The sequence below is a fragment of the Hemicordylus capensis genome, chromosome 3 (assembly GCF_027244095.1).
Source record: "Hemicordylus capensis ecotype Gifberg chromosome 3, rHemCap1.1.pri, whole genome shotgun sequence".
In the NCBI taxonomy this organism is placed as follows: Eukaryota; Metazoa; Chordata; class Lepidosauria; order Squamata; family Cordylidae; genus Hemicordylus; species Hemicordylus capensis.
In genome coordinates this window covers 306,261,160-306,333,248 of record NC_069659.1, presented here as the reverse complement: position 1 = coordinate 306,333,248, position 72,089 = coordinate 306,261,160, and the positions used below count along the sequence as shown (strand labels likewise).

At 43.2% G+C, this 72,089-nt stretch overlaps 2 long non-coding RNA genes across 2 annotated transcripts; one reads left to right on the top strand and one right to left on the bottom strand.

The window, feature by feature from the left end:
- Positions 1-21,941: 21,941 nt before the first annotated feature.
- Positions 21,942-28,759, bottom strand: LOC128349384 (uncharacterized). Its single transcript, XR_008318785.1, has 2 exons — positions 28,636-28,759; positions 21,942-22,063 (listed from the first exon to the last, which is right to left on the bottom strand). It is a non-coding gene; the product is annotated as an uncharacterized LOC128349384 (long non-coding RNA).
- Positions 28,760-49,706: 20,947 nt separating this feature from the next.
- LOC128349687 (uncharacterized) lies at positions 49,707-62,067 on the top strand. Its single transcript, XR_008318921.1, has 3 exons — positions 49,707-49,803; positions 50,563-50,685; positions 61,963-62,067. It is a non-coding gene; the product is annotated as an uncharacterized LOC128349687 (long non-coding RNA).
- Positions 62,068-72,089: the final 10,022 nt, after the last annotated feature.

Sequence of the window (72,089 nt, the reverse complement as noted above, 5' to 3'; positions counted from 1 at the left end):
GCTCCCAATAACACATTCCTGTTTTCTTAGTTATTAAGAAGATGCACATAACCAACAAGGTTACAACCAGGCATCACTCTCAGGCATCTGAGACTTGAACCAGTTTCACACCTGGTTCAAGTCTCACATGCCTGAGAGTGAGACACAGATACAGAGGTTCTGTTTCTTCCCCCTCCCCTGTCTTGCACAGACAGGGTAGATTTGTGGAGGAATTCTATGCATTCATGGCCTGATTCTCATACATGCTCTGGATCATGATACAATTCTATGAATAGAAAGTATAAGATGCTGAAAAGGTAGCAATGGACATGGATGGCAGATCAGTATGTTATGAAACTACAGGTAACAAAATGCCAGTCTCAGATCCTATGCAGTTGTGGAAAAATAAAAAAAGTTGAATGGTGGTTAGCAAAATTAGGTGCCCTAATTGCTTAAAACTGATCCAGAAATTGTTACAGAATTCAGAGAGTATCATGTGACTTCTTTGGGACATCCAAGAATGTTTCCTTCTCTGGTCTCCTTGCAGTTTCTTCTATGACCAGAGCAAAGTGATATCCTGCAGGTAACCAGCAAGGCCTGCTTTAGACTGGAGTCTAATACTACAAATAAAACCATGTATATTAATTTATTTAAATTAAACAGCATGCACAATTTGTCTATATTCCGTATTGATGGTGTCATATTCCACCACTCAGCAGAAATCAGCAGTGCCAAAACAATTTGTTAGCTCTTTATGATTAGAAAAGGATTTCCACTGGAATAGTTTTTTGTGAAAGCTGATTAGAATTTGTGGCTGCTTTTTCAGAATTGCATATTCAGCCTCAGTATTAAGTAATCAGAATTTTTATGTTGACATATATTATATGCCAACCTATCATAGCAGTGGAAGGCACAGCACAGATTACAGGGGAGAGGTGATTTCTGTTGATTTTCCCTTCTTTCTAGACACTTAGGGACATGTTTGGGGGAGTCTCCGTTAACGTCAATGGGGAGGGGAGATCAGCAAATATCACCTCTCCCCTGTTGCGCATGCTGTGTGTTTAAAGCGCCAGTGATTCCTTACAGCGACATAGGTAGGGGAGAGGGAGCCCGTGTTCACCCCTCTCCCTGGTGGCCCCCAGAGTTAGGGAGATAATGTAGAAAATAGGAAGGGGTGGAGCTGGGGGGCCCTCAGGAGCTGGGGGCCCTGGGTTCTTCGAACCTTTCCACTCAATTATAGCTATACTCATGTTTCCTTAGTCTGGATGTCAGTCAATGACATGATGGGTAGGGTTGAGGGTTCCTTGTTGTTGATAAACATAATTCTCTTGTATGATGATTTTACATATTGTTTGTGTCCAATCTTATTTTCAAATAATGGCATTTTTTAAAAAGAAAGGCTAATCAGATGTTTTGTGTTTTGCTGTCAGCATGTCTAAAATCCTGTGGTATTTTTGAATGAATTAGCATGATAAAATGTACCATTTTCCCACTTCTGTGTTTTTTGCTGGAATACATTGCCTTTAGAACATTTAGCAATTGTTAACAGCACACTAAGATGCCAATAGGCTATGCCAAAATATTTGATGAAGGATTAGCAAGGATTCCCACCCACCACCACCCGCCCCAGGTTAGTAAGGATTCCTGCCCCCCACCACCCCAGATTTAGCCCTAAGAGAGTCATTTGACTCATAGAACAAAGTGTGTGTCATTTTTTATGGGCATCATTATATCTCAGAAGTTGGAAGCTTCCTCAGAGGTCACCTATAGAGGAACTGAAAGCATCACTCAAGAGAAATACTATCTTGCTGAAAGATTTCAAAGCACAAAACCTTTACAGCTGTCACATTGTTTTGGTGTTCTCTTCCAGTAAGTGTATCTATACTGACAACATGTACCCATCAATCTGGGTACTATGAACATGTTTTCATCAGTCTGTAACTTTCAAGTTTCAAGATGGATCTTTTGTTATGTTTAGGATATGTTTTACTTCTTCTGAAATATCTGTATCTGATAGAGGCTCCTCCATTGGGGAATATGGGAATGTGCTTTTGATCACTGAATGAGTGATCTTATTTTGCAACCTAATTATAAACCTGAAAATACTAGGATGAAAACAAGTGATTAAAGTGATTTAAATATTCAGTTAGTTTTTATGAATTCACAGGTGTGATTTTGAATGCAAAATGTAAATAATATTTTCCAATTTTGGAACATGATCTGCAAGGGGATTTATTATTGCCAGTGTTTGTCAGTTTCCTCATTAGTTTTCAAATTTGTCAACATCTTATTTTACTTGGAGAGGTAAAACAAAAGTTACAGAAAATTAACTGAATTGCTAGTATAATTTTTTGTCTAGTTCATTTTTAATTATGCAGTTTATTATTCTTCATTATATCACTATGAACAAGAAACTGTGGTGTTGGTTCAGTGATGCACTGATGATGTATAAGTGATACATTCAGAGTACTGAAATAATCTGTATCTTTCTGAGTACTCTCTAAATTGCAGTAGTAAAGTAATTCATTCATAGCATCAGATGCTGTCATTAAAAGTATTTCATTAATACTTTTGCATCTGCTGCCCTCATTAAGAAGAGTTCTTCTAACACTGTGCAAAACTGCCTTCATTATAATGGAGTTAAATAGAATGTGACCTACACAAAGTATTCTCAAAATCTGTTGTAACTGTCTGTTTGCCAGCATCATCTACTGGCTATAACCTATAACCATGAAGTCACTTCCATATTTTTCCAGGAAAGACTGGTAGAACCTGAACTGCTGTTATACACTTACTAGCCAAATTTGGACGTAACCCCACACTAGAGGTCCCTTCACCTACGGTTTCCATAGCCATAGTTTTGAATGCAGGCAACCAGAGATAAGCGGGAAAATGGACCTGCCGTTTACCTCAGTGAACTCCAATATGAATCTTTGGTTTAGAGTGGAGTTTCGCTGCCTCCAACTCTGGTTACACAGTGCCAGCATTACATCTCAATGCTGGCACCTCAGTTTCACCCCTCTGAAACCACAGTTGAGGGAGAAAGCTCCTCCCTCACTCCGGCTCCTATTGGCTGTGTGGGCTGTCTTTCATGAAAGAAGGTAGCCTGCACAGCCAGTTCCTCCTCCTCTCTGCAGTCAGTGACACTGCAGAGAGATAGATCTCAATTTCATTGGAATGTGCATGGGAGAGCGGGGGGCATGGAACAGCGGGTCCACTGGACCTGCATTTCCACATTATGTCTGAAGGCGTCCTCTGTGAAGCTGCCTTATACTGAATCAGCAAAATAGTCCATCAGCCCAGTTTTTTAGACTGTAAGTCAGTTTGAGACAGGGAACCATCTTCTCATTCCTTTTTGTAAACCTTTTTTGAATTTTCTATTGTTAAAAAATGGAATATAAATATTACAAATAATGATAATAATTTAGAGCAGGGATTTTCAACGTTGGTTACCCAGATGTTGTTGGACTTCAATAGCAATAGCAATAGCAATAGCACTTACATTTATATACCACTCTATAGCTGGAAGCTCTCTAAGCGGTTTACAATGATTTAGCATATTGCCCCCCAACATTCTGGGTACTCATTTTACCGACCACGGAAGGATGGAAGGCTGAGTCAACCTTGAGCCCCTGGTCAGGATCCAGGATCCTTCAGTTCCCATAATCCTCAGCCCCAGTGGCCTTTGGTTCGGGTTTATGGGAGTTGAAGTCCAAAAACATCTGGAGGCCCAACGTTGAGAATCCCTGATTTAGAGCATTATCTAAAGCAGGCCTGCTCAACTTAGGCCCCCCAGCTGTTTTTGAACTACAACTCCCATAATCCCCAGCCACAGTAATCAATAGCCAGGGATTGTGGGGGTTGTAGGCAAACATCTGCAGAAGGGCCGAAGTTGAGCAGCCCTGATCTAAAGATACAGTAGCTTTCCTGTGCTACTTTGCCTTTAATGGCAATGCACAATAGCTGTGTTTTAAAACCACCAATATCATGAATCTATACAGGCACTGACAGAAGACTGCTACGAAAAAGCTCTCACTCTGGTAGCCACAGATCACGGTATTGTAGGTGGTGGCACCCAGAGAAAAACCTCTGAAAATAACCATAGAAAATGGGCAAGAATATATTGGAGAATATGCTCCTTCAGATAGGCTGGTTCTGAACCATTTATGGCTCAGAATGTCAGAACCAATGTGGTGTTTCTGCTGAATCCATTCCTTAATCCAGGCCAGCTTTAGGTTAGTTACTACTGAGTCCAGTCCTAGACTGAGAACAGGGCAGATAGAGAATGAGCAGGAGAACTGGACTGCAGTCTGTATCGCCTTGCTGTGCTACAGAAACAGAAAACTTTATCCACTAAATTGTTAATTGTACTCCACTGCCTGATTTTTGTGTTGCAGCCTTTGGAGTCTATAACCAACACTTTGAATTGAGCTTGAAAACTGTTTGGCAGTCAATACAATTGGCATGGCACTGATTAAAATACGTTCAGATCAGCTAGACCCAGTGAGGAGTCTTGCTGCTCTGTTCTCAACTAGCTGGCGTTTCTGGACTGCTTTAAAAATTAGCCCCATGTACAATGCATTGCATTAATCCAGGTGGGATGTTATCAGAGCATGGATAATGGTTTTCAGGCCTTCCGATAGACCTGGTATGTCATCCAAAGCCGATAAAGGGTACTTTGTGCCACTAAGACCACTTGGGCCTCAAGTGACAAAGATGGATCTATGAGCATTGCAAAATTTACTCCAGTTTGGAGTAAAACTCAATTTAGAAGCCATTCGACCCTTAAAAACAAATCATCTAAGTCGGAGCTTATCACCACATCTTAAGGCATCTTAAGGCAAATAATTCCATAATTCAATTATGTTCTATATGAAGAAGATACTTTTTTGTTGGTTTGGATTCTACAGCACATTAATCTCATTAGGTGACCCTGAGTTTGCTTCCTTCATAACATGTATAATTTTATGAACCTCTATCATAAGGAACCCGACATAGCTCTTGTGCATTTGATACCGGTTGTTTGATTTTCAATCCATTTTCTAATAATCCCCAGCATGTAGTATGCCCCCCCCCCATTTTTTACTGTTTTCGCAAACAAAGTTGATGTTTTAATGTAGCTTATGTAGTATGGCCTCAATATTTCTTCCTAGTTAGTCATTGCCATTTCAGCAATATACTGAATATAAGCGGGGGTGGTAGTGGTGGTGTGTTTCTATAATGTTCATCATTGTCCACTTATTAAAGCTTATCTGTAATTTTGCTGCCCTTTCATCCAGTTTGGAGATGTTATTTTGGAATCTGATCGTGAGAAGAGCTTCAGAATATAGCAGCTTCCTATGTTCCTATGTAATCTCATTTTGAAGGGAGGCTTCATAGGCAAGTTGCCGCCGTGGTGCCACTGGGATTGTGTGCAGTCCTAGTGGTTCACACACATGTGCAAAACCAGGCTGGGCTCCGCTTGGTCTTGCACACACATGTGAATAGCCTCACTGCTTATTTCCTTTAATTGAGATAATTGTCTATTCAAACCTACTATTTGCTTCCTGTTCCTTAACCAGTTTTTCAGCCAGTAACCAATCCATAAGAAGACCCATTCTCTTTATCTATACTTTCTTCTGGTACAACAGGGCCACAATCTAATACAAACTTAGAAACAAAATTAAGCTTAAAAAAAATTAAAGCACTGCTTTTATTAAGCAATGCTTCTCCATCGTATTTTCCAGCATGATGTCTGGAAATGAAAGCAGGGATCGACTTCCATGCAGACATAATCACTGAAACACAGACACCATCGTTAGTATATTTTGATTGATATAATATAAGGCCATTTGAGTACAGATAAAATGGTTCTTATTTGACCATCCCTGGCCTAGGAAAATGTCTTGTTTAAATATGTTACAGCAACAGAGAGCCACAAACATCATAAAAATAGAAAACATAAACTTAATAAAATGAAGTATCTTTGGAAGATTCACACTGAGCTAATGTAGATTTGCATTTCCAATTTATTATTTCCACTGCATTTTTTGAAAAGCACATGTTTATTTTGAGCTTGACATCTTTGCTCTGCAGGCCCTTCAATTTCCAAAATATTGCATATTCTCTACAGAATGGAAACTGGTCTTTCTACAGATTATTCTAAATTAATTTGACTTTGTTCAGCATTATCTTACAATTACAGTGACCCTAAAGTGAACTTCCCTGTGTTAATTCATATACCCATAGTGAGACTCAATGTTTCTAAGAGCAGGAAAGATTATACTAAACTCATGCTAATTATAATTTTCTAATATAGTCTCAAAATCATGCTGTTTCAAAGAACCAGAGGTCATTTCCAATAAACAATACCCTTTGAAGTCACTGATGTATTAAATTCTTTTTTATTCTAACCGGATCTTGAAAAGTAGAAGGGGTCCCTTGGCAAGAAAGTGGCTCTTGACACTAATAACCGGCATACTCTATCAAAAAGCAGGGATAAAGATTTATAAAGGGGAGAGTCCAAAACGTAGAGCACTACCAAAAGCCATGTTGAACACCATAAATGCATAAATACTCTGTCTTTCTGAGTGCAAAGTCATATATACACACAACCCGTCCTCTTTTATCAACGTTTGTATTCTTGTCCTGAAATGATTCTGTTTGAAACAGCCTTCTTAAAATATGTGTTGGGCAGCTGAAACTGGATACCATTTTCATACCTGCTACTCAAAGACCAACTTTCAACCTTGCAGCATGTGGTATGGTATATTAATGCCTTGCAGGAAAGCAGTCAATCATCTTTAGTAGCTTGGTTGCATGAAGACGGGGACTGTAACTTCTCCCCTGCTAACTGAGCAAAGAGGGACCTTTTAAAAGTGGAGATTGCCTTTATTGATCAGGGGAAGAGCAACTGGCCCTATTCAGCCCCAGCACAGCATCCCTCCAGTGGCTGTTGCTGGTGTCTATCTTGTTTCTTTTTAGACTGTTAGCCCTTTGGGGATAAGGGGCCATCTTTATCTATATCCTATATAATAAAATGCTTGGGTCCCTGCGTCCATGTCTCTGGCAGGCAAATTGCACAGGCGCGGCGGTGCCCAAAATGGCCACCGCGCCGAAGTTTGAAAGCCCGAATGGGCCACCGCGCACCCCCCCTGCCGCCCCAAGGAACACTCCCCGTAGGGGAGAAGGTACCTGCGTCCGTGTCTGACACGCCCCAGAGAGCTGCCTCAACACGCCTCCCAAGAAGAAGGGAGAGAGAAGGCGGTGGACCCGGGAGGCGGTGGGCCCGGCCGGAGCCACGGGCTCGGCCGGAAGAGGTGGTGGGCCCGGGCGGGAGGAGGCAGAGGGAGAGACCGGAGAAGGCGGCCCGGCCTGGGGGAAGGCGGCCTGGCCCGGGGGAAGGCGGCCTGGCCCGGGGGAAGCGGGCCCGGGGGGAAGGCAGAGGAGGCCAGAGCCGCGGGCTCGGCCGGAAGAGGCGGTGGACCCAGCCGGGAGAAGTCGGGGGGAGAGGCCGGGGAAGGCAGCCCAGCCTGGGGGAAGGCGGGGGAAGGCGGCCCGGCCCAGGGGAAGCAGGCCTGGGGGGAAGCCGGAGGAGGCGGCGGGCCCAGCTGAAGGAAGCGGCGGGGGAAGCCGGGCAGCGGGCCTGGCCGGAGCCGCGGGCGGCAGTGCAGAGCAGAGTCCAACTAGAGCGCCCGTTATTGTAACGGGCCTAATGTGACTAGTATATATATAATTTTCTTAGATGTACTCGTCACTAATCCCATGTGTGGCAGCTCTCACGAGAGTTTGCAAGCGGGAAAGGAAAGCAATGGCAGTGGGGAACATAAGGCCAATGAAAGGACAGGCCAGCAAACAGGCGGGCAGGCAGGGGGGTGGGCGGGCAGAGAGAGAAAGCAGCAGCAGTGGCAGCAGTGGGGGGAGAGAAAGCGAAAGCTGCGGGAGGTTGAGAAAGCAACAGCGGCGGCATGAGGGAAAAGAAAAAGCAGAGGCGGCCAGTGGGGGGAAGAAAGCAGCAGGCATCTGGAAAAAGTGACTTGCCAGGTGGCCGGCCAGAGAGGAAAAACATTGGAGGGGTGAAGAGGTGTGGGGAGGGCTGAGATCAAGGGGCCAAGGAGTACTAGTGGCACAGATGCTCTGCCTGGGCCAGGCAGAGTTAGTCTAGGGAGAGTGGAAGCCCTGGACTTTATCCCAGAAGTCTAGGGGTAAGAGTGTCACTGCCCACAGTGCCAGTAATGCTTGTAAAAATAGGTCCACTAGGCAGCTCGCATTCCACACCCTGTGCCATGCCAGCAAGCCAGGCTTCTCATGCATTTAAAGGTTGAGATCATCTTGGCCCCAAGACCTCTAATCATTCGCTTTATCAGATAAAATTTCTTGCGGGGTAGACGTTGGGATCCCAAGGGACAGCACTCACCTATCTCTTAGAACTGATGGACCCATTTTCAACTGCTGTTCACATGGAACCTTTCTCCATTTTGGCCTTCAACTTTCTCATTTGAATATCTGCTTCTGTCATCAGGATCTGCGTCGGTGGCAGTTCCACCCATACCCGTGCCATAGGCTTCAAGACACTACATTTAATTGTCTGAGTTATTGCCTCAGGCCTTCACTGGTGTGGGGCAATTTTCTTTCTCTATAATGGCGCAGTGGGGAAATGACTTGACTAGCAAGCCAGAGGTTGCCAGTTCGAATCCCCACTGGTATGTTTCCCAGACTATGTGAAACACCTATATTAGGCAGAAGTGATATAGGAAGATGCAGAAAGGCATCATCTCATACTGCGTGGGAAGAGGCAATGGTAAACCCCTCCTGTATTCTACCAAAGGCAACCATAGGGCACTGTGATCACCAGGAGTTACCAACTCGACAGCACACCTTACCTTTAATATATCTTTAACCAAAAGAACTTCTATTCCCTGGATTTTAAGCTGGTGAAAGGCAGACCACTGCACTGCAAATAAATACAGTATACAGAGAGGAGAGCTGGTCTTGTGGTAGCAAGCATGACTTGTCCCCATAGCTAAGCAGAGTCTGCCCTGGTTGCATATGAATGGGAGACTTGATGTGTGAGCACTGCAAGATATTCCCCTCAGGAGATGAAGCCACTCTGGGAAGAGCACAAGATTTCAAGTTCCCTCCCTGGCTTCTCCAAGATAGGGCTGAGAGAGATTCCTGCCTGCAACCTTGGACAAGCCGCTGCCAGTCTGTGAAGACAATACTGAGCTAGATAGACCAATGGTCTGACTCAGTATATGGCAGCTTCCTATGTTCCTATAGTATATACATACTATATACATGGCTCTGTGGTCACCAGGAGTGGACACTGACTCGACGGCACACTATCTATCTAGGATATACAAGGCAGAATAGAGCCCTCACTACTGTCTTTCAGATAGGGATTGAAACAATTTTTTCCCCCAACAATTCTTTCCCACCTCCTCCTAAACTGCTTTTGCTCTTTGGTGGTTTTTAATGGTTTGTATCTCTCTCTTGGAAATATGTGTTTCTGGTATTCTTGTTTATTATTATTTTTAAGTGTTCTATGTTTTGTTGTGATGGTTAGCTTTGTAGATTGTTTAAATTCTGCCAGGAAAAAAGAAAGGGGATTCTATACTGGGTGAGGTGCACATACTCCTTGATAATCCCTGTAAAGCATATACAGTAGCTTTTGGAGGCAGGGCTGCTGCACACCTACTAAGTACTCCCATAATTCCCAATGGAAGTATTGTCAGAACTGCATTTGCACAAGACGTAGCAGCTGTGTAGCAGCCCTACCTCTGCAAATGGCATGATATGCAGGGTGTGCTTTACAGGAGCTTGCAAGAAGTGTGCATGCCCTCCCTCTTGGATGCCCAGTCCCCTATACAGTTTGAGAGCCAGGATATATAAATATAATAAATAATGGAAGATTTAGGCAGTGAATCCTGATATGAAAATACAAGTGTCCCTACTTTTGTTCATGAAATGTTGGACGGCATGGACTCCTTAATCATGTATGCATATTCATATGTATTTTCAGGCCTGTTCACACAACCATTGGGATGTGGGTTGGATGTAGGGTTAGAGAGCTCCTACTTCAGTAGCAGCACATAATCAAAACCTCTGTTTGACCCAGGTCACTCAGAGGCCCATTGTGCAGGTGCGGCAGCCTCCAAAGTGGCCGCCCCACTGGAGGGGGAAGGCCCAAATGGGCCAAAGAGCTGGCTGAATGGGCCAGTTTGGGCTGCAAGGAAGGCTAGCAGAAGGGGGGAGGAGGAACCTCCATGTACCCTCCTCACTGCCTCCAATAACTCCCCCAAAGGGGGCAAGTTAATTTTCTAAAAAAATCCATGAACCCCCAACCAGGGGGTCCAGGGTTGGACCAAACTGGGGATGGTTCAGTTTGACCCCGAACCTTCGAACCAAACAGGTACAACATCGAACACGTCAGACATCAAACCTGTTTTCACAGCCCTACTAGATCATAGACTGTGCTTTGCAGAGTGGCATATCCATGGACAGCAGCCCCTGTAGCTACATATCTCTATTGTTTCCAGGCCTGCTGAGACTCAGTAGTTGAGTGGAAAATGAAAGTGGATCCACATGACCAGAAATGTAAGGTAGGTGAGCACTCTTTTCCTCCAACTTGTAGGGGAAGAATGGCAGTTCATTCCCCAAATAGCAAAGCAAAAACCGGTTTGGTGAGAAAGCAGCAAAGCAAGAGGTCTTGAGACAGTTCTTTAGTATTGAAGAACTGCAAAGTTGTAGTTAAAGAAAAGGTTACGAACCAATGTGAAAAAGTGAAAATGTGCAAATTTCAGCAGTAGCTCATGGCTGGAGAGAGAGAGACCAAAACAAACAGCCATCTCTGTAGAGACACTGTTAGTAGAAAGAGAGGAGAAGTCCAGCACTTATATCCATGACCGTAACCACCTCCCAAGTGGTGACTATGAGATATTACAGCTGAGAGATGCTGCTGCCGGGGTCCTAGCTTCAACACTAGTTTGGTTAAGAGCAGAGTACAAAAGCTCGGTTATCCTGTTTCACACAATCTGTGCTGGGGGCATTTGTGCAGATTCTCACAATCATGCAAAACAGGGTAAGCTAGTTCCTACCCCTGGTTTTAATTTGTGAACAGACCCACTATCTGGCACTTGCAAAGTCTCTACTTGCCTTCCTGTGCTCATAGTCATGTCCTTCTCTTCAAGTTTTTAGTGAGGAGAATAATATGGGAAAAGAGTTAGGTCCATTACTTAAGAATTGGCAACGCCACACTCTTTTCTCAATATTATTTTGACTCAAACTCCCAGATTATACATGTGACATAAGACAATTTTAAGTAGTCCCTGTGGATATCTACAGTGTTGGAATGTGAGTTGTAGCCCCTCAGCATGGTGCCAATAATCCTTGTACTGATTCTAGCCCCTAGCGTATGAAGTGATGTATTAACTAATAATCTCTGTCACCTAGAAAACAAAACCCATTCATCATATACAACCTTTTTCTCCCACCTACCCATCCTTGCCAACAAACACACAAAGAATACTAAAAGAAAAAGAAAAAAGGAACCGGAGCTATCTTATTCCACCGCCATCGCACAGCAAAACATATAATAAATCAAAATGCAGCCACACAGGAATCACAGGCTGATATTCAATTTCAAAATAAATATAGCTACAGTGGAGCCACATAGGCCATTCCTCTAGTATTAAAAATATGCCTTGTGCACTCAGACTTGTATGTGGACAGACACCCACAATTTCTGGATAAAATTCAGTTATCAAGATGTTACAATGGAAAGAAGAGTTGACTACTGATCCCATTGATTCCACCATATAGGTAATGCAACCTAACCTCCCCTCCCACTCCATGGAGGGTTTTAAAAAAAACACCCCTGTATAAATAACATGCCAGATCAGATCACAATCTATTTAGGGCATCAGGAAAATTTTTATAGGAATTGTTTCAAGGAAAAAATAATTCAAATATGCAAATGAGGGGTAAATTTGCATGGAAATGTTTTCCATTCATATTTGTGCTTCAACTTCCCAATCAAAGAAATGCCCACACCACTGTTGCAGCATTTGCCTCTTCAGATTACTGCTGCTGAAACCATGAGCAGAGTGGCAAGGAGCATGAAGCAGGTGAGAGTGGTGAGGAGGGTGAGACACTGGGTCAGGACTTCTGGACCCATTTCTGGCACTGTAAGCATGTATGGTGAATTTTGTAGTAGCGTCTGAAGATGGCTACAGTCTAGTATCTATTTCCAATAGTAGCCAGCCAGATCTTTGGAAGCAGTGCATGAAAGGTAACAGGCCTCTTCCATGTTTGTTGATAGCCTATTGTTGATGGGGAAAGTACCAGCACGATTTGTCATAAAACAGCACTTGAATCTATGGCCTCTGCAGCACAAGCTGAACACAATCAGCATAACAAAAGCATTGTGCCACAGTGGAACAACGTCATGCAGACCATCTTACAGTTTGTAGAATCCAGAGAATTCAGGATTGTAATACAGAAGTTGCAGGCAGTCAAGCAAGATCAGCACATGCTGAATATACAATTCATCCTTTGGACAGAGTCACAGTCAACATTGCTTTCCAGATCTCCTGCTTATGTATATGCTCCACTCCACTGGACTAGCCTGTAACTAGCCTGGACTAGCCTCCACTAGTACTGGACTAGCCTACAACAAACAGTTCTTCAAAAACTGGCCTCGATTCAAGAATGAATTCCTTAAAAACACAACACAACTGTGTCCTAGAATTCCATGGGTTTGTCAATTAAAAAAGCGGATTCAATGATAGGCTCAATGTCATAGCCACCATTTAAGGATGAGAACCAGCTCAGTGGTAGACATCCACTTTGCATGCAGAAGGTCTCAATGGTCTGACTCGGTATGACAGCTTCCCATGTGCCCATCAGCGAGAACGTCTGACTTGTCACAGTCGAAACAGCCCAGATGTTATTGTGTAAATTATACTATTAACTGTTACAACACATTTATAAGTTAAGACTGAACAAGATGATCTAGGGTTGAAAAAGATCCTGTAGGTTCCAAAAATCTGTGTCTTAATACGTGCAAACATCTGGAATGCATAGAGAGGAGAATGGCAACAAGACTGTACCAATAAAATGTAACAAAACTGTTCAGCTGCCCTGCTCCATATATCAAACACTTTCATTTTACAATGCTCGAGAAACCTGTAGCACTACCTGTTAGATGATTTACTATACTTGACAGCTTATATGGAAGAAAAGCAATTGAATATATTTGGCCAAACCAACTTCCCATGCCAATAGCACACTTTTAAACAAAAACTAAACATAGCTGTTGATATACCTGCCATGTCTTTTTCATGTGATGCTTTCAGAAATTACATCTCTATCCTTTTTGATTTGCTCTTGTTGTTCTTGCCATTGTCCATTTCATGTAATTTGAAAACACCCTGCAAAAACTGTCATTAATGATTGTCCATTCACTAAATTAAACTTGGGATATTAGGCTATTTTTAATGAAAAGCAGATGACTCGTTATAATAGATAAAGAGAGGATCAGTTCAAAACTTAAAGTCTTAGGCCAGTGAACATGAGACAAACACCACCTGACAGCCATTTTGTAAGGTACAGCTGTTATTTTCTCATGAAGATTGACGAGTTCATCATAGTACTATGCCTGACAAAATGGCTTCTACATGAAAAATATCCATATGAAAGGAAGACACATTAAGAGGTTTAAAAACATCCAGAAAGCAGCTTTTTCCCTTTCACAAATTACTTCCTTTCACAACGCTTAAACTGCATAGCAATTAGTGAAGTGCCATATACCATACTGAATTGGCTTAAGCATATGTTTTCACTGACGTTAGTTTTCCTCTTTTAACTAGACCACTGAGTATTTGGGTGTTAGTTTCTGGCACAAAGACCAAGGAAATTGTTTTTTAGAATTACACTTTCATAAAAGTCAAGCTAAATGACCTGGGATCAGAGACATCAGTTACAAATACCAAAAAAGAGCTCACAGTATTGCCAAGTACTTATGTCTTATATTCAACATAGCCATTGCACATGTAGAAAAACAGGGCCACAGTTTTTAACTCAATCCATATTTACTGTAGTCTAGTTCGTATGATACTTTCATTGTGTGACTGACTGGATTCCTCTAAGGTAAAGTGTGCCGTCGAGTTGGTGTCAACTCCTGGTGACCACAGAACCCTCTATCCATGTACAAATGATCAGCCGAATGTAAAACCATAAATTCTCTACCCTGGATTTCAATACTAGATGTAATGTAGGATTTAGAATGTGGGGTAGTCACTATTATGGGACTAGATCAACATCAGAATTGCAATGTGGTATTTCTCCCCCTTAACTATAGAGTTTGAATGGTAAACAGGACAGAGCCCAAGACTGGATCATCCAGTTATGTAGGCAGGGCTTACTTTTGGTGCAATTATTTTTCCTCCCTACCTGTGGTGGAGAGTTATGAAAGAGTTATGGGACCTCAGGCCCTATCCAGGCAACAGGGTGGCAGGGAGGTACGCTGTGGCCCTGATCGGCTTTCTTAACAAAGGGCACTGGCGGGGGGAAAGCGTCGGAAGCAACCTCCCCCACTTTTAAAGCGGCACCCCCACTTCCTTCGAACCAGCACAACCGCCGGTTCTTTGAACTGGTTCGAAGGCCCATAAAGCGCCTCCGAACTGGTTCCGAGCACATCCCTGGAAAAAGTAGGTGCTTACATACTTATAGGTAGAATAAGTGCTGCTTACAAGACTAGAGGGCTGTTTACAAGTTTCACCCACTTACTGGTATAAAGTGAATGTGAAAAACTGTGTGTGAGAGCTTGTGTGTTAGAGCTTATGCGTCTGAGTTTTAAACATGAAATTGTATTTTTCATTCTTTTGCTGTGACAAGAAAAAAGGGGAGAGATTTACCAACAAAGTCTTAAGGATGACCCCTGGTTCCCAGGGCTGCCCTGGCAGGGTGCGGGGCCTGGGGCAAATCAGTCCGTGCGGGGCCCCTTTCCAGTTAATTCTAATGGGAGTTAAAAGAGTGGGGCCTGGGGCAGTCACCCTTCTTGCCATGCCCTAAGGACAGCTCTGGTCCCTTGTGTTCACTCCTCCATATTCCAGAGCCCTACTTACATCCTCTTCAGTCACTTCCCTCCCTCCTCATTTCTTCCTGCTGGGATCTGACAGAATATTCTGCCCAGGAAGATCCCAGTCAGGTTGGGGATGAAGAAGATTTTTCAAAAAGAGAGAGCCCAAGGTGCGGGAGGAGGGGAGAGACCACCACACATGTTCCTTAAGGCACAGGGGTCACATTCCTGACAACTTGTTTATATTTCCCCATTCAAGAGAATGGGGGAAAAGGGACATGTTGGCAGGTATGGGGTCACTTCTGGTTCCTTGCCTTTTCTTCCCCTCTTTCCAGAACCACACTTACAGCTGCAAAACAGTAGACAGGTTCAGACATAGAACCTCCCTCCCCACACTCTCATGTCTGCATTTGGAGATTGGAGAGAGGGGCCTCTCTGCTGTCAGCAAGACTGAACAGAGGTGGGGAAACTGACTGTGTGGGCTTCCTTCTCACAGAAGGACAGCCCACACAGTCAATCAGGCCAGAGTAAAGGAGGAGCTTCTCCCCCCAATTCTGGTCCTGTCGGGCCCAAACTGCGGTGAGTGTTTGAACATAGCACTGGCACCGCTAAACCAGAGTTAAGGGTGGTGAAAACCCACTCTGGCCAAAGGTACAGAGTGGAGTTTGGTGAGGGAAACTGCAGGTCCTTTTTTGCCCTTAACTTGGGTTTGCCGAATTTGGATGGGCGGCTTCAGATGAAGGGACCTCCAGTTTTCCAGTATGTCTGAACGCGGCCTCTGCCTTTTCATTCTCCAGCAGAAATCTGGGGTTGTGAACTTGGAAACTATGAGGATGCTTTCCCATAAAATGGCTTTTCCCTATTTGCATCTATCTATCTATCTATCTATCTGTCTAAAGCTGCTTGGGCCTCACCCACTCACTGACATGAAGCTCCCAGACCAACACACAAAAATAGATATAGCTAGTATTTGCAGGTAAGTTCTAGACCTCACCCAGACTACAAAAAACAAACAAAAAATCAAACAAAAATGCATTACTTTCCCAGAAAATGCAGGGAAACTCTCTCATTGAAAAACGTAGAAAATGAAACCTCATAGAAATAGGAAAGCCTAGAGGCACAGAAAGAGGTAAAAGGTTGATATTTGGAAGAATGCTTGCAAACTGAAAGCCCTTTTACAAACACACACACACACAGTCAAATCTGTCTTGAAAAAGAATTGCATCTCAACAGTTGATCACTGTGCATGACTCTATCATTTTACATAACTGAATCTATAAAAAGGTGCTTTGTTTGAAGCAGAAAATACGACAAAGGAAGCTAGGAAACCATTGAGAATGGGGTGAGATAGGCCTGCATCAGTGAAAGGAGGTTTCTAAACACATGATTGGAAGGATACAATCTACTCACATTGGTCTGTTCATTTGAATCTGTTTTCCAAGTGGGTATAAAACAGAGATATGTTAAATGCATCATCTGAACTCTGTTCCATAGAACTTTGGTTTGAGTAGTGGTAAGCACAGGTGGTATTGTGTTGGGCTGTGTTGTGTACTTGTTATCACACAATCACTTTACCAGAGGCACTCTTACCCCTGGACTTTGGGGCTGAAGTCCAGGGCTTCCACAGCCCATAGGTCCCCAAATCCTCTTTAGTCTGTCCCAGGTGGTGTGGTCTCCCAGCAAAGCATGATGATGCTTAATTTGCATGGGAGGGGGCCCCTCCAAAGACCTTTAGATCCAGGCTCCAAAATTACCTAGGTGCACCTCTGCACTTTACCATGAATACAACTCAACCCACGTACGCTAAACCATCCTTCTGGTTACCTTTGTGTGATTGGATCTGTAGATATAAAGGGAGCCTATGGTTCTCTGCACATTGATCTGAAAATAATACAAGAGTGTGTCAGCCTAGAAATGTTGTATTTGTGCATTTTGCATTTGAGTGGGCTTACTCTTCTGTAATGCAATTTGTGCAAATTTTGTGCTTGCACAACTTGTGCAACTTACATAAACAATGTTACTGCACTGATGTACTGGTGCACAGTATCTCAGCTCACACCACCAACTTGTTTAATCACCAGAATGTCACACTGAATAACTAAAGGAAGATACATCTTCCTGGCAGTTTCTGGTGAAACTCTTCTTTAGCTATCTTCCCCCTATTCCAGTTTCCAGGGATCCTCTGAAATTTCTCATCCTCCATGTTCTTTTTGATGATATGTTTCAAAAATAAAACAATCACTATATTAAAAACAGTGAAAATTATATCCTAATAAACTTGAATATAATCAGGCTGGACAGTGCTTTACTGTATGTCCAGTATGCTTGATTTCCCAACAGGACCATGTAATAAGATCAAGTCTTCAGACAGCAAATTATATGTTCTCTCCTCCGCTCTCATGTGCGGATTCACTTCTTCGATTGTTGTATAACCATAGATCTCCATGGCTTTCAAATTAGGCAGACTGTTGTTACTTTACTAGACTGGTTTTAAACATGAAGCCAGTTTCAAATAACAGATTGGAAGCAATTATTGATTAGAATTACCTTTAGTTTGTTTGAATTTGATAGGTAAGACAAACTATGGTTATTATACATTATGGAAGCAAATGAGAATATGAGGTGAAGGGGTGGTGACATCTTCCAGTCCAGGGATAGGCAATATGTGGCTCTCCAGGTGTTGCTGGACTACAGCCTCCATCATCCCCAGCTTCCATCATCCCCATAAATTTTGGCTGGAGTGATGGGAGTTGTAATACATCAACATCTGGAAAGCCAAACATGGCCTGCCCCTGCTCCAATCCATAGTCTAGAAACCAGGCTATCTGTTCCTTCTGAACTGGGTCAGAGACACAGAGGCTTTGCACATGGACCGACAAGCCCAGGCTTGGGCAGCCCAGCCTGGGCTTTGCTGTCCATGTGTACTGACAGGATCAAGACCGATCCCATCGCTGCCTCATCCCCCAACGTGGATTTTTAACTCTTGCCCTTTAACTCTAACCCTGGTCAAAGGGCGTGAGAGCACCCTCTACCCGGGGGCCAGGATCAATGTGTGCACTCAGTCTGCTTGTAGCCTGAGCACACAGAATCAGGCACATAGAGCAGTTGACTCATGGGGAATTTCCCCAATGCACTGCACTCATCGTGCAGTTCATTGTGGGATATCCAGAGGCCAGGATGCATTGTCCCAGCTTCCAGAGATCTGTGCTGCATGGATTGTGTGGGTGCGCAGTCCACACATTCCACCAATGAGCATGGATCATATGGGGGGAAGCTAGGTTTACCCCTGCCTTCCCCCATCACCTGCCCACCTGCCTGGTCACCTGTCCTGTGAACAGCCTTGTAATCGTTTTAAAAGTAGCTCTAAGGAGAACTAATGGAGCCCACTTTGCACTTTGGTTTGTATTGGACTGTAAACTAGGGATGTGCGAAATGTTTTTGGTACAGAACATTCTGTACCTGAATCAGGTCATTTCAGGCGATTTGTGTACAAAAGAAATCGCCCAACTGCAACTTCCCAAAGTTTTGTATACAAAACAAATCGTCCGAAGTTCGGCTCCAAAAGATTTGTTGTTTCAGATCTCCATTTTGTGGCAATCTCATTGTAGTCTCCATTTTATGTTTGACGCCTATTTGAATTTGCCGCCTTCAGATCAGTGAACGAAAGCATTGCTCTGCTGACAATTGTCTCCTTGTTCCCTTTTGGCTGTTTTGGTTCTTGCCACTCCTGACTGATCCCACATTGGCCAGGGGAAGGGTCAAAGAAGGGGCAAGGGTGGGAGGGAGGGAGTTCAAGGAGCGATTTATTTTTCATTCAGTAAGATTTAAAGAGGCAGCAGCCAGCATTCTTCCTTTCTGCCTCATAGGAGAAACGACTGAGAGAGCTTTGCTTTGCTTTGCTTTGCTTTGCTTTGCTTTGCCTTGCCACCATGCCATGCCATGCCATGCCATGTCATTGCCTATTGCCTATTGCCTTCTGCCTTGCCACCAGCCTAAGCCCAGCCTGCCTTGCCACCCAGGCTGCCTGCCTCCTGCTGGCTAGTGGCTACTGCATGCCAGCCTGGGAACAGATTATCTCTGCTGCATTGCTTTTTTATTTTTTTGGTCCTGAGAAGAATTCTTTTTTCACCCCCCCTGAGGGAATCACTACTGCCTGTGCCTGGCTGTGTCTGTCTGTGTCAGCCACCAGCCTCAGCCCCTGTGGCCACTGGCCACCCCGCCAGCCACCCCCTTTCCCCCAGATTTTCCAGGCTTTTGTCCCACCCACCCCCAAATCCGAAGACTGAAGAAGGAGACAGGGAAGTCAAGAAGAAGATTAAAGAAGAAAGAGTAGACTCAGAGACCAGACCACAGAAGTGGACAACAAAACAATGTGGGTCAAGCCCTAGACTGAGTGAGTGTATCCATTCTCTCTCTCTCTCTCTCTCTCTCTCTCTCTCACGCGCGCACACACACACACACACACACCCCTCTGGAATTCTGTATGGGGGGTGTTTCCTGTTTTTGGAGGGAGGTTTTGGTTTGCAATTGAATTTAAAAGGTTGTGTGTTGTTTAGTTTAGAAGAAGTTTAAATAGGGGTTCTGGGTGGGAGGGATCCCCATTAGCTAGTACTAGTAGGTGGTTAGAAGGGTAACATAGCCTCGTGGTTTAAAAAAACAATTCTGTCTTATTTCCCATTACAAACATTTTTTTTCAATTTAAAAAAACAGAAGCCTGTCCTCCAGCCCTCTGTGCCCATAATATAGACCAGTATTAATAGTCTCTTCCCAGCGGCCTACAGGCTCTGAGTGGGCAGGAAGGCACAGACTCTAGCCTCCTCCCTGTGCCCATTTACTCCCACCCCACCCTCAACTACAGCATTCTGAGGCCATGGCAAAAATTAACTCTAAACCCACTAACTCTTTTGCAGAGCACACATGCACAGGTATACTATTACTATGCTTCCTCCCTAAATAATCTCAAGTCTACCAATATAGATATTATGCAATTCAAATGCCTTGGATGGTCTGTTGTTGTGTCTGTATTTTGAGGGACACAGGACAGGCTCTCTCTCTCTCTCTCTCTCTCTCTCTCTCTCTCTCTCCTTCTTTGCAATGAAGATTGAGTCATATTGTGACTTCTAGCAGGGAGGGCAAGGCAAGGCACATTTGAAACTGTTTTTGGCCCTAGTCTGCTGCATCTGTGATATCTTGCTTGCTTGCTTGTTGCTGGCTACTGGTGTTGTTACCAATTTCATTGTTGTTGTTTCACACTGTTGTGTGTAGATCAATTGCATTTCAGGGGGGATGGTGGGACACAATTGATGTGGTGAGTGTATGACACAGTGGATGTGTGTGACCTTTGGAAACCTTGTTCTCTGCAAAGCTCTGCTGCTGTTGTTTGTGTGTGCTGCATCCACCTGATGGGACAATGGGGACAGACAGTGCCAATTTCTTCCTGTGGGTGCCTCCTAGAAGTGCCACAGTGGGTCAGGCTACCACCCAGATTTGAAAGGGATTGGGCAAAGGGCTGATTTTTGAAAAGAATTTCTGAAGTTTGCTTGTCTTTGGGGCAGATTTGGGGCAGAAAAGGGGCTTCGGGGCATAAGAGTGGGTTGGGTGGTAGTGCCCCAATGGGTGCATGCTACCATCCAGAATTAAAAGGAATTGGGCAAAGGGGTGATTTTTAAAGATTTTCTGAAGTTTGTTCATCTTTAAGCTTCCCCCCCCTAGAGAATAATGGGGGTTTCAGCAGCCCCATAACTTCACTTGGGTGGCACCGCCGTGGCCCAGAGTGAGTGGTGGCATAATGTACATAGTGTACCAACCACCCCCATACCCACAAGCCCATGGGGTATTAGGTATTGTTGTTTCTGAGGTATTCTGAGTGTAGATTCTCTGGTAGCAAATGAGAGTGGATTCATTGTTTGCCATTTAAAATGAATCCACTCTCATTTGCTACCAGAGAATCTACACTCAGAATACCTCAGAAACAACAAAATTCAGTTCCCCATGGGCTTGTGGGTATTGGAGTGGTTGGCATCCTATGTGCACTACACCACCACTCGCTCTGGGCCACTCCAAGTGGAGTTATGGGGCTGCTGAAACCCCCATTATGCCATATTGGGGGGGAAGCTTAAAGACATGCAAACTTCACAAACTCTTTAAAAATAAGACTTGCCCCATTTCCTCTGAAATCTGGGTGGTAGCTTCTTTGCACCTATTGGGCACTACCACCCACCACAAACTGCCCTGGGTCATCCTGGTGCCACCCCTCCAGGAAGTTCTAACTAAGGCTGCTGAAATCCCTATTGTTCCCAATGGGAAAAATCTTAAAGATGCGTAAATTTCAAAAATCATTTAAATATCAGACCTTTGCCCAGTTCCTTTGAAATATGGGCAGTAGCTTCCTTGTACCCATTGGGCAATACCACCCACCACACCCCACTCTGGGCCACCCCAGTGCCCCCCACATGGAGCTATAAGGTTGCTGGAATCCCCATTATTCCCTATGGGAAAAATCTTAAAGACACATATAATTCAAAAATTCTTTAAAAATCACCCCTTTGCCCAATTTCTTTGAAATTTGGGTGGTAGCTTCCACCCGTTGGACACTACCCCCTCCACTACCCCCTCCCCACTCTTTTGGCCCTGGGACCCTTTTGGGTACAAATCGAATCAGGGGGGTTCAGGGGGGTCAGATTCGGAACCCAAACAAATCGGGGGTGTTTCAATTCGGGTACAAATTGAAATGAAAAATAGATTCATGCACACCCCTACTGTAAACACAAAGATTATTAGAAGATAATACACAGACACCCACACAAACATGGTGGTCACAAAAGCTTTCTTCCCTTTGGAAATTAGGCTTTTTGTTGTTGTTGTTAAACTGCTGTTTACAACCAAAAACAAACAAACAAAAGTCTTAAGAGGAGAAAAAGATGTTTGTATTTACATCTCCAGGATTGTTTAAGCAGGATTCTCCATTATGATCAGGAGCTGGCACAGTTATATGGTGAAGTTTACATAATCTTCAGGGGCTGCCACCTATGGGAAGAATGATAAGGATAGTGAAATTATAGTTCAGCAAGGTTCATTTAGTCTTTAATGATTTTTTAGCAAAGGCATGAAGCAAAACAATGCACAAAGTCAATGCAGGTACAGTGCTCTTTTGAGAAAATAAAAATTACTAAAATAAATGTATGGGGATCTGGTGAAGAACTGTGAATGCATTCTGCTGAATTTATATTTAGACCACTTGGTGTATGTGTGAAAAGCATGGACTAATGGGAAAGGCACAGTAAAATACATCATTATGTCTAGTTTCATATGCTTGCTGAAGTTTAGTTCATAATATCTTTACATTTTTTTAGGAATATGTCTTAATTATATTCCAACAAGCCTTAATTATAAGCTCTTGGGTAACTTGCCTCCAACAGAACAAGTGTGGGGTGTTTCTATATTTATTTAACAAACTTATATACCACCAAAAACTTGTGTCTCTAGGTGGTTTACAGTAAAACAGCACAAATTAAGACAAAATTAAAATGTTAGAAGAATAAAATAATTTAAACTTTAAACAATCTTCATATCTATAAGTCTAATTAAAAGCCTAGGTGAACAAGTGTGTCTTAACTTTTATGAAGGCAGTTTTCAGAGATTCAGTGGCTCTTATTTCAACAGGGAGCACATTCCAGAGCTTTGGGGCAGCAATGGAGAAGACCAAGGGCATAGCTAGGGGAGAGGGGGGTCCGTGTTCACCTCTCTCTCTGGAGGCCCCTCAGAGTGAGAGATAATGAAGAAAATAGGGAGGAATGGAGCGAAGGGAGGGGGCATCAGGGGCTGGGTAGCCCGGGTTCTATGAACCCATTCACTCAATTATACCTACACCCCTGGAGTAGACCTGTCCCTGAATAGCCACCAGACAAGATGGTGGCAGCTGCAGACAGACCTCCCCAGGTTACCAGGCAGCGGGGCTCATAATGAAGAAGGCGTTCTCTTAAATACCCTGGACCTAAGTTGTTTAGGGCTTTATAGGCTATAACTAGCACTTTGTATTTCGCCAAGAAACATATTGGTAGATAGTGCAGTTCTTTTAGTATAGGTGTAATGTGGAAACTTTGAGCTGACAGAGACCAGCCTGCCTGCCATATTTTGCACCAATTGCCATTTCCAGGCTATGTACGGAAGCAGCTCCACATAGGGCATGCTACAGTAATCAAGTCCGGAGGTTACCAACATATACATTACTGTTCAGAGGTCATCCATTTCAAGAAATGGATGCAGCTGCCAAATCAGCCGAAGCTGATAGAAACTAAAGCACCTCTGGCCAAGTTCAACTTGAGACACCAGAGAGAGGCTTAGATCCAGACCCTGATTGTGTACCTGTTCCTTCTGTGGGAGTGTAACCCCATCCAGGACAGGCAGATCAAAGCTGTCTCCTGAGTTCGACCCCACACAATAAGTACGTCCATCTTATTTGGATTCAGTCTCAGTTTGTTATCCCTCATCCAGCCCATCACTGCCTCCAGGCAGACATTTAGGTAGGTTATGATTTTTGCCTGTGAGCTTCCCTGAGGCATCTGGTGGGCCACTGCGTGAAACAGGATGCTAGACTCGATAGGCCTTGGGCCTGATCCAGCAGGGCTTTTCCTATGTTCCCAGTGATGTTGACATGAAGAAATAGATTTGAATGTCATCAGCATACTGACTGCGCCCTGCACCAGATCTCCTGATGATATATCCTAGCAGTTTCATTGAGATGTTAAAAAGCATTCAAGACAGTATGGAGCCTTGTGGGACTCCATACCAGAGCTCTTGTTTTGAAGAGCAGCGGTATCCAAGCAACACCATCTGGAATCTGCCCGAGAGGTAAGAGCTGAACCATTGCACAGCAGTGTCTCCCAACCACCTCAGATGCTCCAGAAGGATACCATGGTTATGGAATTGAAAGCCACCAAGAGATCTAAAAGGACCAACAGAGTCACACTTCCTCTGTCAATTCCTAATAGGAGATCATCCATCAGGCCAACAAAGGCAGTCTCCACTGCATAGCCTATACTAAAACCAATTTGGCATGTATCTAGATAATATTTTTAATCCAGAACTATCTGGAACTGAGAAGCCAACACTCTCTCAATCACCTTGCCCAACCATGGAAAGCTGGAGATGGGCCTATAATTGCTTAACTCTGGGGGATAAAATGTAGGCTTCTTCAAAAGAGATCTAACAATTGCCTCCTTAAGAGAGGAAGGCATTCTGCCCTCCCTGAGAGAAGCATTTATGATGTCTACTAGGCCCTCTCCGATAGACTCTCTACCAGAGAGTATAAACCATGTCGGACAAGGGTCAAGAAAACACATGGTAGGCCGCATTGCTCCAAGCAGCTTGTCCACATCTTTAGGAGTCACAGAATGAAACAGATCCAAGCTCACTGTATAGGAGGAGTCACTGGACATCTCCACTATAGATTCTGTGATAAGTGTGGAATCCAGGTTGGCCTGATTATGAGAGATTTTATCCACAAAATAATTCATTTAAAATGTTGCAATGGGTAATTGATGGTTCCAAATTCAGATTCAGGGAAAGAGGGGCATATATTAATCCTCTCACAACCCTGGACAACTCTGTTGCAGATATCAGCCATATCTGCTGCAGATTTAAAATGAGGCACTTAACCCCCACATCACACCACCCAACATTTTAGTTCTAATAGCAAAAATCTCATATCTTGCAATTACCTATTGAATTTAAATAAATTTAAACAATTACATCTCTTTTTATTGAATGTTCCTGAGTGGTTGACTGTGCAATCATGTAAGTGTTGTTTTAAATGTTCTGAGTTTATAGTAATAGTAACAGACCCAAACCGGAACTTCTGTCACAAATAACTGTGTCCATTAAGTTGGTGTTGTTGATGTAACTCCATAAGCATTGACTCTCAAAACTCATACATTAGAAGCAAAGATAGAAAGTGTAGGACTGCTCCTTTGCCCTCTCTTTACCCTTCACTCTCTACCAGCCAGCACGGTGTAGTGGTTAGAGTGCTGGACTAGGACCAGGGAGACCCGAGTTCAAATCCCCATTCAGCCATGATACTTGCTGGGTGACTCTGGGCCAGTCACTTCTCTCTCAGCCTAACCTACTTCACAGGGTTGTTGTGAGGAGAAACCTAAGTATGTAGTACACCGCCCTGGGCTCCTTGGAGGAAAAGTGGGATATAAATGTAAAATAATAATAATAAAAATAATAATACAATACTCTGAGTCACTTCTGATCGGCTGTTATGCTTAGGACACTCTCTTCTTTATTCTCTCTGCTCTTCTTTCCTTTTCTTCCTTTCACCATAAGCTAGCTAGTACAGGGTGCAGGCTTTTCTGTCTGTGTCTATTACTTAAGCGATTGTCTCCTTTAGCTCTGGTCTCACCAAACTGAGCTAAATAAGGAATTGATTCTCCCCTACGGTTGAATCCAATTTCAATTTTCAATCCTATTTTGCATTTTGGTATTTATTTGAAAGCAGAATTCTCTTTTTAGAATCCTGTACTGATAGAATAATGAAAAGCAGCATTATGGGATCGGAAGACACAGGGGCATACAAAGAGTAAACCCAGAAGTCTGGAACACAGAGTGGTTGACATCCTGACTAATGGAATGCCCATGCTTTGAACCTCTGTGGGCACAACTAGGGGAGCCCTAACACAACTCCCCAAGTCCGCTAGCACTTGGACTCTTAAACAAGGTCCTCATCTGCTGGAGGAGCACTCATCTCCCCTCTGTCTCCTCCTTCCTATTCTTATGTCTTCTCCCATTGGATTTTTTTTTTTTTAAAAAAAAATTCCCTCCAATCATTTGCACAAGGCTCAAGTAATGAAAGACATTGTTTTGGAACAATGATTCCCCTTGCTGGTGGATTTGCGCAAGGCAGATGGGTGGGTGAGGTCATGTCACACAGTGCCAGGGTTGCCAGAACCTAAGGGATATACTCGTGGGTCAAATGGGCTGTAAGCCAGAATTTGGCTTTTTTAAAGCCAAATCTGGCCACCTAGTCACACCCCCCACCACAACTCCATTGGCCCAAGTGGAGCAGGAAGAGGGAGGGAGGGAGCAGATAAATGCATTTCAAGGAGAATATGGACACCTCCTGCCTAGAAAGCATGCTGCAGTGGATGGAAATATGAATGGCTACCAGCTTGCAATAAAGCATTGAACCCTTTACACTCAGTTTGAAAATGTTGCACTGTTCCATTGCACTTTGCAGGGCTTTAACTGGTGCAAATATTGTAGTCCGGAAAACACCATGCAGTGGGAATACAGTTTGAAACAGGATTATAAATGCCTGCAGAACACATAATTCAGACACTATTTACCATGATAGGTAAATGGGGTATACGTGCTCAGAAGACTGATCTTTGACTTTGGGATGTTGGATCAAATGAAAGAGGAGATCTGTTGCCTTCAGGCCCCCCTTGTTAGTTCTAACTGGCTATTGATAGAAACAGAATACTAGACTAGAAAGACTTTGGTCCAATCCAGCATGGCTCTTCTGTTCTTTAGGTGAATGTCACTATTTAAGCAGGTCCTTAAATGGTCTCCAAGGAAAATGAGAAGCTTATTTAGAAAATTAAATTCTCACAGTAAATATTGGCTGCAGAGTCTATTAGCTACTACACTAACCTAATTCAATTTTTCCCCACTACCTGGAAATGACAGAACTCAGTGCAATTCAGGAAGTTTTTCTGGTGCCAGCCTTTGTTAGCGCAAAGTTTGATCTATTGTGGTTATGATTTTTGAAGTGAGACCTTTCTACAAATTACATTGCTAGCTGAACTGATGGCACTTCACTCCCATACTCGCCACATTATGAGGTTCCAATTTGGCATTTGCTTCCTGCTCATTTTCTTACTCGTTTCTTCTTTGGCAGACAATCCTCAGCTCATAATCCAGTCAGCAATCACTGAATGACTGGCAAGACATTGTTCACCAAAGCCAGCTCTCTGGTTCATCATGCTGTGATGATTTCATACTTTCCCAACACTCTGAGTTCAAGCGTTTTCAGAACAATGAAATCTGAATCCTATTCATGCATTTTACTTCCACTATAAAGCTGGATGGTTTGATGACTGCATAGTTTTTTGCCAATGCAAAATCAGTTTGATTGTCTTGCAGCAAAATGCCATGATGTGTGTTAAGCTCTGTTCACTTTATCTTTGTGAAGTTAACAACAGAAATACCAGCACTGCTTCCACTGGTTGGCACTAAGTTACGTTCATCATGTGTATCAGGATCCAATTAATGGGGGAGTTGCAGCTTAGACTACAGCACAGAGCACTAGCAATGTCAGCCTTCTGAAGGGAATTAAACAGAGTAATTGTGAGGCTAAAATTCAGGCAACTATTTGCTCAGATGATGGCTGCTTATCCCAGATGGGTGGACCATCTTCCTCACTATATCATTAAGGTTGCAGATCATGTTATACACATACATGTGGGGGGGGGGGAAGCATAACAGTAACTGCTTCATCAGGCCCAAATCAGAATTGATAGGAAACTGTGAGGAAGACCTGTTTCCCTCAGTTCTGTTCCATAACTGTTCTGACATTTCAATATCCCTTGGGTTCCATCTAGATTTTTACAAAATCTAGAATTTCTGTGGGCATTCAAAAAGATGGAACCCAAGGGATGGAACCCAAGCTCACTCTTCACTCTTCCCCTCCCACATCCCCCACTCATTGGCATGCTGTTGATTCATGATTGCAGTACTATACCCAATATCAGTAGTGCTATCCTGTGTTGTTAGCCTACAGATCAAAGTCTACTTGAACTGTTGAGATCTCTTTAATTGTTTTAAACTGAAGTTAGCTCTTTTAACTTATATAAAACTCTTACTTTGATCCTTGGAATGTGTGCTTCATATTCTAAGCAGTGAGCAGATGCTATTTTGGGCTGAATACAGCTGAAATAAGGGACAGCTGAAGTTTGAAATCAAACCTTCTGTGTGGCATAGGAAGATTTGTGTGGCATAGGAAGAGGGTTTGCAAAATTCATCGCTGATTTCACAAAATCAGTGATGAATTTTGCAAACCCTCCACCATTTGTGCTCCTATGGATGATGGGAAGGGGAGGTAAGGTAATTATTTTTTAAAAAATAAATCATTTGCTGTGTTTTTGATAGCTTGCCTTCAAAATCTGGGAAATATACTTCAGAAAGAATAACAGATTCCACATTTTGAATTCTTCTCCAGTAAACATATCTACATATCTGGTGAGGTAGAACCTCAAAAACAAGGCACCATCTGGCACAGGTTGATTCCATAAGCTTCTCCAGGCTGACACAGGTAGAATAAAGATTTATTACATACATCTCATCATTAAGACCGAAACATGCAAGCCACCCTTTGCCTTGAACGTAAGTGGGTTGAAAGTTACTAGAGGATGTGAAGCCTAAGAATTGTGGTAGGTCCCAGTGATAAGATGTAGTTACCATCCTCCCACCCCCGCAATGCTGACTACTTAACTTCCAAACAATGAAAAGACAACAGATATTGGTCATTTCAAAATGAGACATTTTCAATTGTTACAGTAAGTAGTACATGTTTTTGACCATCAGGTTGTACTTACATGCGCTGGATAATTCATCATGAAAAACATGTCCAGTATACTCTTTGAGAGTTCTCTCATATGAAATATTCTGATGCATGTGAAATCTTCCTATGCCACACAGAAGGTTTGATTTCAAACTTCAGCTGTCCCTTATTTCAGCTGTAGAACAACTATTCAGCCCAAAATAGCATCTGCTCACTGCTTAGAATATGAAACACACATTCCAAGCATCAAAGTAAAAGAGTTTTATATAAGTTAAAAGAGTTAACTTCAGTTTAAAACAATTAAAAGATCTCAACAGTCCAAGTAAACTTTGATATGTAGGCTAACAACACAGGAGAGCACTACTGATATTGAGCATTTTTTCTGTTGAAAAGTGGTATATAAATATTGGCTGACATCCAGAGCAAAGAAGTGCTGGTGCTGTGAGAGAGCAGCCTAACAGACTTTCCCAACTAACTGCACTGCTGCAATGGAGAAGCAGAAATTTGGGAAACCCTGCCCTTTCTGTGCCAGCTGAAAATATGTCCCTGAGGGCCATGCTGCAAGATGGCACATAGGACTTCCTGGGAAAGTGAAGGGTGTCAATAATGGCTGCTTCCCAGCTACACTGGTGCAGTTAGCTTGGAGGTTCTGTTACTTTGCTCTCTTCCTGCATTGGCACTTCCTTGCTCGGAATGTCAACCAATATCAACAACAATAGCTGACATCCAGACTAACCTTCTGTGGGTTTTTTCCCACTAAGGGGGAGGAGTTAATTTTGGTGGTCTCCCCTGTGCCTTCTAAACAATTTCCCTGAGGGCTCCCCAACTCTCAGGAATGTAGTGTCAAGAGGAAAGTGTGGATGCTGGTGAAGGAGAAGGAGAGGAAGAAAAAGAAGAGTTCTGTCCTAATGGGACAGATAGGCAGTAAACTTTCATGTATAAACCAAAATAGTACCGTTTCTATTGAATGAAAGTAAAGTCCTGATGAATGAAAATCATGAGGTGGGGGGTGACATTGATTGACATAGATGATTAAACATTTAACCATTAACTATCGCACATGAATGAAATCCTTTCTATGTAATCTGCTAATATCACTGAAAAGTTTTAGATCAAAACGTGACTGATATTGCTGCCAGCTTCCATAAATGAAGGGATTATAATGTTTAATCTTCCTTTTAAGATCATTTGTGGCAGATAGTTTTGAAAGTATTGGATCTTAAAATATTTCATAAGGAGCCTAGGCTATTGTTTTGGACATCCTTTTCCACCTTGAAAAAAGTGTCTACTGGAGTTGAAATGAAAGCAAATTCCAGTCTGTGTGTACACACAGAAGCCAAAATGTTAGAAGTTAGTAACACAGGTGAGCATCAAACCATTGTTTGAGCTCTTTTATATTTTGCTCTTAATTCTGTCTCCTAGATCAGAGATAAAAATAAAAATAAAAATTGCAGAACTGTGTCTACAATTCATGTTACCACAAACTTTTGATCTTTTGTCCTTCCAGTGAAAAGAGATGTCTTTCTGTCTGTGAATATGCCAGCCCAAGTACAGTAAAGAAACATTTGCATATACAAATGTTGGAGGCATCAAAAGTTTCACCAATAATGACCAATCCCCTGATAGATAGCTAATCTATCTGAACAGCCCTAACAAATTCACAATCTATACAATAGTCTGCCACAGGCAAAAGAAAGGTGCTTGTAGAACAAATAACTCATTAGGCTATTCATATGATCATATGGGGGTAAAAGTCTCTAACCCCACAATTGAGAGCTCTAACAATGTAGGAACAGATTATTGGAACCTCTGTTTGGGTTGGCAAACCCAAGAGACACACTATTAAGACAGGCAAGACATCCATTGCTGAAATAGGATGTGGGAAGAGTAGAGAGTCCTCTAAAGTCCTCTGCCTACTGCCTGTTCCCTGTGCCCAGCAGAGGAGCAAGACCATCCACCAGCAAGAGGCACAGGGTGAGAGCCTGTGCTGGGTATGGCTCCTCTGCTGTTTGTCATCTGTTTGCCATCTGCTGCTGCTGCTGCCTGCCTGTGGGACTTCTGCCTGCCAGCTTTGTTACAGCTGAGTGTTGGCAGGACTGGGGTCCTGGGCTTCCATCTGCCCGCCCCTGGGCTACTTAAGAGACTGCCAGTGGTGGCGGGGCCGCCACCGGCCGGGCCACCACCAAAGGGGGGAGCAACCTTGGGGAGCAATGAGGGCGAGGGCCATTCCCCCTGCTTCAGTATTGTTTGGGTTGGGGGCGGCGGCGGCTGAGATAAGGCTTGGGTAAGATTTGTTTTGAATATTTTGTAACCTGTCTGGAGATGGGGAGATTGGAGAGCGTGTCCATTGGTCTCGGTGCGGCAATCCCAGTAGTGGTGGGGAATAGAAGAAGTTACGTTGGTAGGTCAGCAGGCCATTGCAGGGGAAGGGAAATCAGAAACCTAATAGCTGTTTCCCCTTCTGGCTGCCGTGCCAGCTTTTTGACCTTGGGGAGTAGTGCCAACAACCTGCAGAACCTTGCCTTGCTCCTTTGTAACACCAGGTCAGTCCAAAACAAATCTGAAGTAATCCATGACTTGATCAGGGATGAAGGGTCTGACCTGGTGTGTATCACAGAGACTTGGTTAGGGGAGGCTGGGGGCCCAATTTGTGCCCAGCTTCTCCCTCCAGGGTACTCTGTATAGGAGCAGGTAAGGGAGTGTGGGCGGGGAGGTGGAGTAGCTGTGGTCTTTAAGGATAATATCTCCCTTACCAGGATCCCTATCAGAGTGTCTGATCATATTGAATGTGTGTACGTACGTTTGGGGACCAGGGATAGATTGGGACTTCTGTTGGTGTACCGATCACCCCGCTGCCCAACAGAGCCCCTAACTGAGCTCGCGGACTTGGTCTCGGGTTTGGTGTTGGAGTCCTCCAGGCTTATGGTGCTGGGGGACTTCAATATCCACTTTGGGACTGGGTTGTGTGGTGCAGCTCAGGAGTTCATAGCGGCCATGACAACTATGGGCCTATCCCAAGTGGTCTCTGGACTGACACATGTTGCTGGTCATACTCTTGATTTGATCTTTCATTCTGATCAGGGTGGTGTTCCATGGGTGGGGATTCCTGTGATCTCCCCATTGTCATGGACGGACCACCATCTGGTTAAAGTCGGACTCACAGTTGTGTCCCACCTCTGCATGGGTGAGGGACCTATTAGAATGGTCTGTCCAAAAAGGTTATTGGATCCAATAGGATTCCAAGAAGCCTTGGAAGGATTTAATGTTGGCCCTGCCGGCGATCCGGTTGATGCCCTGGTGGAGAATTGCAATAATCAGCTCACCAGGGCAGTAGACATGATCGCTCCTAAGCATCCTCTCCGACCCGTTTCAAAAATGGCTCCTTGGTATACGGAAGATCTACGGGAGCTGAAGCAGCAAGGTAGACAACTGGAGCGCAAGTGGAGGAAGACTCGACTCGAATCCAACAGATTACGACATAGAGCACATTTAAAGATCTATGCTCTGGCTGTGTTTCTTTTCTGCCCGTATTGCTTCCGCAGGCTCTTGTCCAGTTGAGCTATTCAGGGCTGTGAGGGGGCTAGTAGGGCCCCCTACTCCCCTGAATCCGAATTTGGAACCATCTGTTGCCCGCTGTAATGTTGAGGTTTTTCTGGACAAAGTCTCTCGTATTCGGGTCGATCTGGATCTAGATTTAGACTCCACAGTTATCACGGTATCAGATACAGAGGTATCCAGCAACTCCTCTTGTGTGGTTAGACTGGATCAATTTCAGTTTGTGACTCCTGAGGATGTGGACAAGCTGCTCGGAACGGTGAGTCCTACCACCTGTCTCCTTGATCCTTGCCCGACATGGCTTATACTATCTGGCAAGGGGGTTGTTGTGGAGAGCCTGGTGGCAATTATAAATACCTCTCTGAGGGAGGGCAGGATGCCTCCTTGTTTAAAGGAGGCAATTATTAGACCTATTCTTAAGAAGCCTGGCTTGGACCCCTCAGAGTTTAGTAGCTACAGGCCAATCTCCAACCTCCCATGGTTGGGCAAGGTGATTGAGAGGGTGGAGGCCTCCCAGCTCCAGGCGGTCTTGGAGGAAACTGATTATCTAGACCCATTTCAAACTGGTTTTCGGGCGGGCTATGGGGTGGAGACTGCCTTGGTTGGCCTGATGGATTATCTCCAATTGGGAATGGACAGAGGAAGTGTGACTCTGTTGGTCCTTTTGGATCTCTCAGCGGCTTTCGATACCATCAACCATAGTATCCTTCTGGAACATCTGAGAGTGTTGGGGGTGGGAGGCACTGCTTTGCAGTGGTTCCGCTCCTACCTTTCTGGCAGATTCCAGATGGGGTCGCTTGGAGACTGCTGCTCTTCAAAACCTGAGCTTTTATAAGGGGTCCCTCAAGGCTCCATACTGTCTCCAATGCTTTTTAATATCTACATGAAACCGTTGGGAGAGATCATCCGGAGATTTGGTGCTGGGTGTTATCAGTATGCTGATGACACCCAAATCTATTTCTTCATGTCAACATCATCAGGAAAAGGCATATCCTCCCTGAATGCCTGCTTTGAAGCAGTAATGGGATGGATGAGGGATAACAAACTGAGATTGAATCCAGACAAGACAGAGGTACTCATTGTGCGCGGTCGTCACCCGGGAAGCGATATTGATCTACCTGTTCTAGATGGGGTCACACTTCCTCAGAATGAACAGGTATGCAGTCTGGGAGTGCTTCTGGATCCATACCTCTCCCTGGTTTCCCAGGTTGAGGCAGTGGCCAGAAGCGCTTTCTATCAGCTTCGGTTGATATGCCAACTGTGTTCGTTTCTTGAAGTTCATTATCTCAAAACAGTAGTACACTTGCTGGTAACCTCCAGACTTGATTACTGCAATGCCCTCTATGTGGGGCTGCCTTTGTACGTAGTCCGGAAACTACAATTAGTACAAAATGCGGCAGCCAGGTTGGTCTCCGGGTCATCTTGAAGAGACCATATTACTCCTATATTACAGGAGTTGCGCTGGCTGCCGATAGTTTTCTGGGCAAAATACAAAGTGCTGGTTATAACCTATAAAGCCCTAAACAGCTTAGGCCCACAGTACTTAAGAGAGCGTCTTCTTCTGCATGATCCCCATCGTCCACTACGTTCATCAGGGGAGGCTCGTCTGTGGCTACCTTCATGTCGTTTGGTGGCCACCCAGGGACGGGCCTTCTCTGTTGTCGCCCCAAGACTTTGGAACGCACTTCCCGTGGGAGTAAGAGTCTCCCCATATCTAGTGGCTTTTAAAAGGGGTCTAAAGACTTATCTTTTTACCCAAGCTTTTTAGCTTTTTAACTTTTAATTTTTAAACTGTTGATTGTTTATTATTTGTTTTAAATTGTTTTTAGTATTTGTTTGTTGTAAACCACCCTGAGACCTTGGGTTAGGGCAGTATAAAAATGTGCTAAATAAATAATAAATAAATAAATAAATAAATAAATAATAAAGGCCTTCCAGACCTTCCCAGCATGCTTTGCACTACCAGTACACTGGAAAGCCTCATTATATCCGGAGCTGCCCTCTGATTAGCCACAAAGGGCCAGGAAGCAGGCTCAGTCCTGCTGAAGCTGCTGCAAGTATAGGAGTCATAGAGTGTGCTTTGCAGAGTGACACATTCATAGATGGCAGCCCCTGTAGCCACAGCTCTCTATTGGTTCCAGACCTGCTCATTCTCAGTAGCTGCTAGAAAAGTTAAATGGATCCACATGACTAGAAAAGCAAGGTAGGAGGGCTTTCCTCTCCTCCTACCTTGGTTAATAGTAGGGTACACAAGCTATTTATTTATTTATTTATTTATTTAACATATGTTTGTACTGCCCAAATCTTACATCTCTGGGCGGTTTACAACAAAATAAAAACAAAAAGTAAAACATTAGTTAAAACAAAAACAAAAAGTTTAAAACATTACAACAATTTAAAATGTTTAAAACAATATTTTAAAACAGCATTAAAACTATTAAAACAATATTAATTAAAAGCCTGGGTGATCAGATGCATCTTTAAAGACTTTTTAAAAGCTGTCAGAGATGTTGAACTATCTTCCTTTGAGCAACCTGGTCTGGTGGGACTTTTGAGAGTTCATAAAACCATGCAAACCAGGGTGAAAGGTTCCCTCCTACCCTGAAGTTGATGGTTGTGTGAACAGACCTATTAACATTCAAGCACCATTCACAAATCTTATGGGGGGTTGCCAACAAGTTGTATTTTGGTATTAGTAAAATTTTACTCATTGGGATATATTTGTTAACATTAGGGTTGATCTTAAAGGGGGTTCTTTTGTGTGTGAAAACATTTGGCAGTGGAAAAAATGGCTTCTCTTTTAGGAATTTTGAGGATACATTGTAAAAGGGGCAAAAGCATTTGCCCATTCAGAAGCAGAGCAATCTCGCAACCATTGCCTTTATAGTCAGGGACAAAGCGATAATTCAGCATGTGGGGACAAATGTCCCTGGGCCCATGAGGGAGGAGGACTCCACTGGCTGGGAAACAGCCCATTCTTAGTTCTTCCCTCCCATCTCCCTTCCACCTGCCAGTATAGCAAGCTGCTAGCTCCTGATATGAGTGTGGCGAGTATGTGCTAGCATTTACTTGGGAACGAGAGACCAGGGGCGTAGCAAGGTTGGAGTGGGCGCAGAGACAAAATTTTAAAATGCCCCCTCGCATGGTACTAGAGAAAGACATGCTGTTCTGGTAGCTCCAGGTCTTAACACCCACATCAGTTTTGGAGGATGAATACAACTGAAGGAAGCCCAGGCGGGTGTGCAGCTGGGGGAGCCAGTCATGTGACTTGCCTCTGGGGGTCCCCCAAGGCAGTGGGCCCCCAGACAACTGTCTCCCCTTGCCCTATTATAGTTACACCCCTGCAAGAGACTCTTTTGTTTGTCACCATATCTCAATTCAGACATTATACTGTATGAGTGTGAAGTTGTCTGTACACACATTCTAGTGTTTGTTTGCATGACTGTACCTGTGTTCATTTTAAAAGTGAACCTGGATACAGGCCCTTCAAATGCATGGTACAGAGAGGATGTGTACTCCTGTACCTGCATACAACATAACATGTGAATGACTGTAGTTGTGTACAGATCTATATCTGTGTACACTATGCAGTAGTTGTAAGAAGGCAGGACAAGGGGTCATCTTCACTTCTTGTCCTAGGGCCCAATTCAGCTTTGCTATGCCCCTATTATACTCAGTTTTGTTTATGACATTGTCATAGAAAAGTGATTGATTATAGTGTGGCAGGATATTCCCACTCACTGTGATATATCCTGTTGGCTGAAATCAATATTCAGGGAAACATTACTTTTTAAAAAATGGTGCCAAATCAGCAGCTGAATGGGGAACAGCCAGTGAAAAAATGAGCAAGAGGAGATTTGAAGAAACATCTAGTTTCCCATTACCTGTGCCCCCAAAATCTTTCCTACAGAAAAAAATGATACGTTCTTTAGTTGAGATATGTGTTGTTTTGTTTTCTTGTCTTTGAAGTAGATTGTCCTTTGATAGTTGAACAACACAAACATTCAGTTCCTCACTTAAACCTTTACCTTTAAACTCTTTCCCTATTGATAGCCTTTGAAGTACCAACTCCCCTACATGTGTAGCACTGTAAAATAAAATGGGGGGAAAACCTGAACAAAGCAAATCAACAAGAATGGAGGATACTCAATGGTTTCTTTCCCAAAAGCTTTGAAAAGTTCAAAAGCTTACCTAACCTAACCCATATCCAGGATTGTTCTTTCTTATTTGTTCATCTGCACGACTATAGAGTGTAATGAGCTGAAATGAGGGGGGAAATGATTGTGACACACCTGTCTTCCAGACTGCCAAGAAAATGTACCTTCCCCTTGACAATCATTTTCTTGTACATGCTCATTTTGAGACTATAGGCAACTGCTGATCAACTTTCAGGTGATCCTATTTCATACCCACACACCCACCTTTGAAATAATGCAGGGCCATACATCTATCATATGAACTGTATGTCTGATCATGTGACCAGAGTACCATTCATATAGGACCATGGTGCTGGAAAACAATTGGTTCCAACTAATTTTTGCAGCTGTGTTTACGGCTGAAACTGGTCCAAACCTGAATTAAAACTCCACATCCTTCTTCTCAGGCAGCAATAACTGGGCAACCCCTTTTGCCAGTGCTTCAGCAGTGGCCCTGAAACATTTGCCCATTCCATAGATGACAAATACTTCCCCATCTTCCAGCTCAGTGTTGCAGCACGACGGTGTAAATCAGGATCACTCTGTTGCCTAGGCAACCAGGCAACTCTCCCTATCTTCTGTACTAAAAGAAAGAACAAAATGGCAACAGATCATTTTGGCAAATTTTACAAGGCAGAAATGCGACTAAATCTGAGGAGTTTAGAGGAGAAATTTCACACATCCCACAATACTCCTATTTTGCCCCATATTTTCTACTGGGTGATACTTCAGGTTGGTATTAGCTGTTTGATAGTTATGGAAAGAGACACAGGGCACTTTCCCCCTCATGTTCTTACCTATTAGGAATGTGCACAGAACCGGTTGGCCCAGTTTAGCTCAAGTCCAAACCAGACTGGGCCAGATCAGTCTGGCACCCCCTCATCCCCCCATCCCCCCCGGGTTCGATCTGAGAGGGGGTGTTCATGGACCTTTTACTTAATTAAAAAAAAAAAACTTCAGGGGGATTCTCTGAGGCAGCAGGAGGGTCAGCATAGGTTCTCCCTCCCCCGTCAGCCTTTCTTCTATCAAAAATTACCCTGTCTGGGCATTCTTTCGCCCATTCAGGCCTTTTCCCTGATGTGACAGCCATTTTGGAGGCTGCTGCACCTGGGTCATGCCCAGGCCACACAGAGGCCCGTTGCGCTGGTGCAGCATCCTACAAAATGGCCACTGTAGAAGAGGAAAGGCCTTTTTCTAAACAGATGATCAAGGCTATTGAAGGAAGTTCCACTGAGGATGTGTGGGGCAGTCCTGGTCTGGATCAGGCTTCTGAACCTGGCAAAAATATGAGTGGAGCATGTGTTTGCATATGTGACTCTTCCTTCTGGATTGAGGCATTAGCCACTATTTTAATCTTAAATTTGCCACTTGAATAAACTGAAGAACTTATATATGTGAACATTCTCATACTCTACGAGCCTAGTCATGAATGAGCCACAAAGAGGTAACTTGGGATAAAACAGGTCTGGGGGCCTTCTTCCGACACCCACTCTGTCAGTAGATAACAATTGTTGGGCCTTCTCGCTGGCCGTGGGGAGGCCTGAGTAGGCACCCAGTCGGGTGACCAACATGATGGAGGCAATACAGCTGCTGGGTACAGGCAAAGCCAGCCGGGACCTTACACAGTTGTCAGGGAGAGCCAGGACAACCAGGAACCCAAAGGCCATGGATGGGCCAGCAGGGCCCAACAGGTTGCCTCCTGGTGGCAAAGAGGAGAAGGCAGGGCCTGAACAGCTAGCAAGACAAGCAACAGCTGAAGGAGGGAGGATACAGGCAGCTACATTGGAGAAAGCAGAGTTAGGAGAGGGTGGTTGGGATTGCACTGATTGCAGGGCTTTATTTAAGGCTTGGATGACCAGGGATGAGGAGGTCTGGAGAGATGGGAGTGATTTGGACCTAGAGACTCCCGGTGAGGAGCAGTCTTACCCCTCTCCCTGATAGCTGGTGGAGGAACAATTAACCCCCTCCCCAGCACTTCTGAGGCCACTTCCACAGCCTATAATCAGAGGAGAGGAGGCGGTTGGAGAATGTGATCTCAGGCCTGTGCATGACAACAATATGAAGGGCCTTTAGTCTTGTGGGATGAAGGTTGCTCAACACCCTCTTGTTATCTACTCTGTACATTTTGCCTTTCCCTCTACATCTCTGTGCATGCACCTCCACATGTTCAGCAAATGTGTTGGAGCAGGGCCATGAGCCCAGTCCCATCCATCTCTATGTTGGCATGCCTGCCAAGTCCACTCTCAAATCTCTGTGCATTTGGTGGTAGGTCAGAAAAGGAGTGCCTATATGTTAACAGCTGGATCTATGGGGGCTGAAGTGGCAAGGTAGGCAACTGGAGCTCAAGTGGAGAAAGACTCCACTCGAATCCGACAGATTAGAACATAGAACACATTTAAAGATCTATGCTCAGGCAATACGTGCGGCAAAGAAGCAATTCTTTTCTGCCCGTATTGCTTCTGCGAGTTCACGTCTGGCAGAGTTATCCAGGGTTGTGAGGGGGCTAGTATCTGCCCCCCATCCCTTGAACCAGAACTTAGAAGCATCAGTTACCCGCTGTGATGTGATTAATGAATTTTTTGCAGACAAAATCTCTCGGATTCAGGCCGACCTAGATGGAGACTCCACAATTAATTTGATGTCTGAACTGGAGGTGTCCAACAATTCCTCTTATGCGAGTCGATGAGATCAATTTCAGTTTGTGACTCCTGAGGATGTGGACAAGCTGCTTGGATTGGTGAGGCTTACCACTTGTACTCTTGACGCTTATCCAACATGGCTTATTCTATCTAGTAGGGAGGCTGATGTAGACAGCCTGGTAGAAATCATAAATGCTTCTCTGAGGGAGGGCAGGATGCCTCCTTGTCTTAAGGAGGCAATTATTAGACCTCTTCTAAAGAAGCCTGCATTCGATCCCTCAGAGCTGAGCAATTATAGGCCTGTCTCCAACCTCCCGTGGCTGGGCAAGGAAATTGAAAGGGTGGTGACCTCTCAGCTCCAGACTGTCTTGGAGGAAACTGATTATCTAGACCTGTTTCAAACTGGTTTTTGGTCAGGCTTTGAGGTGGAGACTGCCTTGGTCAGCCTGATGGATGATCTCCAATTGGAACTTGACAGAGGAAGTGTGACTCTGTTGGTCCTTTTGGACCTCTCGGCAGCTTTCGATACTATCGACCATAGTATCCTTCTGGAACGTCTGAGGGTGTTGGGGGTGGGAGGCACTGTTTTACAGTGGTTCCGCACCTACCTCTTGGACAGGTTCCAGATGGTGTCAATTGGAAATTGTTGCTGTTCGAAATCTGAGCTTAAGTGTGGTGTCCCTCAAGGCTCCATACTCTCTCCAATGCTTTTTAACATCTACATGAAACCTTCATGTAGAGAGAGATCTTCAGGGGATTTGGAGCTGGGTGTTATCAGTATGCTGTTGACACCCAGATCTATTTCTCCATGTCAGCTTCTTCAGGAGAAGGCATATCCTCCCTAAATCCTTGCCTGGAAGAAGTAATGGGCTGGATGAGGGAGAATATACTGAAGCTAAATCCAGATAAGACGGAGGTACTTATTGTGCAGGTTCAGAACTCTAGAGACGATTTTGATCTACCTGTTCTGGATGGGGTCACACTTCCCCAAAAGGAACAGGTTCGTAGTCTGGGAGTACTCCTGGATCCACACCTCTCCTTGGTTTCTCAGGTTGAGGCAGTAGCCAAGGGTGCTTTCTATCAGCTCCGGCTGATACGCCAGCTGCGCTCGTTTCTCGAGATCAATGACCTCAAAACAGTGGTACATTTGTTGGTAACCTCCAGACTTGACTTCTGTAATGCACTCTACATGGGGCTACCTTTGTACATAGTCCGGAAACTTCAGTTGGTTCAGAATGCGGCAGCCAGGTTGGTCTCCGGGTCATCTCAGAGAGACCACATTACTCCTTTACTAATGGAGTTACACTGGCTGCCGATAGGTTTCCAGGCAAAATACAAAGTGCTAGTTATAACTTATAAAGTTATAAATGGCTTAGGTCCTGGGTATGTATTTAAGAGAGCGTCTTCTTCGCTACGAACCCCATCGCCCACTGAGGTCTGAGGAGGTCTTTCTCCAGTTACCGCCAACTCGTTTAGTGCTGGATACTGCCCCAACCCAAGGTCTCATGGCGGTTCACAACAAATAAAAACAAAACATTAAAATCAATTAAATATTTAAAACAGCTTAAAACAAATCAATGAATAATCCAATCAATGAATAATCCAAAATTTAAGAAGTTACAAAATTAAAAAGCTAAAAGGCCTAGGAGAAAAGATAAGTCTTTAGGCAATTTTTAAAAGCTGCTAGAGATGGAGAGCTGGTCTTGTGGTAGCAAGCATGACTTGTCCCCATAGCTATGCAGGGTCTGCCCTGGTTGCATCTGAATGGGATACTTGATGTGTGAGCACTGCAAGATATTCCCCTCAGGGGATGAAGCTGCTCTGGGAAGAGCAGAAGGTTTCAGGTTCCCTCCCTGGCTTCTCCAAGATAGGGCTGAGAGAGATTCCTGCCTGCAACCTTGGAGAAGCCGCTGCCAGTCTGTGAAGACAGTACTGAGCTAGATAGACCAATGGTCTGACTCAGTATATGGCAGTTTCCTATGTTCCTATGACTCTTATTCCAATGGGAAGCGTGTTCCAAAGTCTCGGGATGACAACAGAGAAGGCCCGTCCCTGGGTGGCCACCAGATGACATGAAGGTTAGCCACAAACGAGCCTCCCCTGATGTACGCAGTGGATGATGGGGAGCATGCAGAAGAGGACGCTCTCTTAAGTACCGTGGGCCTAAGCTGTTTAGGGCTTTATAGGTTCTAACCAGCACTTTGTATTATGCCCGGAAACTTATTGGCAGCCAGTGCAACTCCTTTAATATAGGAGTAATATGGTCTCTTCGAGATGACCCGGAGACCAACCCAGTTGCCGCATTTTGTACTAATTGCAGTTTCCGGACTACGTACAAAGGAAGCACCACATAGAGGGCATTGCAGTAATCAAGTCTGGAAGTTACCAACAAGTGTACTACTATTTTGAGATCATGAACCTCAAGAAACGGACGCAGCTGGCGTATCAACCCAAGCTGATAGAAAGCACTTCTGGCAACTACCTCAACCTGGGGAACCAGGGAAAGGTGTGGATCCAGAAGCACTCCCAAACTGCGTACCTTTTCCTTCTGAGGAAGTGTGATCCCATCTCAAACAGGTAGATCAATATCTCTTCCTGAGTGACGACCCTGCACAATAAGTAGCTCCGTCTTGTCTGGATTCAGTCTCAGTTTGTTATCCCTCACCCAGCCGATTACTGCTTCCAAGCAGGCATTCAGGGAGGATATGCCTTTTCCTGATGATGTTGACATGGAGAAATAGATTTGGGTGTCATCAGCATACTGATAACACCCAGCACCAAATCTCCAGATGATCTCTCCCAACGGTTTCATGTAGATATTAAAAAGCATTGGAGACAGTATGGAGCCCTAAGGGACTCCATATAAAATCTCAGATTTTGAAGGCCAACAGTCTCCAAGCGACACCATCTGGGATCTGCCAGAAAAGTAGGAGCGGAACCACTGCAAATCAGTGCCTCCCTCCCACAACTCCCTCAGACATTCCAGAAGGATACTATGGTTGATAGTATCGAAAGCAGCCGAGAGATCCAAAAGGACCAACAGAGTCACACTTCCTCTGTCAAGTTCCAATTGGAGATCATGCATCAGGCCAACCAAGGCAGTCTCCACACCATAGCCCTTCCAAAAATCAGTTTGAAATGGGTCTAGATAGTCAGTTTCCTCCAAGACCACCTGGAGATGGGAGGCCACCACCCTCTCAATCACCTTGCCCAACCATGGCAGGTTTGAGAGAGTTACACATCAACAGTTATTCACAGATTATATTCAACATACATACAGTAGTTCCAATCTGTATCTTGCATTTGACGGGCATGTACTCAAAGTTCACTTTTGAAATAAACACCTGTATAGGCATTCACATGCATTTTGTGAAGGCCAGGAAATTTAGGACCAACAAAAGGAAGCACTTTTTCACACAGCACATAATTAATCTATGGAATTCTCTGCCACAGGATGTGGAGATGGCCACTAGCTTAGATAGCTTTAAAAGGGGCTTAGACAAATTCATGGAGGACAGGTCTACTAGTTTGGTGGCTATAGGCTACCTCCAGCCTCAGAGACAAGATGCCTCTGAATACCAGTTGCAGGGGAGCAACAGCAGGAGAAAGGGTGTGTCCTTACCTCTAGCCTTTGGGCTTCTCAGAGGCATCTGGTGGGCCACTGTGGGAAACGGGATGCTGGACTAGATAGGCTTTAGGCCTGATCCAGAATGGCTGTTCTTATGTGTATAAGCACATACAACATAATGCCTGAAGAGAGCTCCTGTGTTTGCTATACGTGTAGAGGGGCATGTGTGAACAGGTTTTAGAACATCACTACCCTTTCGTCAATCAACAGTAGTTTGGGTGATATCCATGTGCAGCAAAAATCATCATCTAATAAGAGATACACCATCTAATAAGAGATACAGCTGTGATTTAAATGGATTCTTCCAGCTCTCATTATATTCAAAAACATATAAATGCTCATTGCCAATATTTTCTAGAAAAAACTCATAAGAAAAATAATATTCAAAATATTTTGCTGATATTTTATTTTTTGAAAATACTTACTGAATGCTTCAAAACTGATTCCTAATTAGAGCAGCTTCTAAGAAACAACATACTGAGATCTGCTGGAGAGGTCCGTCTGCATTTGCCACCGGCTCATCTGGTGGCCACTCAGGGACAGGCCTTCTCCGCTGCTGCCCTGAGTCTTTGGAATGTGCTCCCTAGTGAAATAAGAGCCTCCCCATCTCTGACAGCTTTAAAAAAGTCTTTAAAAACACATGTCTTCACCCAGGCTTTTAATTAATGTTGTTTTAATGGTTTTAATGCTGTTTTAAAATATTATTTTAAATTTTTAAAATTGTTGTAATGTGTGTGTGTGTCCCCCACCCACCCATTTTTGTCTTAACGAATGTTTTACTTTGTTTTTATTCTGTTGTAAACCGCCCAGAGACGTACGTTTTAGGTGGTATGAACATGTTTTAATAAATAAAATAAATAAATAAACATACAGGGAGGGGGCACTACTCTAAGATTTTTTAGTATATCCAAAATTAGGGATGTGCTGAAATGCGATTCATAAGCCGAATTGTGGCACAATCCCTTTAATTTAGAGGGCTTTCCCAGCCCCTTTAATCAGAGGAGAGTAAGTCCATCCCTGCTCCTCTTCTGCTCGCTGCCATTACTGTACTGGTGGTGCTCCCTGCAGCTATCCATGCACACCAATGGCACTTTCCCCCAGCTGCCTCCCTGTTTTAAAGGGATTGTGCCACAATTCAGCTTCCAAATTGTGTTTCGAGCACTTCCCTATTCAAAAGATTAATTCAAAACATACTTCCCATTTTTTTAATATAAGGGCCATCTCAATTTTATATGGCCTTTCAACATATATTATCACACTAGCAAAATTTTACAGACTAAATTTCTTCACTACCAGAATATAAAATAACACAATATATTGAAACAATCTCATTCATTTTCAGCACCATTTTGATTTTTTTCCTGGCTAAAGTACTTCAGCTTAAACCCCCAGAGAGCACTTTATTGTTTATTTGCTTTTACCACATGATGGAACAACGGTTACAGGGAAAATAACTCAAGTAAAAAGGATATTTCACCACCTAGAGTAGTTTTTCAAGATCCACAAACATATTTGAAGTTATATTTAGGTCATGCCATTGCCTGCATAGCCCAATCCACTAAGCCAAACCCAGCCCAACACCTAGTAATCTGTCCAGTATTAAACTAGGATGACCCTTGTAAAAAAATTAGAATGCGGTTTGTTTTGTTTTATTTTATTTTATTATTTGATTTATATACCATCCTTTCTAAAGTGGCTCAGAACAGTTTACACTAAAATCAAAAATTCATAACAATTTTTTTAAAAATCCATTAAAAGCAGATTATAATTACAATTAAAACTAGATAACGTTAAAACTAAATATCATTAAAAGCCAGGCTAAAAAGATGGGTCTTTAAGGCTCTCCTGAAGGCCTCCAAGGAAGACAATCCTCTTATATCCACAGGGAGTGAGTTCCACAACCTAGGGACAACAACAGAGAAAACCCTATCCCAGGTCTCCACCTGATGAACTGGTGGCACCCAAAGATGGACCCCCCCTGATGATCTCAGTGAGCGGTGGGGATCTTATAGAGAAAGGCACTCCCTCAGGTAACCCAGACCTAAGCCATTCAAGTCTTTAAAGGTAATAACCAACATTTTGTACTTTGCATAGTACAAAGTAATGTAAATTGTAATGCAATAGTTTGCATTACTTTTTTGGCACCTCACTGGGGACTGATAAATCTCCTTGTTTTGATGCATGCCTCAAACTACAGACACATGGGTTATTAATCCCCTTGCCGAGCACCTCACAGTACATACCTGGTAGGCTGCATTTGCCTTGCTAGATTACAAACTGTGCAAGGTAACCAACAAAGATAAATAGCATCAAAACATTATCATCCACTACTGTAAGCCAATACCTTCTCCCCCATCATCAGCCAATGGTATCACTCAGTAGATCAATAGCATTGGGTCTCCAATTTCACTACATACTCAGTATTCCATTTCTAGTTACTATAGATTGAAAATGGGGGTATTAGCCCAGGATTTTGAATGACTGATGCAAATTTTCCAATAGTGGCTCTGGAAAAGATCAAATGTCCATTTAAGGAGGGCAGAGAGAAAGTAATTTTCCAGGATTTTAGACTACGAGACTGGTACTGCCCCAATCCAGTAAGGAGCATACTGCATGTACACCCAGCAGATGTGTCATTTTTATACATGTAGAGAGTCTCATAGGGAAGGACAATCTCCATAAAAAGCCTCTTTCTGTACACAGATCATACTTTGTGCAATATATCTTACTCTCCAAATCTAAGCATAGCCAGAGTGCTATTCATTATTTTGAAGATTTCAAAATTGAATCCCTACAGCCACATTCTAATATTTCAATAAAAACATGTTGATGTATGTTTGTTTTATTCATGTTAGACGTTGACTGTTCTGGACTTAAACTCACTAGAAACATGCAGCAGAAAGACAAAGTCAAGATGTAATTGGTCTATTAGGCAAGGAAATATATGCAGTGGCATATTCATGAAATTGAATCGATTCAATTAGCATGTTTGTTGAAAAGGACTTATCCTAGTTTGGATAAACAGAATAAGATTAAGCTTGATCTTTTGCCTCTTTCACAAAGCAATTTATGCAGCTCACTGAGAAATCACAAAAAAGCATTTTTGTATGCTAAGACTTTGTCATTTATAGGAATTTCAACTTTTTCTAAACACAAGCTTATGCTCATCAGTCTTGCACATACACACCTATTGCCCACATTGTCAACCTCATCTCTTCTACTTGATTCACAACTATGATATGGGCTACTGACTAAAAGGATTTCCATTATAATAAGGTCATGCTGTACTTGTTAACAGAATTGCTAAAGGAAGAATTATTGTAGCTAACTAAGAAATGAGCAAAGTGACATTTAATTTTATAATGCAATGTTTAACCTCAAGCAAATATTACAAGAAATGATTATCCATCTATACTGGTAGCAATTTCTTAGTAGCTAAGAAACAATGTAAAAAAAGGTCCTGTTATTCATGTGATGGTGTGGTATTACAAAGTGAATAGAAATGTGATAGGCAATTCTCACATGCTTACTGTTCTGATAACCAGAAATCATATAAAGCCTAATCCAACAAATCAATTTATTTAGGCCAAACTAGCCATTTTCAGAAATTTCCCCTCATGTGTACAGCAAATGTGTGAGGAGGACAGCAGTATCATAGTATCTAGTATTCTACAATGTGGTTCAGCTAAAAAAAATGTAATACCATCTGAGGCTGCATTAACAGAGGCATAGAGATGCCGGTCACAAGAAGTAATAATTCTACTCTATTCTGAACCGGTCAGACCTCACTTGGAATAATGGCTGACATCCCACCTGAGTACGCAGACAGGCAGCAGGACCTATGCAGGTCCACACTACAGAAGGCTTTGAATACTGCAGCACAGTGAGTAGAGGGTGGAGAGTGATTTCTGCTTCCCCCAGAAATGCCCTGTGCTACACACAAATATGTCCTTAAGGACTTTGTGTGGCCACAAGGAAATATTTTTGGGTGGCATAGGGGATTTCCAGGGGAAGCAGAGATTGATAAAAAGCCCCCCCCCCGCCCCACACCAATAGCTATGTTGTGTGACTTCCCACAGCTTTCCACAACACAGATGCATCTTCCTAGTTAGTGTTCACTCCCTTGGTAAGGATATCAGCCATCGTGTGCTGTTCTGGGCCGTGCATTTTAGGCAGGATATTGCAGCAGGATCAGAAGGGTAATAAAGATGAGGAGAAGCCTTGAAATAAAATCCTATGTGGTACGGCTGAAGGAACTGGGCATGTTTAGCGCGGAAGGCTGTTATACAGAAGGAGGAGCAGGCTTGTTCTCTCTTGCTCCTGAGTTCTATTATTCTGTGATTCCACACCTAGTCATATAGCCAAGCCGATGTGCCTGCTGACCTCAAACCCCCCCCCCCCCCAGACATCTGGGAGTCAGTCAGCATCTGTATGCAAATGCCAGCACTGAACAAGGGGCGGGTGAGTGGGGGTTCTCTTCAGGTTTGGATTTCCAAACTGCATGGGCAAATCCTCCACTTATTCAGTGCTGCCCTTTGCAGACAAATGCAGGGGCATGGCCAGTAAGTGCAGCCATGTATGAGTCGGGTGGGTGGGTGGGTTATGGCTAGATGGTGTCTCCCTCATGTTTCACTGTATGTATGAGAGGAATTGCCTTAATAGAGCTACTGAATTCAGCCTTAAAACCTGATGTTCACTGTGTTATATTGACTGATTAAGTCCCATCAAGTCGGTATCAACTCTTAATGACCAGATAGATAGATTCTCTCCAGGATGATCTGTCTTCAACTTGGCCTATAAGGTCTCTTAGTGGTGCATTCCTTGCTGTCATGATCGAATCCATCCACCTTGCTGCTGATCATCATCTTCTTCTCTTTCCTTCAACTTTCCCCAGAATTATGGACTTAATTAAGGGAGCTGGGTCTTTGCATAATGTGTCCAAAGTATGATAGTTTGAGCCTGGTCATTTGTGCCTCGAATGAAAATTTTGGATTGATTTGTTCTATGATCCATTTGTTTGTTTTCCTAGATAGTTATATACAGACCTCTATTTGAAGAAACCTGGAAGCTTCTTGATTGGGCCCAATTAGGAACTGGGGGTGCCATTCTTTTCTAATGTTCTTTTCTGAGTTTTGCACAAAAGCTCTCTATTAATTTAAGGTTATACAGCTAAAAAATATGGGCTTGACATGTCCTTTTCCAGCAACTGGGTTAAAAAAAAAATAGCTAGGCCAGTGTTTTTTTCTGATCATTTAGCAACTAATATTTCCCAATATCAGCAGTACTGATATGCAAGAAGTGAGAGGCCTTTGAATTGACAAACTAGATAGAAAAAGCAGAAGTCTCACCGTTAGACTTTGGTCAAGAGAAACAGAACTACTATCCATTGTTCCATGTTCTCCCCAGAGTCTCTTGCCCAGAGTTACCATCCTCATCTCATTCTTCCTTCTGTTTGCTCCAGCCTTCTATCAAACAGTCTCTGGTCTCCTGGGTTTGCCACACTTTGCTTGACATGCAGTGGCCCAAGATTTATTGCTTATTCTGAGAGCATCTGAACACATTCCGGGAGCTTTCCCAGACAGCAGGCTTTACTGTGAGGCTTTAATGCGAAGTTTACTGCGAGTCTTTACTGAGAGTTCAAAGTTGCCCCCCAAAACTGATGGAAAAGTGGATTTTTTTTGTCCCTGATATTAATCGGGCTACACTTGAATTGTGTGTGAACTGCTCCCTGATAGTTTACAGGGACTTCAGGGTAAACTTGGCCAATATGTGAATGCACACCTCCATTCCGGAGGAGATTTGAACTAAAAGCCAGGTGTGAAAATCTTCCTGGCCTGATCTTGGACACCAGAGTGTCCCCTAGTCCACCAGAAACATTTCAGGGAGTGGTGGGGGGCGGGGCGGAGGGAGATATAACAAGGAAATGGATTATCCGGTCAGAACCCAAAGAGATCTTACTTATTACAGATGCTATTGAGAAACCTACGGATGTCCTTGGAAGAGAAAGCTCTGCTGGAGGTAGATGTATCCACAGGCACCAGAGGATTAAAGTTTCTTATGTCTGTACATTATTGCTTGTTATTTTAATTTTGTTTTGCATTCCCACAAACCTTCCTGACTATAAAAACAGATTAATACTTCTACATTCCCATGATTACTGGATGAGCGTATCATGCCTAAGGGGAGCTTTATGAAAGGCATCTGTGAAAACAAAATTATTACTTAATTATGTGTCAAAGCCCACTATTATTTACAGTGATATAAAGGCAGGGAGTCAGTGTAATGACAATATAGGAGGCAGACAGGTGACCAATGAAATTATTCAGCTTTGCATTGGAGCAGAGTTATATGACCAACATAGAGCTTATTGTAAGAATGGTTCTGTTTTTGCATTTCCTTGTTGTTGTCATTTTGCCATACACCTGAACTCTACACGTAACAGTTTCTTGGTGTGTGTGTTTTCTTTGTTTGTTTTTGCTTTTGCTTTTTTGTCACAGAATATTTTTTAAAGTTTCCTCTAATCGCAGTGTGACAGAAAGGCTGGTGTCTTAGACAAACTGCTATGAGGCATGATCTGCAAATGGATGGTTAAGTGACATACTTACTGTGCTCACAGACAGGAAACATAGTGAATTCACAAATGTATAAAAAGTACAGTAGAGAGAAACCCAGCAGGATCTTACAGAATCCTATAAACATCCCTGCAGGGCAATCACAATATTTTGCAAAAGGCATTCAGCCAAAAAGGCCCTTCGGAACATAACAATGAGAAAATGATCAGATTTTAAATTGATGGTTTCAGCATATCTTTTTGCCTTCTAAACTTAGCCTGGAACAGTTTGAAATTGAGAAGAAATGTCAAAATGTGCTTATAGTGAGAGTCAGGCTTGACGGAGGACTAGGCCTCAATTCATCAAAGGTGATATAAATAAATAAATAAAAATAAGTGTGAATCCTTGGATTTTGGCTTCTCCAAATAGAGAGAAAAGCCCGGAAGAATCAAATCCCTGTAGTCGAATCCAGAGTGAGGGGGAGGATTTAGTGGACCAAGGGGGAGGGATGTGTTAGAGTTCAGTTCTTCACTGGAGGCCTCTGAAGGAGGAGGTATGATCAGCAACTACTGTAGGACAAAATGACTCTAACAGCCATGGGCTAGGAATCAACTGGGAGTTCCTTACTTCGACGTAAGTAGGAAGGATAGGGACCAGTTTATCTAAAGGTGCCAGGGAATTTATTTTTGTTCAAGTGCTTGGATTTGACTGAATGTTTTTTGTAGTTTCTGGAGAAGGGTTTTACTTGAATGGAAGCAGTGATTGTTGATGCCTCTATAGTTTTCCTTATCATCCCAGTATTAATAAACTCTTGTTATTAAAGAGTGTCACTCATTATTGGGTCCTGCCCTAGTCACACACTCCTGAAGGCCTAAGACAGTTCAAGCCTTTCTTGTAGGGAGGGGTTTTCCACTTTACTCTCCCATAATATTCCCTTGGAAGGGTGAATCTGCTTATATAAAAAGTGGATGGTGGCAGCCTACTTGGACTTCTTATAGCTGGAGGAGGGATTTTGCACCTCCACGCCTTTGATTATTGCAGTGCTATTTTCAGACAGCTGTCCATTACAGCTATTGTGAGTCAATGACAATAGGCTTGCAAGAATTATGGATTTTTATTATATATATTTTTTTTTAAAAGGAAAAAAAAATCTAAACATAGAGTTCAGCATTCAGGCACATTACCATGTTGGAGCTTTAATGAAAATATTATCTAGTCTTTCTCCACTGAAGTGCTCATTGACAATTCTTTCAGTATTTCACTACAGTCCTTTTATACACAGCCTAAGGACTCTGACAGGCCTACTCTCTCCCTTCAAAGGCTTGTTAACTATGTGATGAATAAATCTGTCACTTTCAATTCTGAACTTGCTTTCTGTTGTGATTGCTTCAGGATCCCATATCTATGGCAACTTTTCACCACTCAGAATCGATTAAAAAAGTGATTGGCTTACCTTATCGGAGGAGTAGTGCTGATGGAAAATGATTGATTCATTGAAACTGAAAGACAGATGCTGTGAGTGTTCTTGTCCAGTTTTTTTTAAGTGAAAAATAGATAATGAATTCCCAGGGAATCCATCATGGTTGAACTAGTTCCATTTCCCCCTTCTCTAAACTTCAGAGTAATTAAACAGCCCTGAAATCAATAGCTGAATTTCTGATTAAGTGGTGGTGGGGATTCATTTAAGAAAATTAAGTGTTTTGTTTGTTAATTTTATTAATTTATTTATCCTTTTAATTGTCCTCAAATCTGTGGGAAAGTGAGTGGAACAGTTTCAGTTTCACTTTCAGAATTAATTTGTGCAGTAAACAGCTGTCAAACCATTGGACTCCTTAGAACCTCACTGAAGTCAACAGAACTACTGGCCGCCTTCAGGCATCATGGGAAACCTGAGGCAAAGTCACCTCAGGTTGCCCCCCTGTGACATCCAAATAATCAGAACAGCGGTTGCAGGACCCAACTGCAGTTCCAATTTATCCCCCAAACCACTGATGGAACCCTGCATTGCAATTAAGTTTCACTCACCTTACTGAAGGTCCGGAGGCTCCACGGTTTCATCTGGACTGGGCAAATAGCCCAAAGTTAAGGGAGGAAGCTGCTCCCGCGGCTTCAATTCTATTGGCTGGTGCAGGCTGTCCTTCTGGGATCAGAGAAAGCCTGTGCAGCCAGTCCAGTACCCTTTGCCCGCTCCCATACTGATGACTAATCATCTGGGAGCATGCTGGGGGACTGCAGGTAAATTGCAGGTCCATTGGGCCCACAATTTCAAGGTATGTCTGAAGGCAGCCACTCTATAGAATGCCTTAAACTTCGATGGTAAGATATACTTGGACAAACTAACTGCTGCATACCACAATCTATGATATTACACTGACATTGCAGATAAGGAACACTGGTGTATGTTGGGGCTAAAATCAGCTTTGGATCTGGGCCTAGCTTTGCACCAGTGACTAAGGGAGACTAGTCATGCTAGCCAAGGAAGCTTACTGACAGCAATACAAAGTAGGTCATGTGATGCCACTGGACACTTATAAAAACATATGATTTGATGCAACTCATAAAGGTTTTTGGCCTCCTGGCCAAAAGCTGGTTGCTTTTGGTGCAGGGTTTAATTAAACACATATACGAAGTCTTAAAAACATAAAATCATTGAAACAGAAACACTTTACAGAAGTTTTTATGAACCAAAGATGTAGAACAACATGCCGGCCTCCTTGCTAAAATATATAACTTATCGCTGTAATCGGACTCTGTAAAGTAGGAACTGGAAAGCAGCAAATGTAACTCTGATTTTCAAAAAGGGATCCAGGGGTGATCTGGGAAATTACAGACCGGTTAGCTTAACGTCCGTTCCAGGCAAATTGATGGAAATCATCCTCAAGGATAAAACTATAAAGCACATAGAACAGGCCCTGCTGGGAGAGAACCAGCATGGCTTCTGCAAAGGGAAATCTTGCCTGACAAACATTTTGGAGTTATTTGAGAGTGTCAAAAAGTGTGCAGATCAAGGTGATCCAGTTGACATAGTATATCTGGACTTCCAAAAAGCTTTTGACAAAGTTCCTCATCAAAGACTCCTGAGGAAACTTAGCCGTCATGGGATAAGGGGACAAGTACATGCGTGGATTTCTAACTGGTTGAAGAACAGAGTAGGGATAAATGGAGAGTTTTCACAATGGAGGGAAGTAAGAAGTGGGGACCGCCAGGGATCTGTACTGAGACCAGTGCTTCTAAATTTATTTATAAATGATCTAGATGTAGGGGTAAGCTGCGAGGTGGCCAAATTTGCAGATGATAACAAATTCTTTCAGGTTGTAAAATCCAAAACGGATTGTGAGGAGCTCCAAAAGGATCTCTCCAAACTGGGTGAGTGGGCGACAATATGGCAGATGCGGTTCAATGTTGGCAAGTGTAAAGTGATGCACATTGGGATGAAAAACCCCAACCAAGTATACGCTGATGGGATCTGAGCTGTCAGTGACAGGAGACCAGGAGAGGGATTTTGGGTCATGGTGGACAGCTCATTGAAAGTGTCGACTCAATGTGCGGCAGCTGTGAAAAAGTCCAATTCCATGCTAGGGATCATTAGGAAGGGGATTGAAAATAAAATCGCTAATATTATAATACTCTTATACAAAACGATGGTGAGGCCCCACCTGGTGTACTGCATACAATTCTGGTAACTACTTCTAAAAAAGGACCTTGTAGAACTTGAAAAGGTGCAGAAGAGGGCAACCAAGATGATCGGGGCCTAGAACACCTTTCTTATGAGGCAAGGCCACAACACCTGGGGCTTTTTAGATTAGAAAAAAGATGACTGCAGGGAGACATGATAGAGGTCTATAAAATCATGCATGGTGTGGAGAAAGTGGATAGAGAGAAATTCTTCTCCCTCTTACATAACACTAGAACCAGGGGTCATCCCATGAAATTGATTGCCACATAATTTAGGACCTACAAACAGAAGTACTTTTTCACACAATGCATAATCAACTTGTGGAATTCTGTGCCACAAGATGTGGTGACAGCCAACAACCTGGATGGCTTTAAGAGGGGTTTGTATAACTTCATGGAGGAGAGGTCTATCATTGGCTACTAGTTGGAGGGCTATAGGCCACCTCCAGCCTCCAAGGCAGGATGCCTCTGACTACCAGTTCCAGAGGAATAACAGCAGGAGAGAGGGCATGCCCTCAACTCCTGCCTGTGGTTTCCAGGTGCATCTGGTGGACCACTGTGTGAAACACGATACTGGATAGGGATGTGCAGACAGTTTCAGGGGTTTGAGGTTCGTGGTTTTGGTTCGGGGGTTTGATGGTTCAACCCCCGGACCAAACACCATCCGGCTCGATAGCCCCAGAACCAGTTAAAAATGGCCGCCAAAACAAAAATGGCTGCCACGCATGCCAGGCCACACAGAGGCCTTCTGTGCATGTGCAGCAGCTGCAATTTTGGCTGCCGCGCCGTTTTTAGCAAGGCCCGAACAGCCCGAAAATGGGCCTAAAAGGCCCGAGGGGTGCATTTTGAAAGCCGGCGGTGGGAGGGGGAACCTCCGCGCACTCCCCTCCCTCCTGCCACCTCTACGATCATTTTAAAGGTAATAATTTTTTTTAAAGTATTTAAAGTTTGCGAACCTCCTCCAGACCCGACCAGACCGGGGGATGGGAGTCGAGGTGTGCTAGACCAAACTGGCCCAGTTCTGTTTGAGGCCAGTCTGGCTTCGAACTGAACCAGGCTAGACTGTTCCGTGAACATCCCTAATGCTGGACTAGATGGCCTTGGGCCTGATCCAGTAGGGCTATTCTTATGTTCTTATCAAAATTCCCAGCTGATATTTAGAAACAGTGAAACTATGAGATGGTTATTAATTAACTAGTTTTATGATAAGAATAGAAAGGAAAATACCAATGCCAAATAACAACACTCAGATGCATCTGGAGTGTACATTATGTCTCTTAAGTTAGAGGCAATTCACAGAACTGCTTTGGGTGTATCTCTTCAAAGATCACACTGTGATCTTTTAGTTAATCCAGATTGTTTGGGCATGAGGGAATGAAGGCCCAATATTGTTTCATATTGTTTTTACACACACACACACACACACACACACACACACACACACACACAAAATTGTGCATGGATCTATGCATGCAATAAAACAAGGCAATACCAGTCCTGACGTGCTAGATGGACTGCAGCATTTCAAACTACAGGTGGGTCTATCATTTCTGAATGTTCCAACATTTCAAAAACCACACTGAAACTATCGCCAGACTTGATCACCAGTGATCCTTGTTGTGCTTGTTTTCTCTTTGCTTTTTCGAAAGCATAAAAAACATGTTTCCCCCACTTGCAGTTCATTCTACCACCTCAAAACCTACCACGGGCTGGTTTGAACAATACTTCCTCCCACCTAGCTGGCCCATGCAACTAAGAAGGGGAATGTGTTGAAAGTGTGCACATCCTGACAACTTTACTAGATGTCCTTATGTCCTTCCAGCACATTTCTTTATTGTGTGACATGAAGGTCATCAGAACCTACTCTCTACATGCAGTAAAAATACTAGTATAAATTACTAATCAGACCTTGTGTAGAGCCCCAATTCAGACTACTTGCAACCCCTTCATTCAATAAAGAAAAGAATGACCAGGAGGACATCAGGCCAGTAGAGAAAAATGTCAGGATGTGCATGCTTTCAGTGTGTCTGTGTTCTTAACTGCATGGGCCAGATCAGTTTCAGGGGGAAGTATCTTTTTACCTGAATCTAAGACCAGGTTCACGCACACACACACACACACACACACACACACACACACGAAGTTCTTTGATGTGTGAAATCAGGGAGTCATCTTAAATTCAGAGTCTTCTTCCTTTTGCGTAAATACAAGTATAACCTGTATTTAAACTGTGTTTCTTAATGAGTTCATCTTCAATTCAGGATCTTATTCTGTTTGAGTAAATACAGTGTTGTCTGGGACTGGTATTGAGACCACCAGCCTCAAGCCATTCTCAGCTGTTCTGCTGCATGTGTACATCAGGTCTGAATCTTCACGACTTGGCAGGATGTCTGCTTTACTGTCATAGTGTTTAATCTTCAACCTACCAACACTGCCTCCTCAGTCCTGATTCAGCACATACAGTTCATATTTTACCTGCCTCCAGCCAAGGTCTTTTGACAAGTATGCCCCAACCCCAATCTGAACCTGGTTTTATTTTGTTCTTTAAAATGTTCTATGAATATTTCCAGTCAAGTTGAGCAAGTGTTGAGATTAATTACAGAGTTAGGAATTCTTATGCTCTGTGAAGTGTGTCAAGACCACTGCCACAGTTAATGGACTGTGAGGGAAGAAGATGCTAGCAAAGCATAATCCCCCTGAGGAATCATTTCAAGTTTTATAGAACATGTTCCTTCTGCACATTTGTCAAACTATAACGAGACCTTAACTCATGTTATGTGCTGATTCTTGGAGCAATTTTCTTGCATCAGGAAATATCAAAGATCTGATGCACACACTGGAAGTGCTAGAAATTAATTTGTCCATTTCATGAAGTCAGAGAGGCCAGAAGTTCAAAATGTGAGGCGGTCATGTAGGAAGGAAGCTACTATAAAGGACAGCAGTTGGATGAATCACTTGAATAGGGGCTTATAATAAAGCATTTAGCAATGGAAGGTACTATTGTGACTTCAAAGTAGAGGGAATAATTAATTGTGTAGGACAAAACCTTGGCTGCAGCTGAATTATTTTCTCTTTGAAGAAAAGCTTCACAATCATTGCTAATTATGTTAATATCAGTGCAGAAGATCCAGGATTCAAATTACTCTTGTGGAAGGAAAGAGAGGGATTTTGTGGAGATTTCCTAAAGAAAATCTCAATCTCCAGATGCAGACACACTTATTGACAGGATAAAAAACATTATCCAGACCACAACTTCTATAAAATACTGTATATAGAAAAAAGCAATAAGAAGCTTGATGTTGCAGAACGGTCATGCTACAGAAACCTTATATCCAGTCTACTGATGTCCAAATAACTGGATCAGAATCAATTTAGGCCCATTCTCTCACCACATAGTCATATAGAGTTAAAATGAATTTAATTTGCATAACCTTTTATTTGCAAGAAAGTGAAGCTCTTCTCACAATCCATGAGGAGAGCTTCTGTTGGACTTGCGGGGAGAGTGGACTTAGCCTGCTCTTCCAGCAGACGAGCAGCCGCCCATAGTTGGGTGGCTGGGTCGGCTGCCCACACAGCTGCCGGCTCCATCATGGAGCTAGTGGGGGCTGAGGGGATTGGGGGCCGCACACCACCCAGGAGTCCTAGGATGACCCGCACAAGCGTGCAGGGCATCCAGGAGAGACCCCTGACCCTGGGAGGTTGCTAGTAGCCTCCTGGTCGGGGGTCTACTTGTGTGTCTCCACGGCGACACATTAAAAAAATGAGGTTAATGGAGCACTGTCTCCATTAACCTCATTTAAGGCAGGCTAGACTAGTCTTCAAATGTAGCATCACAAACAAGGCATTGTAATACTCGAACCTAGTCGAACCTAAGTCGAATGTCTTTAGCCCTTGTTAGTTTTGATAGTACCAGGCCACAAATGACAGTCTTACTGATAGGCCACAAGGCTGTTCTCATGTGCCTTAGGGATGTGCACGAACTGGTTCGGAGGTCTGGAGTCTGGGCTGGTTCGGGGTGGGGGGTACCTTTAAGGAGCAGGGAGAGGGTTTATTCTCCCCACCACTTTTTCTCTGCTGGCACTGTCTGCAGAACCGGTGGTGCAGGGCAGCAGCATACCTCCTTGCCACCCCAGTGAGCGTCAGACTGTAAGTGGCTGGTATGCATGCGCTGGTTCATGCACATCCCTAATGCGCGTGGGAAACTGGGCGAAGGAAGCACGGCACAGCTTCCCCTGCGCATGAGAACAGCTGGGAGCTGCTTGGCTCCCAGCAGCACTGCGGCAGCAAGTCCCCCTCTGGAGTCCACCTCCAAAATGACTCCAAACTTGCTCCCTTAACCTCATTTTTAGGATCATCTTCCAGGGAGACTGCAAGGCTCCCAGCTGGTGTCAGGAGGATCCCCATAATGCACTGTGCCCTTGCACAGTGCATAATGGGAGTTCACTGCCCAAGGGGGTAGCTGCATGTCTAGGCATGCAATCGCCACACTGAGACCAGCAGCCCAGATCGTATGTGGGGAGGTAATTTACCAGCTGAGCTATTCTGCCCACTCCCAGAAGCCTCCCTGGGAGCAGCTGCATCTCCAGGCTTGGAGATTGCACTTTTGCTATGCTCAGGAGCTGCACCACAATGTGAGCTCCCAGTTTATGTTATATATAGGGACAAGTCGCTTAGTTGGTAGTGGACTGATCACCGCTAGATTTGGGCTGCAAGTAACACAAATTGAAAAAGGGATTAGCTTCACAGCCCTCTCCCTATGTGGGGACCTGGCTAAGCAGACTCAAGACTCAACTGGCTACTGCAAACTATCTGGCATCTGAGGTCATTTTGGACTTGGGATGAACACTAAAATTCCCCTATCCTCTCACAAGAAAGATAGCACCTGATGCTAATGAAGAAACTAGGCCAGAAAGGGAAGACAGATAAGACAAGTGCAGCAGCAGTCTCCCTCACAATTGGGAAGAGTCAATGATGTAACTTTGAAAAGGTGACATCGAAACTTTTGATAGATTTATTGAGAGAGTCAGTCCCAGTACAGGATACTCTTGTGATGCACCCGCATACCCTAGTTTTCATTTCAATCAGCCGTGCATACAATAGGCAATTCACATACCTTCCTATTCAGGAAGAACGATCAGACACAATGCATTCTGAAAAAGCCTGTCTGGACTCCCCTATTCAGCAGAGCATGACAACAGCAAAGTTCCCCAAAGGCACGTTTTGGGATGCAAGTATCCCTAACCTCATGACTCTGTGTGCTTCCTCATGTATTATACACTTGTAACTCCACTGCTACAAGTGCTCCCTTGTGCTTTACACTTGGGAATCCATCAGATTGCAACAAGCAAGTTTTGTGTCCCTCCTCTCTATCACACTGGGGACTCAATTGCAACAAGAACTCCAGTAGACCACCTTGGTGTTCCCCTCTCCATTTGGGCTACCTGAGCTGAAATTACTACCCGGATCGGTCCGTGTGCCCTTCCAGCCAGCGTCCCTAGCAGCGTTGGAGCTGGGTCCACCAAGACACTTATTCTTGTGGGCATCCCTCCACACTAATTCCTACAACTTTCCTGCTTTCCACTTCATCTCCCTGGATGGACACAAGTCTCCAGCTGCCCGAGTTAGATCTTCTTGAGGACAGCTGCTATAGCCTCTTGCCCGGCTCCTTCAGGGCTGAATCTATCCATCTCTCTAATTTCTGAAACTTTATCCTGCTATCTTAAAGTAACTTTCTCTGGGAATTTACACATAATTTGGAACTGTAACCTAAATGTGCCTTACAATAGTCTGTTTTTAAACCTATTTGTATTACTTTTCAGCTAGGACTGTCTTGTAACCTAGTCTTATTGCTTTTATTTGTTTTTCTTACAATTAACTCCTTTTGTTAATTAAAACCCCTCTCCCATGCTGGTTTTCTTGAGTTAAGATGCTTGCACAAATTAAGGCTGATTGGAACTCTCTCCCTGTTGAGCTAAATTCCCCACATTCACCTGAACTGGGGGTGTTGACCAATCATCCCAAAGCAGTTCCATCAACAGTCTTTGGTGGAGAAAGTTCAGGCAGTAGGCTTGTACCCCTAATTGATTCATTGATTAAGTGCCATCAATCCCTCATCAACTCTTAGCGACCACATAGATAGATTCTCTCCAGGATGATCTGTCTTCAACTTGGCCTTTAAGGTCTCTCGGTGGTGCATTCATTGCTGTCGTAATTGAGTCCATCCACCATGCAACTGGTCGTCCTCTTCTTCTCTTTCCTTCAACTTTCCCCAGCATTATGGACTTCTCAAGGGAGTTGGGTCTTCGCATAATGTGTCCGAAGTATGATAGTTTGAGCCTGGTCATTTGTGCCTCGAGTGAAATTTCTGGATTGATTTGTCCTATGATCCATTTGTTTTTTCCCCTGGCTGTCCATGCTATCCTCAAAAGTCTTCTCCAGCACCAAAGTTCAAAAATGTCAATGATTTTTCTATCTTGCCTCTTCAAAGTACAGCTTTCGCATCCATAGAGTGTCACGGGGTAAACCATGGTCCAAACGATTCTAAACTTTGTAGGTGTAGACACGTCACGGCATCTAAATATCCTTTCCAAGGCCTTCATTGCAACCCTACCAAGTGCTAGTCTATGGCGTATTTCTTGACTGCTGGATCCTTTACTTTACAGAAGCTATCCACCACTTCAGTGTCTTCATTGTCAATTCTGAGGCTGGTTGCTGTACCTGTTGCCATTCATTTAGTCTTCTTTGCATTTAATGGTAGTCCCATTTTTAAACTTCGCTCCTTGACTTTCATTACTAGAGCTTGCAGGTCATCTGCATTCTCAGCAATCAGAGTGGTGTCATCAGCGTAGCGCAGGTTATTGATGTTCCTTCCTCCAACTTTAAAACCATGCTTATCTTCTTCCAATCCAGCTTCTCTCAGTATATGTTCAGCATATAAATTGAATAAAGAAGGAGAAAGTATACAGCCCTGTCTTACTTCTTTGCCAATCTGGAACCAGTCTGTTTTACCATGTTCCGTCTGGACTGTGGCTTCCTGCCCTGTGTATAGGTTTCATGAGAGCAATGAGATGTTCTGGGATGCCCATTTTCCTATGGATATTCTACAACTTGACATGGTAGACACAATTGAAGGCTTTCTGTCATCAGTAAAGCACATATACTTCTTTCTGGTATTCTTTGGCTTTCTCAATTATCCAGAGTGCATCAGCTCTTGTTCCTCAGCCTTTTCTGAAACCAGCTTGAACATCCAGCATTTCCCTTTCCATATAGGCTCAAATCTGTGTTGGATGACCCTGAGCATTATTTTGCTAGCATGTGAAATTAAGGATATTGTGCGATAGTTTGTGCAATCTGTTAAGTCTCCTTTCTTTGGTATGGGTATGTAGACTGACCTCTTGCAATCTGTTGGCCACTATGTTTTTCTCCAAATTTGCTGGCATAGTTTGGTTAGAGCCTTGACTGAGCCTTCTTCTGTTGCTTGCCATATTTCTGTAGCTATTCCATCAATTCCTGTAGCCTTCCTACTTGTTAATGGCCAGAGTGCTGATCTAACTTCATCTTCACGTACTAGAGGTTCTTGCAAGTTAGGGAATATCTTCTAGAGTATCTTGGACGTTGACATCCCTGCTGTACAGATTTTCAGTATACTTCGTCCATCTCTGTTTGATCTTCTCTGAATCAGTTACTATCTGTCCTTTGCCATCGCTTAACATACCAATTCGAGGTTGGAACCTCCCTCTGAGTTCAGAGTACCCCTAAACCAGGACAGTATTACACCTGTGACAGTATTATATTCAAGGGCAGTATCTTCTACCACTGTGCCAGAGCAATGTAAACCTAGCAGGGGGTACTCTGAAATGATATTGACTCAGTAGTCACTGTGTGGCATCCAGATTAGTCCTGAAGTAGCATAAAGGAGGTAGTGAAAGTTTGTTGCATTAAGAAAGTAACTTCTCTTCCAGACAAGTGTTTTCACTAATAGAAGATGTTTTAGCTGTAGCACAACATAGTGCACTAGCTAATATTTGCACAGAATAATGAACAAGCTCTTCTACAAATTCTTAAATGTCCCTCCTATTACAACTTGTACAAGTTTGTATATGCCTCTGAGAAGGTTCCGCTTCTGCTAGTGGCAGTGCACCATTTTTATGTGACTGTCAGAACATTATATACTATCACCATATGAGTTAAGACAACCAAAGACAATCATCAGAACAGTTTCCACAATCAATGTAATGTTGGTTCAATGACAATCTGAGATCCCCCACCATGAGTATGCTCCCCTGGAGTGTGCCTTGTGAACCAGGGTTTTTCTGTCTCCACTTGTCAACATGGAAACCCAACTCGAAGCCAAGATACTTAATATGGGATCTGAAGTTGGTTTGTCCATATTAGTTCCATGTCGTGTTGGCACATTGCCAAGTGGAGATCACAAAAAAATCCTGGGTTCATATGACATGCTCCATGGGAGTGCACATGCAGCAGCAATGTGCTGAGAATTTTGATGATATCCATCAAACCAACATTACATTGATTGTGGCAGCTGGCCCACTGAGCATTTTAAAAATACATAGATTTGATAATGTAAAATCCAGATAGCTTAAGTAATTGCATCCTTTTAAAAAGTAGATATGTTCATTATTATACTGTGTTTTAAAAATTAAATTACCTACTTTTTAATATGATTGTGGACATGACAGTTTATACATGCATGGTATACAGTAAAGAGAAAATCATTTGTAACATATTAATCTGCTTGGAGGATAATTTTGAAAGGTGATCTGGCAAGGTTTAAATTCTTTCCATATTCCATAAATTTAGGAAAGAGTGTTGGGAAGGGGGAAGAAAACCTTTGATGCTGACTGGAAAGCATGAGTCAAGTAATAAGCAAAAGTGTCTTACACTGGGGAGAATAAAGCCATAACTAAGTTGCAAATGTGATTCTTTTAAAAAGACAGTTTGTGATTATTGCCACAATATTATTGCCCCCCCCCAATAATAACAATGTGGGGGAGGAATCCAAACACATTCCAAAACCAAATCAGTTTTTGTAGAGAGGTTAATGCATAAGTTTATATTCTTGCTCAGATAAAATGCATAGTCCACTTTTTATTTCAGTTTCACAGAATGATGTCCCCACCTGGCAAACTGGCACTGAAGCAATTTCTTAATGGATTCCACACATACAGCATGCCATTATGTTTTGGCACCTATTCCACTGACTTCATTAAGTGAAAGATTAAGACTTTACCGTTACACATGGAAGTGTTTCCCAATCCACCCAGACATTGAAAATTCTTGATAGCTTCAAGAGAAATGGAGCTCATCCATTTCTGAAGAGTTGTAAGTGCTTTAGTGCTTGCAAAACAAATATTACTGATTACCTATCCTAGCTTAAAACATAGTGCATAACACTTTGAAAAACAGCAATATTTTAAAAGCCTTGTTGACTGAAGGGAAAATGCAGGCCATTTTATGAGCTATCCAACGCAATGTTAATCCAGCAGACTGGAGCAGTGTTTGATATGACATATTCTGCAAATGTTCAGCTTTATTGAAGGTAATTTAGAAAGACATTTCACACAATTATTCAGGCGAGGTTTTGAGCATTTTTTATGAATTCAAAAACAATTTTATTAAAACAAATATTTTTAGATATTTATAAATCCATTTTAGTAAAAAAAAACCCTTAGGTGTTGATTTACATAAAACACATTGAGCAGAGGTAATAAGGTAACCTTATGAACTGAGGGTGACACCTTTATCAGAAGAAAAGCCCCCTTCATTAACGTTAAGCCCAATGAAAAGAGTTACTTTAAATTTGAGAGTGAACATTTTATAGTAAAAGATAGAAAAAAATGAAACAGAAACAGAAAATAAAAATGGAGGGGGAAATGTAAAGATCTTTTACTTCGTTGGCGATGAGTTAATGAGAAGTTTCATGTTTTTGCCTCCTCATAGGATCATGCTTCTACATAGCTGCCTAAATCTAGATCAGTAGCCTGCTAAATACCACTCTCTACCAGCCAACTAGTGTTTGGGATCTGAATATCAGGAAATCTCTCCGTACCACTTTTCAGGGGACACAATTCAATCTTAACACACAAAAAGACCAGGAAAGAAAGGTATGCTATGTCAGCCTCATGGTTAATGAACTGGAGAGAGGGAATTCCAACCTGATTAGTCCTTATCATAGTTCATGCACACACATGACTGCATTTGGTGGGCCGGAATAAAATTTGCAGACAACCATGCAGTGGATCTGGGAGCCAGCAGACAGCATCAGATAGATTCAGAACACGATGAGGTCATTCACACAAGTGAAAACTGTTTCCTACCCAGGTTTGGGAGCTGTGTGTGCTTCCAAATTTTGGTTGTGTGAGTGCAAATAACTAGGTAGGAGGAAGGAGAAGTGATGATGTAGAAGCAAGGTAGGAGGAAAACCTGGGTTAGCTTCTAGAGTGAAGACAATTGTGCCTAGGCTATCTGCATGCAAAAGAGGTGGCATCTAGACTATTGGCCTCAGCTGGTAAAATGTACTGCATGCCACAGAGTCCTCTTGACATACAGTGACATTAATGGGTCTAGGAATACTTCCAGAAAACAAACCGGATTCTTTATCCCATCCAGAATAGGCTGACTATCATCTCCCAGAGCAGATAAAACCAACAGCAGTTCCATCTGGTCAGGACTGAGTTTCAGTTTACTGATACATCCAGTCCATTTCTGTCTCAAGACACAGATTCAATATTTTCACTGTCACATCTGACTCAGATGTAAAAGAGAAACAGAACTGAGTGTCATGAACTGACGACACCTAATCCCAGGTCTCCAGATGATCTGTCCCCTAAATGTTGAAAAGCATGGGGGACAAGATGAGATTCATAGTACAGCAGGAGATTCAACAAAGTTGCATTTCCCCTGCTCTCCCTTGACGAAGTCCATATATCAGGTTGAAGACAGTTGCACATGGCACCAAATTACTGTATATATACAGGATGTGAACTCTTGGTCCTGGAGGTACATCACAGTGTACTTGACTCATGGGGTGTGTTTTATATGCAGAGTTCTCTCTCTCTCTCTCTCTCTCTCTCTCTCTCTCTCTCTCTCTCTCTCTCACACACACACACACACACACACACACACACACACACACACAAATACAGTTGTGTCCAATCTTTTCTGTTGTCCCAAATATTCTTATGAACTGAGAGAAGGGCATAAGTATTGGGGGTAGATCCAACTTTAAAATATATTTATATTGATTTCAACTGAGCGGCTGCTCCATGGAAATCTCCTTTCACAAAACAGTGCCCCCAGTTGAACACAATTAGTTCAACTAAAAACTGCATGCCTGCACTCACCCGCCAATGTGACCAACTGCACTAATTATAGGCAACCACCCTAATGACAGCAGCACCCTCAAAATACTCTGTGAGAAGGATATGGGGAGGGGGGAATCAGTCCCCCAAAGCACCCAGGAAGTGACCAAAAATTTCTACTTGGCCCCAAAAGGCAAACAGCCAATTTCCAACTGAGTTATGGCCAGGAGGATGTGTGCTGAGCAACTACTTGCAGGCAGTATGCAGGGGAGGGGTCAGCATATAAGTGGCAGGCCTTGCTGTCTTCTAATTGGACATGCAGTGACACATGTCTTGACAGCATGCAGTCACATGTCCTGCCACACATGAAGCAGGCACTTGGGTCACCCATCCCAGAAGTACATTGAGAGCTGGGTTAGGAGGAGCAGCAACTAATTTCCATACTCCTCTCTACTTTATCAGTGTGCACCAACAGAAATGAAGCGAGTGGGGTTAGTACAGTTTACATCTGCATTTCAGACTACCAGAGATTCAGAAAATGCCTTCATTTTTTAAAACATGCTACACTATAGCTTCTCAGCAATAAAGTAGGTCATATAATCTTTCAAAATGGCTACATAAGTACTTTTGCACTACACGGGAGGATTCCAGCAAGATGCAAGGCACTCTGAGAAATGATTAAGACATTGGAGTCATGATAAATATAACGATCATGAACATCCTAATACTTTATTCCCTCTGATATATGTCCCTGCTTTAGTGTTTACAATATGTTACTATTTTAACTTTTCTGTAAATTCAGAATAACCAATTTAAAAAACAAAACAAAAACAAATGATATACAGCTCGATCTGATGTGTATTTACATGAAAATAAGTCCTGTCTCTGTTCAGTGACATTTTCTCCCAAGTACATTGAATAGTGTAAAGCAAGGGGAGGGAGGAAACTCTTGGTTGCCAACATTCCTGAAAGTGAAAGCATCATTTTAAAGCTGAAACTCTGTTTAATTCCATTTATCTCAATTTTCTGACATTTTTTTAAAAAAATTATAAACTTGATATCCTTAACATACGTCAGCACTTTGTCTTCAAAAGAAATAGCCTGTTTATAAGACCAATCAAGTGCTGATTAGTAAATTCCTTATTGTTTTATACAGCTGCTAAAGAACTAAAATCTAGGATAATCCATAAGTTATTTTAAAGTACTCATAGTGGTTCTTTTCTAGTTCTAATATACCTGGTTTTCTGATTAGTGCTATAAATGATTTTTTTCATAAATGTTGTTTCTTTAAAAAAAATTGAAAGTTACTTATAAATGTCAATATTTTAAAACCTTTAATATAAAGTATTTTGAATACGTAAGATATTAGAACTGCTGTCCGAGTGCTGAGGTACCACTATTCCAATTTCAATATGCCACTGAAGAATTCCCATCAAATCAGAAAAGAATCTTGGTGTTATTATTACTGGTCTAAAATTCTGTTTTTATATTTAAAGGGCTCTTATTTCAAGGATCTGGAACAAAGTAAGAGTGCATAATATAAACTTTTAGAGGCAGCTGAATGACTGTTAAAGTAAGATAATGCTGAAAGTAATTCAAGATGGTAATATAGGTACTCGTGCCACTTACTCTTGATGGAAAATCCAGAAGAAACTTCTGAAAATCAACATGCTTACAATATAAATAGGTCTAGACAAGTGGCTGCAGGAACAACTCTAGAACAACTTGTTTGGAAAGCACAGGATGGCATATAACATTATTAGGGGAGTGAGAAAATTTAACTTAATGTTGCTATACATTAAACACTTATAGAGGTAAGGTAATTAATTTTAGATTATTTACCTTATTAATTAAGCTTGCTTGATATTTTCACACTTATTCAGAACATGGACCCAATTCCTCCTAGGAAATGTTGACTTTTTGGATTAGCCCCTACCTTACAGACTGTTTCCCAGGCTATTTTATTTTCTTCCAAGACTGTCTGACAGTACTGGGCCCGTTGAAGTCTGCAGGGAAGATGATCCTGCACCCCACTGAACACATGATCCTATGCAGCACAATTCCTGGCTAGGAACAAAGCTAAGAGGTTGGGCTGTCTCCTGGAGGAGACTCCTAACTACCTGGCTACACTGGTCTCTGCAGCTTGTTCTGGGTTGGAGGGAATGAGGCTTCTTTAAACAATGGCCATGAAACAGCAGTTAAACGGAGCAGAGGTCTGAATCGGGGAACTGCAAATGTGTGAATTTGCAGTTTCCTGGCAAAAGCAACCTGTGGTTTGCCTCACCAAACTCCAGTTTGAATCTTCGTTTTGTAGTGAGTTTCTCCACCACGACCTGAAGTTTTTCAGTGGCTGTGTTACCTCTAAATGTGGATGCCACCATAACCACAGTTCTGTGCAATTTCTGGAACCATAATCATAGAGAGGGTAGCCCAGACCCTATTGGGATCACACCCGCTCTATGCCTGCAGCGCTTCTCACTGGCCACCTCTCCAAGCACTTTCCCTGCCCTCCCAGTAACCCAGCAGCAGGGAAGCCACGACATCCCATTCCAAGCCTCCAAGCCTGTCGAACAGTAAAGTCACATGGGGGCGTGCCCTCTTCCCACTCTGTCCCTCGTTTACCTCTCCTGGAGAAAGGGGACAGGATAGCAAGATGGGTACAATGTGCTTAGCTCTCGGAAAATGAAGCGATCAAAATGTATATTCACAATCACAAGCAGTCACGGTGGCAACAGACCAGCCCCATTAGATTGCTGGGATGGGAACATATAGGATGGCGATACCAGGGGTCAAGTTTAAAGGGCAACCCCTACCAGGAATTCTTGAATGGCTCTGCACTATTTTTTGCACAAAGATGTTTGGGAGGGGGGGGCAGCCTCTTCCCCTTGTGGGAGCACATGCAGTCCCTCGGCTTATTTGTGAGAAGGGCCGGGCAGCAGGATCAGCAAGGCCGCCAGTGAAAAGAGCAATTTGACATGGGTGATGATGATGGATGCTGTTCCTGAGCGGAGAATGGGGGCCACACTCAAGCAGGGCCCCTGTTGGGTTAACTCAACTCATGAGCACACAGTCCAACAGAAGACTGAAGGATGGTGAGCCTAAGGTCCTGCCCAGTAGACTGGCCCTCTCATGAAAGTTCTAGTCCCCTGGTGCAAGCCACCATGGGGGCAGGAGTGTGGCTTGGTCTCCATGGACTGCTTTGTGGGGGTGAGCCATCGCAAGAGCATTCTGGACCAGACCCTAGTATCCTTTGCCCTCCCTGATATACATATCCCCTCCTAGGAAGTCATCATGTTCTCTTCCCTTTCTTGAGTTAAAGAAAAATAGTGCCCCTCAGCATCCCCTCCCCTGCCAGAAATTGTACTTGGGCATGACTGTTTTGTTGTGGGGCTCTTAGAAGTGCTGCTTGAATGGCGTGGCCTTCCCCTGCTGAGGGCAGGCAGACCATTCTGAAAAGGCACGATTGCATTTGCACACCCACTTGAAAACTGTGGTCAATAGCTGCCGCCCTGGATACAACCTGGTTCTTTGCCCATAGTCTGGCGATGCAAGCGCTATGGAGCTTACTGGAATGTGGCCTCAGTGGACCAGGGAGAGGGAGGGGCTCCCCTGCCCTGAAAATGGACGTTGCTGGACATGGTTGCATGAATATCTGTGATGCAATTCACAGTTAGAAAAATTAACAGTTGGTTTGGCATCCTCCAGTTTCATGTTACGTGAGAATGCTGCCAGTGAAAGCCTTTTTCAAATAATCAATTCAACCTGTGGGACCATATTATATGATGAATGTCTGACCCTGTCTGACCCTAATTCAAGTCTGGTGAGTGGGGAATATTTGTGAAGGAGCACCTGCTATGCAGCAGTAGCCTTTGGAGTCATCCCTACCTAGCCTGCATCACCACAAGAGGAGCTTTCAAGTGTACTTGGGAACTAGTTGCATCTTGTTGCTTGCAGAATCATCATGCTGAGTGCTTAACCTGCTATTATCTTTCACTATTGATTGACAAACCATATTGTGCCTAGTTGTCCAAGGTTATCACTCTCACAAAAATCCACTATTTTATAATCATCATCATCATCATCATCATCATCATCATCATCATCATTATTATTATTATTAGCAGCCTTCTCTTAGTCCACACACATTCTGAAACAGCATGGACAGAGTTTTTCTAAATTAAAAATATGCTATGAAGTTTAGGGACATAATAAACATATGGGGTAGAAAATAATTTTCTCCCAAATTGTGTGTGAGAGAGCATTTAAGAGACACTGACCTGCTAATATACTATGAGCAGTGTTTTCTGTAACAGAGATTCCCAGAACTGCACTTCCAGATTCCCAGAGCTGCCCCATAACTGCGCTTGGGGAGTGCTGGGGTGGCCCAGAGCAAGTGGTGGTGTAGTGCACAGAGGGTGCCAACCACCCCCATGGGGTACAGGGTTTTGTAGTTCCTGAGGTGTTCTGAGTGTAGATTCTCTGGTAGCATATGAGAGTGGATTCATGGTTTGTCATTGAAAATCTCATATGCTACCAGAGAATCTACACTCAGAACACCTCAGAAACAAAACACGTACCCCATGGGGATGTTTGGCACCCTCTGAGCACTACACCACCACTCGTTCTGGGCCACCCCAGCACCCCACAAGCGCAGTTATGGGGCAGCTGAAACTTCCATTCAGATGTGAAAACTTCAAAAATCACTTTAAAAGCAGCCCTTTGCACAATTCCTTTCAAATAATTCTGGTAGCTTCCTTGCCCCCCTTGGGAACTACTGCACACCACATACCACACTAGTCCACCCCTTTCCCCCCGACATGAAGCTATACATTTGTTGGAATCCTTATTATTCCCTATGAGGAATTCAAAAATACTTTAAAATTCACCAATAATCGGAGGAGTGTCCGATTGTCTTGGTGTTAGGTGGGTGGTAGGCACCCCTGGGTGCCTACCACCCACCCCACTTTTTTGTCCCTAGGTGCTCCACAATAGGAGATAATGGGCTGGTTTGAGTCCCATTATACCCTATGAGAAAAAATAAATTTCAATAATTCATAAACAATTGTACGAGTGTCCGATTGCTTTGGGGTTTGGGTGGTAGGCACCCATGGGTGCCAGCTACCATCCCACACACTTTTGGAGGTTCAAACCAGTTCAAATAGAAACCCCCATTTTGGTTCAAATTCAAACCTGGAGGTCGAACCTGATAGCTGGTTTGGTTCAAATTTGAACCATCAAACCGAACCAGTTCGAATGTGAACTGGTTCGAATTTGAACTGGTTTGCACATCCCTCGTGTACAAATGTGTGTACACCTGTACATGTTTATGTGTGGATGACTGTACCTTGGTTAATTTTTGAAGCAGCCCAGTTTTCTTTTGGCACTAGCACATCTGATGTTCAAACAAATGATACCAATCTTATTTGTCACAACACGTTTGTTACATACATGAGCAAGTTTGTTTGCTTACGTATGAAAGCAACAAGTTTGTTTCACACATGTTTAGGTGTTATGCTCTCCAGGGACACCAAAACCACTAGGTTCACAAGAATACACCCACTAACATACCAGCTCTCCATGCCCATGGATGGATGGGTGATAAGCATGGATACAGAAGCATTCAATAATTGTCTGCACAGCCAAGAAAATTCACATTCACCCATTCAGATTCAGCAGTTCACATTCAGCAGTTGGTCTGCAGAGCCAAGCAATGAACATAGGAATGGTTTCCTGCCATGACTGAGAATCCTGAACAGGCTTCTCAGTCACACAAAGAAGCCCTTCCCTCATTCAACACTTGTATCAAGGGGTGTGCAGAACTGGTTCAAATTGAACCTGGTTCAAGTTGAACTGGCCCAGTTCAACCGGTTTGAGCTCAAACCAGACTGCCCCTGCCAAAAACAGTTCCCTATTTCCAGCAACACTGAGCACTCAAGATGGCATCCACACATGCTCAGTTGCCATTTCCTGCAGGGAATAGGGAACTACCTGTTCCTAAGCTAATGCAGCCAGCAGACAGAGAGCCTGGCTGCTTCATACAAACAGCGCTGCTCTGGGGTCACAGGGGCAGTGGAGCTGCAATGGAGGGGCAGATAAGACCTGCCTTTCACCTTTCAAAGTGGCCACTTGTCCCCAGCCAGAATGGAGATGCCGGAACACTTCAAGCACATCCCTAGTTGTACTCTGGTTAGAGATAACTTTTCTGGCAGCTTTACTGCAGTAGGGGAAAATTCATTAAAAATTGCATGATTGAACAATTTACTTGAAATAAAAATACACAAAGTCCTGCCATCTTGGGCTACATGTGTGCCAAGTTTCAGAACTCTAAGTCCAGCCATTCTGGACATCTAATGGGTTGGGCAAGGGGGGGTGTACATTGCACTTTTTTGTGTGAAAGCAAAGAGCAGAATACTTTACAGGGGGGCAGAATAATGGTCCAAGGTGTGGCTTCAGTTCCATAAGTTTTTGTAATTTTCTACCATGAAATAAGCCACTTATAGGACTTCTTTGATTTAATTCCCCCCCCCCAAAAAATCATTAAAAATCAAATGGATTGACCAATCTGCTTTAAGATCAGTACACGATGTTCTGTTGAACTGCCTTACTTCTGGGCCCAGCTTCAGAAATCTACACCAAGCCATTCTGGAAATATGAAAGGGGGGGGTGAAAAGGGGGTTACATGTACCCCTTTTTATGAAGGCAATGGACAGATTCCTCCACATGTCAGTGGGATTATGGTCTGTGGGGGCGGGGGCATCAGTTCCAGAAGTTTTTCTAACCCTAACTCCTACTAACTGAACAAAGAGGCACTCTTAAAAGTGGTGATTCTCTTTATTTAGCAGGGGGAGAGCAACTGAGCCTATCCATCCCCAGCAAAAAAAATTAACTGTTGCTGGTGTCTATCTTATGTTTCTTTCTTAGATTGTGAGCCCTTTGGGGACAGGGAGCCATTTTGTTTGTTTGTTTGTTTGTTTGTTTGTTTGTTTGTTTGTTTGTTTGTTTATATCTAAGTAAACAGCTTTGGGAACTTTTGTTGAAAACCTGTATATAAATATCAGTCGTATTCGTAATTTTCTGCCATAAAACAAGCCATTTATAGGACCAATCCTATAACCCCTGCTAACTTGGTAAAGAGACACCTTTTAATGTGGTGATTCTCTTTATTTAGTAGGAGGAGAGTAACTGGCCCTATCCACCCCCAGCACAGTACCTCCAGTGACAGTTGCTAGTGTCTATCTTATGTTTCTTTTTAGATTTTGAGCCCTTTGGGGACAGGGAGCCATCTTATTTATTTATTTATTTATTTATTTTTCCTCTGTGTAAACCGCCCTGAGCCATTTTTGGAAGGGCGTCATAGAACTCAGTCAATCAATCAATCAATCAATCAATCCTCTTCAAAATCAATACGCAGAGTCCTGCTAACTTGTCCTATATCTGTGCCAAGTTTCATAACTCTAGGACAAGACATTCTGGAAATATAAAAGGGACCCTATTTTCCTTGGGGGGAAGGGAGACATCATGGGGCCCACTGAGAGAGTGGGCACACTGACCTGGGCTCCCAGGTACATGCCTCATGGTGCCCCTGTGGGACCACCTGTTTGGCTAGCTGATGAATCAACAGCATGGTCAGCAGATGCAATCATACTGCACTCTCATGAAGAACATACCACCTGAACCGGACTATAGAGATAGTCCAGTAACTTCATGTACGATTGTCTGCTTAGTATGCTTTTTATTTCACCTAAGCTAACTTTTACTGCCTATAAACATTTTAAATATTTCTGCTTGGCATGGCTGTGGTTCTGTTTTATAATCATATGCAATAATATACATTACCTTATTATGAAGAATTTTAATTTGTTGGATTTATAAATGTTTTCTAAAGCAAGAGGCGAATATTGAGTCATAATTATAGTTATTTGA